This window comes from Psammomys obesus, unplaced genomic scaffold, assembly GCF_907164565.1.
Source record: "Psammomys obesus unplaced genomic scaffold, mPsaObe1.curated_primary_1811, whole genome shotgun sequence".
Lineage (NCBI taxonomy): Eukaryota > Metazoa > Chordata > Mammalia > Rodentia > Muridae > Psammomys > Psammomys obesus.
The window spans coordinates 3,287,785-3,359,873 of NW_026591450.1; positions in this window are offsets into that span (position 1 = coordinate 3,287,785).

The following is a 72,089-nucleotide window of genomic DNA, read 5'->3' on the forward strand; positions in this document are numbered from 1 at the left end:
TGCATTATTTACCCTCGAGGTCCACTCAAAAGCAGTTTTGATTAATCCTGCAGTATCAGGATTAATCAGTGTTAAGCTATTATGATTGCTTTACAGTATCTTCTGCACTGTACAGTCAGGGCTATTCGGAGATGTGTTAAGTTTTCATTCTAATGACAGGCTAGTGCCAAGAGAAGGCAGGATCTTGGTGGGTGCCTCATACCCATGTGGGGCTTCGCAGTATCTTTCACATCAATGACATACTGGCCTGTCAGTCATGTGGATGGGCCATTCAATCCCTCATATTTACAATCCACAGAGCTTAACCACCACATCTCTTCCTAGAATCTGTCCCAGGCTTCAGGGTGGAAGATTTTCTCAACCTAAACTCTAACTTGGATAAGCATCTGAATTTCTCTGGGCTCTGTGTCTCTGGTTATTGTGAGCCTAGCTTCTGCTAAATCAGACTGTAGTAAATAATGACCTCTTTGAAATATACCAGAAAGCTCTTCTGGCTCTTCCTCATTCATTCATTGATTCATTCATTCATTCACTCACTCATTCATGACACCTTTCTCCTCACTGTTCTTCTGTAGGACCTCAATACAAATTAACAATAGTGAGATGAGCCTGCCGAGTTTGTAGAGGACTGCTCTTCATATCTCCCAGGTTCCTGAACCATTGCTCTTGAAGGACATTTCTTCCACCAAGATACTTTCTGGAGCTAGGACACTTCACAGGTCTTCAGCAGCGAAACAGTACTGTGCACCAGCTCCTTTATGTGCACACTCGCTTGGGATGTGTCTCCCTTGACTTCTGAGCAGTGACTACGCAACCCCCAGAGCCCCGTTCAGTCTTTTTCCTTCCCACTCTTTTTAGTCCTCTTGTTTCAATATTAGCTCTCTAAAGAGCAGACACTTAAGATTAGATCATGCCTGTGTTCAGTGAGGGCAGTGCCTGAGAAGGATCGTGGGAAGACAGGAGGGAGCAGGCAGAGGTTTAACTTTATGCTATGGAAGGGGGAAAGGGCAGGAAGGAAAAATAGACAGAGTACTAGATCATAGGATAGTCTAAAAAAAAAAAACCCTCCATTTGGCTGAAACACAGTCCTTACGACCTGTTTCCTCTGTTACAGTGTCCACTGCTCATTCCAAGGTTAGGGACAGTGCCAGTGAAACAGGAGCTCAGACATTAACACCTTATAGACCTAGAATGCCAGGAGACAATCTCTCATATAGAGGGGCTGAGAGCCTCTTTCCATCATGCCCAGCAGGGACTTTAATTGGCTTCTGATTAATAGCATTTACTTGCTGGCAGAAATTGCATGCTGGATTGGCAGAAGCAAGCAAGTGAGCTTCCTGGAGGCAGCCCACTCTTTTTTTTTTCACAGCTGATGAATGGCTGAATGGCTGTATCCCTGGTGTAGGTAAGGCCCCAAGGATTTTGCCTCAAGACTGCTTATTGTTGCTGTACTGCCTTTCCATGCTTGTCTCATATATCTGGCATGGCACAGAGACCCTCACTGCTTATTGCTTCACTTTCTTGGGCAGATTTCCTGCTGATTATTTTGAAGATGTACCTTCATAGTGCTGTTTAAATGAATTAGTGATTTCATAACCCCTAGTGATGATTTTAAAGAATTTCTGACTTGATCCAAGTAATTTAAAAACCCTCCTGAAGTATAACTGAAGCTGCTAGGAGCTCTGTGAACCTCTATACGTCAAGCTTGATTTACATTTATTCTAGGTTTAATCCAAGGATAAGGCTCAGGTGTACACCACAATAAGAAAGACCATATGGAATCAGGAAGGGGACTGATTCCTCCATATTAAACCAGATAAGTTGTCCAAGGCAGCTGTCTCCAGTAGAAATGCAGAAATATATGAAAGTATTTATCTTTGAGACAATGATATATTTTCAGGTAGTCTTATGGAGGAAACTTCCAGCAGGAGGGGAGCAATTGTGCTACACACACACACACACACACACACACACACAGAGAGAGAGAGAGAGAGAGAGAGAGAGAGAGAGAGATATTTGAGGCAAAGTGAGAGACTTTAATAATTGAGAAATAATATAAGAGGGAAACTGAGAAGAGTACAGGGGAAGCACATACAATAATATAAGAAAATAAACTATGAATACTATGAATTATGTGTGGCCACTTAGAGAAGTAATAGTATGTATCAAGCGCTGTGACAGTAGTATGTGATATGTACTACTCTGATTTCCTTACAAGGCATCATCTATGTTTCCTCCAATAATTGCAACTTGTAGCATTTCTACTTTAAAGATGAAAAATCTGAAATCGACAAAATCACGCAACTTTTCCAAAGTCAAGTAGGTAGTAATTGACAGAAATCTGACTTAATTTTGAGTCTAATTCTAAAACATGGGCTTTCTCCACAGCACATTTCCTTTTTATTTTTATTTATTTACTATTTATTACAATTTATTCACTTTGTATCCCTTCTGTAGCCCTTTCTCTTGTCCCCTCCGAGTCCCACCTTCCCTCCCTCTTCTCCCTCTATGCCCCTCCCTTATTCCACTGAGAGGAGAGGACCCTCTGCCCTTTTCTATTTGACCCTAGCCTATCAGGACTCATCAGGACTGGCTGCATTCTCTTCCTCTGTGGCCTGGCAAGGCTGCACCCTCCAGGGGGACCCCCTGCTCAGATGTTCTCGTTTCTAAGCATCTCTTTGCGGCTGTACCAACAGCTTCCTTTAGAACCACCGACACCCTTTAGCACTTTCTGCATATGAAATGCTAAATGTTTCCATGTTGGCAACAACTCAGACAGTACTTCAGGGAGCCTTCATGTTCCGCATGTCCTGTGTGAACCGGAGTTTGAGCTCTCTTTCCAAGAATTAGTGTTTAAGAAGCTAGCTCTTTCTGCTGCATACAGCAGGTTCACTTGGTATTCTTTATAAAGGAGACAGTGTCTCTCTTCAGGATGAATATCTGTTGGGTTTGGTTATAGTCTGTCATAAAATGGGAAGATTCCCACACCTCAAGTTTCCTGAGTTGAGCTGTGAAATTCACTATGTATCACACCCACTGGCTCTCCCCTGCACCCTTCTCCTTGGTGTCTGGTACAAGGGAGTGGAGTTTACAGTTTGCTGTGCCCTAAGAACAGCACTTGGTCTCTGATCTAACAGTCTCTGGGTTCCTACAAGATGCCAGACAAGCCAACTTGTTAAGCTGCCAGTGAGATGAAACTTCAGGCTCCACAATTCTGACATTAATTCTTCTCTCTTCGTGATCGCTATTAAGCTAATAATTGTGCTTTCAATTGACACATTTCATCCAGTTGTTCTCAGACATACTTTGAAATGTTTGAACATTGACCCATCCATTCATTATGCTTCCTCTTTGCTCTTAGAGCCTTTGTGTGTGTGTGTGTGTGTGTGTGTGTTATCTTCTTTTCACCTTTCTCTGAATTTTAACTGTAAAAATTGTATCCATTGTTCACACCTTAGGGTAAAATAAATGTGTTACCTCTCTTAGAGATATTTGCATTTTCAGTCTCAATTTTAGATACAGACTCTGTCTCTGGAAATAGCAATTTAGGAATTTTTAATAAGTGAGTAGAAGAAAATTTACTGTGCCAGAGATTAAGATTCATTCTCTTTACTTCGGAAATCAAAATGCTCATTGTTTTTCAGCTCTTTCTATAAGTTAAGAAATTTTTGGATTAACTCCAAATTTCATTCTATACAGCCATACTCAAGGGTTTTACTTCTATGGGTTTGACCAACTGCACATCAAAATCATTTGGGAATTTGTGCTTGCTTGTACTGAATATACCCAGAATTTTTTTTTTTTTTTTGTCCCATCATTCTTCAACTAATGCAGTAGAGGAACATGCCCAGCTTCTACACTATGTCAGGTCTTGAGCATCTGCAGATGATATAACGTATAGAAGTGGGGTTTTCATATCCAGGTTCTATGCGATTTCTAGAACATTGTATTTGCGGAGTTTGGGCATTTGCAGATTTGGGTATCTTCTGGGGTCCTGCCAGCAACTCCCAGGAGTACTGAGCAATGACTGTATTTACCATTTGGAAGTGTGCTGAAAGTTTCGTTAGCTAAGCCAAGCACAGCTTGTTATTATAATACAAACTTTTGAAATTCAGTAGGCTAGTAAAAGCACATTTTTTATTCACGCTGAGAGCAGCGTGTGCTTGGCTGCAGATCTGCCTCATGGTGAACCTGGGCTCACAGGCTCCTTCCATTCATGGGGCGGATAGACCAGAGATTCACAGCCTGGACAGACATCTTACTCAGCACCCAGGCGGACTGAACATGTTTTCCCTCTTCTCTTATTCTATTGGCCAACGTTTGTTCACGTGACTGCATCTACATGCCGCGAGCTCCAGCCCAGAGAGCTCAGCCTCACGACCAGAAAGAAAATGAAACAGGTTGAATTGAACACAGAGCTACCACTACCACAGGATTTGTACTCTCTGTTCCAGAAGAAGCCAGCAGCTCTGGATATTTCTGACAAACGCTCATGAATAATTCACTCTGACACAGTGAGGAAATGCCGTATGCTGCTTGTATTTGTGGCTTCTTCAATTTCAAATCAGTTTGCTTTCTTTTCTTGCGGCGAAAATAATAATAGCTTACACTCTTTCACATAACATTAAATAAAAACTCAGCTTCGCAAACAATTTGCATAGTAGATGCCATTATTGTAAATGTGGACTGAGTTCACAAACGACATCTACAAAGAAAACTATCAGAGTGTGTCAGTGGTCCATTCCTTGGCAACAGAAACCACTTTTGCTGTCTTATATGTTCATGTAGTTTTCTGGAAGAAAAAAAAACACACAATTAGAAAAGCAAAAATATTTCTATTTAAAATAATAGAGACCGGCTTAACATAGGGGAGTTAGACTAGGGTGCTCTCTCACTCCCGATTTTGTTGCTTAAGCAAGGCAGCATTAGGAGTGGCATACCCACTTTGCAGATATGAGACCCGAGGCTCAGATGGAGGAAGAACTTGGCCAAGAGTGCGCATCCAGAACTGGTCAGCCTAAGACTTATACCTACATTCCATTTTTTTCATCATGTCTGTTTGCCCCCTCAGCATGAAGTTGACTTCAGGAGCCTCGGCAAACTAGTGTGCTTTTGATTGCTCCAGCAGCTCTTGATTTTCATAGCAGTAAAACTCACACGTGAACTTCTTTAAGGAATTCGTCCATAGCTCTTATTAGACAGACACACATAAAGTGCTTTGGTGGCTTGCCCTACAGCATGAGGCAGACTCACGTGAAGAGAAGTTTTGTGAGCTTTTAGGTGGTTTTGAGAGAAGGCTCTTTGACACAGAAGTTATAGCGTTAGTAACCTTTCCTCTGCATCTCCAGCGGCTTAACATAGCATGCTCCTAATGAACCCTTGGTGCCTCCCCGCCTCCCCCGCCCGCACGGCAAGGATTAGAAAAGTTGCCAGCCCGTCTTGTCAGTACCACATCAGATCCAGATGGCTCTGCAGACTCCATTTTTAGTTCCTGTTTTGTTTTCACCTCTCAGGGTAAAAAAGAACAGCCTGTAACATTGCTATGGATAAATTTCTGGAGCAATTTCTGCACAGCGACTACATATGAAAGACAGGGTGGCCGATATATTTCCGTGCTAATTAGCCTCTGGCTGACATAGCCATCAGCACCCTCCACTTGTCTGGTACTGAGAAGTGGTACTCAGGGGCTACTGGTAAGAACCAGAGAAGATTCGGATGAAGAGATATTTAGCTACATAGATGCAACTCGCATTTAAAAAGCTCATGCAGACACTGAAGGACATAGAGAAGGAAAATAAAACAAAAACTACGCCTTCCTAAGAACTGGTGTTTGGAGTGGGCTGGTAACTAGTTATTACATTAGTCAAATGGCATGTCCAATCCAATGCTGGTGACAGGTAAGGTTAGTGGCAAATAAATATATTCAAAGCCTTCTTTTATAGCTCTCTCCTATGGAGTTCGGCCCCATCCCACACTCTCTCTCCCTTTAACCTTTTCTCAATACTGTTGCATTATGGCAGAGGCTGGCAGAGAAGATGCTATTTTAGGTAGCAGGATAATTTTGGTCATCAGAGCTCTAGTGTTTCAGCAGTGCTTCCAGGGAGCATGAACATAATGTATAAAAATGAGGAAATGAGAGCGTTGCCTCTCACTGAAAGCTGTGGCCAATGAGACAGTAAGGAGTAAGCTCTACAGATCACAGGGCGATTATCTCAGCATCATCAAGAGCAAGTCAGGCATGTGTCACCTTCCCTGAAGGAGACGCAGTGTTTCTGACTCTTAGCTTGGATAGTGAAGCGATCCCAGGAAAAGGTTTTAGATAATTAATTGTCAAAACCCTTAAAAGAATCAAAATAGAAATTATCCACACGAAGATGACACAAAGTAAAACAGACACATTCAAGGCAGGAGTGTTTCACACCTGTCACACTGACCACTTGATGTGTTACATAACATGTTTCCTTAATAATTTGCAGGTCTGTCATTACATCAGAATGCAAGAGAACGAGGAGGTGGGATGTGCCCTAATTTCTAGAAGAAAACCATCTTAAGGCAGATGTGCACACCAGATGTTGTGGAGCAGTTACTGTGCCTGTGCATACCATGTGATGCTGTTGAGGTTTGTGATTAGAAAACCTGTGTTTAGAGAATAAAAATGGGGCAGCCCCTTTGAAAGTTAGAGCACGGGACCTTGGCCTTAGTTCTGAGGTAGGATCAAGCATTACTGAAAGGCAGTTATTGGTCTTCATTATGAAAAGGTACAGAGACCTTTGTCCAGTTCCTCCTCATACCATCTACTTTGCATTGTAAGATGCATGAATGCTCTTGATGAGTCAGTTGATAAAGGGCATGAGCCGATTCTCAAGACCCAGAGGTTTGTGCCCCTTCAAATGATGGTACATGGATTCTAGTCATTTCTGGTTTTCCCTAGTCATTTCTGGTTTGCCCCTTATAGATTTCCTGTCTTACCACTCTCAAAACCATTTCTAGATATGACTGTGCTGTGTGTGGAATTAGTGTGAACAGGAACCCAAAGATCCAAGAACTCTAGCTCCATAAATAAAGAGCAGTGTACCTTGAAGATAGCCTATCTGAGTACCACTCAGCACTGTGTAGTGAGGAGAGTTGGTGTTAGAACACAATACCAAAGCATGGCACCATGGTACAACGGAATGGTCATTCACACTCCCTCCTTGCTGGTCTTGTTTTTCTCCCATGGGGACCCGTGAAAAGAATTATGTCAATCTGTTTTGACTTAAATGTGAAATGTTCCTCATAAGCTCATGTGTTTGAACAATTGGTCTCCAGGTGGTGTCACTGTTTTGGAAGGTTGCGGCATTTTGTAAAGTGGAGCCTTGAAGCAGTAGGGATGAGTGGCCTGGCCTGCTCTCTACTTTGAATGTTTCAACGCAACATTGTTTTTCTAGTGCCTGAATTCAGGGGCTTCATTAGTACCCATTTGTTTTTGACTGCTTCATCATTACACCTTCACCTTTTCAAATTGTCACGTCTTTTGTTTGCTTCCTCAGAAGTGATGTACTGTTTCACTGCAGCTGCAAATGAAAGGCAAATGTAACTAACTCTACCTTAGTTGGAATGTTCCAGCATTTTAGGATATGGGGAGCTTTTTCAACTGAGAACAGCATCAACTTCTTTGGCCACTCCAGTCAGCTTCCTCATAATTCCTACTCAACTATAGCCATCAGGCAGAGAAGTTACTGTAAGTTCTTTGTTGTGCGTCTAGTCTTTATTTTTCTCGTTCTTTTTACTATTTTAATTAAATGCTTCTTAAAATGTTCTCTTCACAAAGGCAATTTTTGTTTATTACTTTTCTCCTTGCTGTGACAAAAATGTCTGACAGAAGCAGCTTGGGGAAGGAAAGGTTTGCTTTAACTCACAGTTTGTCACAGTGGGGGGTTATGGAGACTGGAGTCTGGGACAGCTGCATTGCAGCAACAGTCAAGAAGCAGGGACAGGAGGAGGAGGAGGAGGAAGAGGAGGAGGTCAGTGTTCATCTTAGTTTTTCCCTTATATGCAGTCTGGGAAACCCAACCTACAGAGCAGTGCTTCTACAGTTAGGGTGTGTCCTTCCTATGTCAATTGACCTGGTGCAGATAATCCTTGACAAATGTGCTCAAAGAAACAGCTCCATAATGTTTATTCATCTTATCAAGTTGCAAATCAAGAGTTGAACCATCACACCATCTACCCCCCAATGACACTGTCTTCTCATTGAAAGCTTTTCAGAGAGATTGATTTTGTTACTTGTGGAATACTGAATCTGGCCCAGGACCATTAAAGAAGCATGTGTCATGCAAGGAAGCACATGTTAAATGATAGCTAGCAGTACGTTCTGATTAAGAAGTGTCCCCAGATTCCACACGGTGAAGACGTGGGTATCTGTGTGTGGCACTATTGAGAGGTAAGGCAAGCCATAGGAAATGAGGCTTCAGGGGAGGAAATCAAGTCACTGACAGAGTACCTTTGGATAGAATGTCAAGACCCCAGCCTCTCCTGCGTCTTTCTTTACTTTCTGACTAGCATGAAGTGAACAGTGTTGTTCAACATGATATTCTGATTAGATGGAAGGCCTAAGCCACATTGAATAAACTTCTGGAGCCTTGAGCCAAATAAACCTTTCTTTCTTACAAACTAATCGTCATCAGGGGATTTGTCACGATGACAGAGACTCACTATTACAACTCAGTTGTATTTATGAAGCATGTGTTTGAATCATTTTCATTCCTTTCCATGCACCCAAGCCCAACGATGACTTGGTGAAGGTTGTATTCTCACAAGTGTTAAATGAGATGTATTGCAGTGCTTTGGTTTGACTAAGCCTCAGAGCCCTGCCCTGCAGCCCAAGCTGAAATGGAGGTAAACGTGGTAAAGTTCATGCTGCCAACCAAAAGTAAGGTTTTTATTTTACCCCCCAAGTGATCAGGAAGTGAATAAAAGCCAAATCCCCAAATAGGCTGATTTATCTAATATGATAAGGAAAGCAATGTTGAGATGGCCTTAAAGTTCTAAGTTTCTCTTCCTTAACCCTTTATTTATGTCCTTAAAGCTATACTCTTTGTTTATCTCATTAGAACTCTCATTTTATTTTGTAAGCAAAGTGATGCCACAATCTAGAATTTCTGTTGGAGCCTTTAAAATAATTTGTAATGTGTGTGTATGTGTTTGTATAGTGTAAACATGCGTGTGCGTGTGTGTTGTTTAGGTATGCTCATGTGTGAAAGGATGGAGGCCAGAGGTCAGCATTGGGCGTCTTTATCTATTGTTATTCACTTTTCTTTTTGAGAGAGGGTCTTACCTACCCCGGAGCTCACAGTTTCAGCTCGGCTGGCCAGAGAGGTCCTGGTATCTGTGTATCTCTGCTGGTCTCAAGCACCACCCTATGATCTTATACGCCCTCACCTGGCTTTTTACTGGGTGCTGGGCAGCTGAACTCAGGCTCATACATTTACATGACAATGACTTTGTTCACTATAGACCTCGCTAGCTGTAATTTGACCCTTTGATGGCGTTAGTATCTTCATTGTATACAAAGAGACAGAGGTATCAAAGGACTAGAAAATTTACCAAAGGCCACAGAACTCAGAGGTAGATGAGGCTGGATAGGATGCAGACGGTTGTTCTAATATCGGAAATGTTAATTGTTAGTATTTCTGTGTGCACACATTCAGGTCTGATTTTGCAGCTGTTAGCCACATAGGGCGCTGCACTATGGATATTGTATCAAGCTGCTTATCTCTTGATTAGCATCTGTGGCTATTTCATGGATGCTTACTCTTACTATGAAAATGGAGCAGGAATGAAGTGTAGAAACTGCAGAAGATATAAAGGGAACATAGCAAGAAATGAAGCTGAAAGACTACTTATCAAATGGTAACTTGTAGTCTTAGAGGACAAACCATATGTGACTTGAAAAAAAAATGATCTTGTAACTATTTCAAAAGTAAAACTAGAAAAAGATCAGGTAACAGAGAGACTAAAGGCAGATTATTCAGTAAGCTAAAAGAAAGCACTGAATTATGTTCTCTTTATCTATTCATTTAACAAATGACTATGCCAAAGCAAAACTGGGATGGAGACAAGAAGTGAGAAAACAACTGGGCAAAAATTTCTTCATTTATGGAACTTAAATTCTATTGAGATTAATATAAAAAAAATGGAAGAATGAAATGGTACACTTTCCTAACCTATTTCAAGTTTGTGGCTGAGAGACTGTAATAAAAAGGAGGTTAGCAAAAATTAAGACGTTTAAAGAATACAAGTTTTGCAAGACACAAGAACCTTTGTGGAGATGAGCCCATTCTCAGGGCTTGGCTTAGTGAATTATTTTTATGCTCGTTTGTGGTGAGCAGTGGGGAAGTCTTGGAGGAACACAATCAGAGGGAGAAATGATTTGATCAAAGACGATAAGCAGAGGCAAAGCGACTAACAAAGCATGTTGTGTCAGGGTTAACTGAGTCTAGACAACATTCCTCCTTTGGGTACTGGATGAGGATAGCTGCTAGATGAGGGTCTTAAGAGGAGATGAGATGGGTATAGCGCTTTGAATGAAAATGGCCTCCAGAGCCCCATAGAGACTGGCACTATTTAGAGGTATGACCCTGTTGGAATAAGTCTTTCACTGGGGGTAGGGGGTAGGGTGGGCTTTGAAGTTTAAGATGCTAGAGCCAGGCCCAGCGTCACTCTCTCTCTTCCGGCTGCTTATGGATCCAGATTTAGAATTCTTTGCTTTATGTCTCCAGCACCATGTCTGCCTGAGTGCCACCATGCTCCCGCCATGCTGACAATGGGCTAAACCTCTGAACTTTGAGCGGCCGGCTCAATTGAATGTTCCTCTTTATAAGAGCTGCTGTTCTTATGGTGTCTCTTCAGAGCAATAGAACCCTAACTAAGACACTGGGTCATAACCTGACTATCCTGGTCCTATAGTTTTCTTAGTTTTTGAGGTGCCATGCTCTCTATAGCATTTCATCCACCCTACTATAAGGCAAGCATTGTGATAAGTATTTCATGACAATGCATGCTACGGGAAAAGGAAAAAAATGGGAAGATTTTTCTTGCCATTGATTGCCATTGAGATGGGGGTTAGGATAGCTTCCGTAAGAAGGAGCTATTTCAGTGAAAAGCATGAAATCAGTCAATAAAGTCAATCACATGGCTATCACATAGAAGATGTCTTCATAAAGGAGACTTACCAAGTAAACAGTCATCATGTTGGGAAGATAACAAAGATTTGTTGCCACTGAAGCCTTGAAGCAAAGATAAAACAGCAATGGAAATGAGCTCTAGATCTTACAAAGTCCTCAAGATGTAATCGGTGCACAGGACGTGAGTAAAATGTCATTGGGGACTATCCCCTAAGGAGCAAAGGAATACAGAATTAAAGCAACAATATAAACCATCCTTTAAAGCAGTGGTTCTCTACCTGTGGACCATGACCCCAAAGGGGTTTCCTATCAGATATCCTCTATATCTGATATTTACATTATGATTCAAAACATCTGAAGTGTTTTCAGGATAACGGATTCCAGTGAACATGGAAGCCTGCAGCTCCCTCATGTCAAAGCAAGGAGTTTCGAATGAGTTCACAGTTTCAGTGCCTGTAGCCAATCATTGCTCAGGTCAGGCTGGTGCTGAGGTTACCTGTGAGGTCTCTTTCCTCCAGTTCCAGTGAAAAGGGCTTGGCTTCTTGTTCATTTGTTTCAGTTTTCCTTCGTTTTTAGTTGCAAATGTATAGCATCTGAAATGCTTTATTTTTTTAAATTTTTTATTAATTATACTTTATTCATTTTGTATCCCCCCATAGGCCCCTCCCTCCCCTTTCTGCATGCATGCCACTCCCCAAGTCCACTGATAGGGGAGGTTCTCCTCTCCTTTCTGATCTTAGTCTATCAGTTTTCATCAAAAGTGGCTGCATTGTCCTCTACTGTGCCCTGGTAAGGCTGCTCCCCCCTCAGGGGGAGGTGATCAACGAGCAGGCCAATCAGATTATGTCAGAGGCAGTCCCTCTTCCCATTACTTTGTAACCCACTTGGACACTGAACTGCCATGGGCTACGTCTGTGCAAGGGTTCTAGGTTATCTCCACGAATAGTCTTTGGTTGGAGTATGAGTCTCTGGGAAGTTCTCTGTGTTCAAATTATCTTGTTCTGTTGCTCTCCTTAATGCTTTATTTTTAATTGTAAAGCTGAACAATTAGAGTAAAAAAAAAAACATTCATTTTTAGCATTTGTTATATAATTGCACTGAAGCCAACAGTATATGAGAACTAACTTTTAATAGAAAAAAAGTAACTCTTTGTAGTTTAGGAATCCTCTATAACATTACAATCTACAATAGTAAGACCCAGAGTTGGCGACTAAACTAGGACAGAGTATGACAGTGTACTGAGTTCCGAAACTAAGTTTTTCACCTCAAAAGCTATTCCAGACTGACTCCAATTAAAATTGCTCCCAGTTGAGGAATGGATACAGAAATTGTGGTACATCTACACAATAGAATATTACTCAGCGATAAAAAACAAGGAAATCATGAAATTTGCAGGTAAATGGTGGGAACTGGAAAAGATCATCCTGAGTGAGGTATCCCAGAAACAGAAAGACACACAGGGTATATACTCACTCATAAGTGGATATTAGACGTATAATATAGGATAAACATACTAAATTCTGTACACCTAAGGAAGCTAATCAGAAAAGAGGGCTCTGGCTAAGATGCTCAATCCCCATTCAGAAAGGCAAAGAGGATGGACATCGGATGAGGGAGAAAACAGGGAACAGGACAGGAGCCTACCAGAGAGGGCCTCTGAAAGGCTCTATCTACCCTGCAGGGTATTGAGTCAGATGTTGAGACTGAACTTTGGACAGAGTACAGGGAATCTTATGAAAGAAGTAGGAGATAGTAAGACCTGGAGAGGACAGGAGTTCCACAAGGACAGCGACAGTTTTTAAAAGTCTGGGCACAGGGGTCTTTTCTGAAACTGATAGTCCAGCCAAGGACCACTCATGGAGATGGCCTGGAACCCCTGCACGGAGGTAGCCTATGGAAGTTCAGTATCCCACTGGATAGTAATGGGGACAGGGACTGTCTCTGACAGGAACTGATTAGCCTGCTCTTTGATCACCTCCCCGTGAGGGGGGAGCAGCTTTACCAAGCCACAGAAGAAGACAATGCAGCCAGTAATGATGAGATCTGATAGACTAGGATCAGAGGGAAGAGGAGGAGGACCTCCCTTTTCAGTGAACTGGGAGAGGGACATGGGTGGGGAAGAGGGAGGGTGGGATTGGGAAGGGAGGAGGGAGGGACGTACAGGGGGATACAAAGTGAATAAATTGTAATTAATAAAAATTTTTAAAAAGAACTAAATATATTATGCAAACATATTTTATGTGTAATTGCTTTTAACATATCCTAATAAAATAACAGAAAAAAAATCACCCCCAGATCCTTTTCAAACTTCCCTTTCTCATGGTGCTGATTTCTTTAATAACTGTACACTCCTTGTCTACAGCTTTTCAGCTTGCTCTCTGATGACCAGTCCTCATGTTTTTCAAATTATCCGCTCTGGTTTTTCCTTTTGAAAACATCACAGTAAACATGGCTAAAAATGAGAAACAACAACCATGCCACACCCTGAACCTCATGCCATATTAATTAGTCAGTTCCCTTTAAATTCAGTCTCCTACAAAGTTTCTAGACATAGATGAAATATAAGCAGTTTCAATACATAATACAAATGGCCTCAAGTCCCTAGATTTTATAAATTTTTTAACATGTGGTGTCAGAAATTATTTCTCTAGTGTTAGATATGATTTTCTTTATATTTACTACATTTAATTTTATTTAATGTTTGAATCTACACACTAATGTTTTCCACCAAAGTTGAGAAGTTTCTAGTTTTTTTTTCAAACATTATCTCTTCCTTTCATTTAAACATATATTTCTACTTGTTTACTACTTCTCGAATAAGCTCATTTCTTCATTATGTCTATGGATCTATCTCCTAGTCACAGTAGTCTATTTTATTCTATTTTTATTTTTATAAATTAGGGTATTAGTAGCATAAGTAAAACCTTTTTGCATAACTTAAAAACCATTTTTTTTTTTGTGTGTGTGTGTCGCAGAATAACATGAAGCCTGTAAAACAGGAGCTTGCCACCAGGCAGCTCTGATAAGACCTAGACTTCTAAGGCAAGATCTGATGAGTCAGTTGATGGACCAACCACAGCAGGCCACAACATAACTTAGACACTAGTCAAGTCCATGACAGACCTGGACATGCCAATGAACTAACCCCAAAGGCCACTGATATGTTAGTGAACCAGCCCCAAGCTGTAATCCTTGATATTGCAAGGAGGTGACCCAATGAAATGATATGAAAATTGAAACTTTGGAAATGGTCTCTATGATCACGGCGTCTCTAGGAAGATATAGCCTCTCTATCTTCTGTGTAGGTAATTAAGACTCGGTGTGTGGCCTGGCCTCAGTGACCACTGAACCTCAGGCACTTTTGCTGAGTAAACATACACCCTCCTGTCAACACTAGCTTCTTCTGATGTTCTCAAGGACCTTCTGGGATCTCTGTCAGTGACATACTTCCCCAACCTGTTGTGGCTCTCTGGCACCACCCCCTCCAGAATCGTGGCCATTGGTCTCTGAGGACAAAGGAAGCCTGGGGTGGGGACACATGACTCAGATGGCTGTGAACACCACAGAATGACCTGTGGGATCAGCTGCATGGAGGCAGATCAACTTTATTCAAGGTGAAGGAGGGTTATATAGAACCTTGGGTGTGGATTGGGATTTCCAAGGTGGGTGAATGCCAATGACGGAAGGGCTAAGGGACTGAGATGCCTCATTTACATGGGGAGGCATTTCAGGAATCTCAAGTGCTTCCTGAACAGGTTCTCCTGGGAAAAAGAGAAATGGACCTGTAATTTTCTTAAAGGCTATGTGATATGTCTCAGGTAGAGGAAGCGGGGATTCAGGGTCATCCAGGGAGAGAAGAGGAAGCTTTGTTGACAAAGGGAGTCGCCATTTTTGCACTGAGCTCAGGGCTTTCCGATCTCAACCTTAGCACTGTTTCCTAACCGCCTATCATGGTGCAAGGACTTCTTGGGAGATGTGGGTTGAGCCTGCGAGCTCCCAAAGTGCCCTCTCTACAACGATCCCCCAGTGGAATCCTGTTGCATCATTTTCTGCCTGATCAACTGTTCTCTGATTGATGAGAAATCTGTTTAATTTTTATAATAGCATGGTATCACAAGGAAGGTTTGTGTGAATAAATCCAGCAGAATTGGAAGACAAATCTTGTTTGGACATCCTAACTGCCAAAATGCCTCACAGTCCACAGTCCATTCACCCTAGACAGAGTCTCACTATGCACCCCTCGCTAGACAAGAACTGTTTATGTAGACCAGGTTAGCTTCAAACTCAGAAACCTGTTTTCCTCTGACTCCTGAGTGCTAGGATTAAAGGTATGGGTCACTGTGGCTGGCTAGTCATGCTAATCCTGTTTGTGATAGAACTGGAAAAAGCTCTGATACATGGGGGTGAGGGATTAATAGATTCCTACATGGTACCAGATCTCAAGATAGTGATGGATGCCAGCCAGTTGGGAGAGGGAGAGATTGATTCAGTAAAGAAAATCTCCATTGGCTATCATCAATCTAGTTTTTTTCTACTTTCTAAGCATGGAATTAATTTGTGTGTGTGGCTACAAATGCCTGACAGAAGCAATCTAATTTGGAAAGTTTGGTTTCTATTTGCATTTTTAGAAGATTCAGACCATGATTGCTTGGTCCCATAGAATATAAGGGGCTATTCCTCTCGTGCTGGACAGGAAGCGGACAAAGTCAGTCCCGAAAGGGACCGAGCTAGTCTCAAAGGACATTCACCTAGTCTCAAAGGACATTCATTCACCTAGTCTCAAAGAACATTCACCTAGTGAAGCAACCTACTTCCTCCATCTAGGTCTACTTTTTGCTGCCTCTTAACATTGCTGTCTAATTATGCATCAGTCAAGGGGCCAAATCTGTTTACTAGATCGGAATGCTTATGATTTTACTGGGTCTTGAAAGTCTTTGACAGACCTTCTCAGCAACATGCTTTACTTACTCCCTATGAGTTTCTTGGTTGAAGTCACACTAATCATCATGTCTTGCATCTTTAAATCTGACTATACCCAGTACATATAAAAGCCAAAGCAACCTCATAAGATTAGGATACAGTTTATATGAGATCCACAGCTTTCAACTGTTGGTATTAAAAAACAAAACATAACACGTGCATTGAATTAATCAATATCTTCTCCAAGTTTACTATGTTTTCTGTAGGAAGTATAACTCTTTCCAAAGGGCTAGATAAAAAGAGATGGGATAGAGATGGAGATGTTTAAACTATCCTGGCCACATGTTTTATACAATTATAGAGAAGGTAAATATGCTATATCGGATTAAATGAAGTAAGTACGCTTTAAAATTCTCAAAAATTAGGCAACAAAGCATTAGCATTTACTGTTATCCTCACACACGGCAGAGCAGCCTTGTCATCCCCTACTGTAACTCACTAGCTTTACCTTGTAGTTTCCCAGTACAACAAGATTCTCTTTGAGAGTGTTGCTCCCTTATGAAATTTGGCAGAAGAAAGCTCAATTCTTATTCATCTTAAGTATTCGTTCTTCCAATTACCATCACTCTGCTCTTGAAACAGCAATGAAACTTCCAAGTCTATTTATGTAGCACAAAATTAGACTAGGAATATTGACTTTTCAAATGTTTTTTTTTTTCTAACAATATTCAACATACATTTTAAACACTTTCGTTCTGCATGAATGTTTCAAAGTTCTGAAGCAGGAAGAACTTGGGTTTTGAGGGAATGCTGAGTTCAGGGTGATGTCGACGAGGTGGCATAGAGCACTGTAGAAGCCTGCCCAGAGAGACAAATGCCGTATCCTGGACAGCCTCACAGACCATCAGTTTTGTATTTTGTTTCAAAGTGATCAAAGCCTCGAGCAAGGGAAGGACCCCTTCATCACTCTAGCCCCCTGGCCAGATTATTGGATTCATTGGGCGCATGGCAGAGTCATCTGTGTGGGCAAGAGCTGTAACTGAGTCTGCCGACGCTACTGAGAAAGGAGGGAGGAAAGGTCACCTCTGGTGTGCTCCGTTTGGACACTGAAAGAACTTATTCCTGGGGTGATGTGAGTGTGAGAGAAAGCAGGAAGTGAGGGTTCTGAGGACAAGTGCATGTTCGCCCGCTAGCTTAAGGAAGACCACAGAAGGCAGAGTAACCTAACCCGTTCTCCTCCCTAAGGAAGTGTTGTGGGATAAGCCAAGATGCTAACATGGCTTATAAAAACTGAACAGCTCAGCCACGTTGCGTGGAGTCTGCTGGTGACTGGAACGTGGCCCTAGAGTGAAGAAGCAAACGGACTTTCAGGCTAGTGTGTATCTCGGCAGTAGAACACTTGTCTGCCACGTGTGAAGCACACTTTCGCCCCACCGCCCCCACCATAAAGAGAATTCTAATTTTTTTTTATTTTTTTAAGAACAGAGGTGTCTGGAAAAGGACCAAGCGAGAGTGTAGGGTGGATGACAGGAGAAGACAGATTTCTGTGTTGGGGGGTGGAACGCATTCAAGTCGGTACTCACCAGGAACGGAGAGACCCAACTTGCCCAGCTGGGATAGAAGCTGAGAGGTTTGTTCTAAGGAATGAAGACTCTAGTTGATAGATCTGGTCACCCTGGAATTAGAAAAAGGAAATTTGATATGTATTTGGTAAATATTGAACTACAGTTTACACACAAGTAACATATGGCCCGAGCAGGTTGTATTTACGTCTTTGGGAACGCATATACATACACACAGAAACACATACATATATGCATGTTTATAACCCCAACTACAGAAAAATAAGCCATGAATCAGAGAGAGAGCAAGGTGACCGGGTTCATAAGAGAGGTTGGAGGAAGAAAAGAGAAGAGGGAAACGATGTAATTATATTATAATCTCAAAAAGCTTTAAAAATATATATTTTTTAAAAAGATCAGGACCCGGCCCAGTGTTTGGGCAGCGCCGGGGGCTGTCCCGACCATTGCAGAGTCAGATGGGAGTGTGAGACTGAAGAAACAGAGTCAGGGACTCTCTTAAGCCATGCTACTGTGCTCCTCTCTGTTAGGAAAAAACGGAGCAAGTGCGGGGGAAGCAGGCCAGCCACCTGCAGCTGGGGAAACGAGGTCATCTTCCTTTCTCCCCGCGACTGTTGGCACCTCACCTTCCGCCCCGCCCTCCCCACAATGCCTTCTTGTTCTCTCACCCACAAAACCCGATGACTAAACTGCTTGAAAACGATGCCCCTGTTGCACCTCGGTCACACCGCTGGAAAGTGTTGCATGCAAAATGCAGCCTTCCTCTGGGAAAACAGCAAAGGAAAATGAGCTAGTGAAGGGGAAGGCGTGTAGCTGCAAACGCTACCTACCAATTTCTCTTTATATATCATGGGCACCGTTTGGCCAACGTCCCTCCCCTGACTTCATTGGAAATTCACCAGGAAGTAGTAGCCAAGAAGCGTGTTGAAAACCTCCGATGTAAAACCTGTGAAGCGATCATGGATTTGATCAACAGTGGAGTTTAGGGGTCAATGATTCCCTGAAAGCATGCATAGAGCAAGTCGGTTTCATTTTCTTGGAAAACAATGATTGTGCATTCTTTGATTTTTCTCTGTTCGTGGTTTTTTGGGTCTTGTGTATAAACACCCTAGCCTCAAGCTTACTGAAGCTAACCTTCTGACTCTACTACTCTGGCCTCTGACTGAGCTCTAAGTTATAGATTAAAACTACTAGTGTCTTCTCTCTGATTTTAGAAAAAACTTAAGGACCAGAGCTCAATTTATATAAGTTTAGTCCCCTGGAGGATTCCTGCAATTATTAGAACTCTCCCCCTTGTCTTTCAGGGGTAATTTATGACAGCTTGCCCTGTGACATCTCTGGCTGGCTCATTTTCTTCACTCTCTGTAGATGGCTTTGGTCCTCTCTTTCTGCTTGACCTGTGCTGCCAAATCTTATTTGCTCCCAACAACATCTCCTTAGTGTGAAGTATCATCCTGGAATTGTGCCCTTGTGGTAAGGCAAGGGGATAGAAAGTTTCCTGAATGAGTTCCTAAAATTAAGTAAGACTGGAATGCCTTCTCTCATGCTCTAGCCTCTGAAAGATTATATAAAATGGGAGCTGGGCACTCAACCCCTTCCCACATGTTCTATGAGTTGTAATTACTAAAAAGCCTGGCCTGCTCCCAGAAAGCAGAAAGCCTGACACAGTGATCAGGACATTACTTCAGGTCCAGAACGTCACCCTCCCACTGTCAGCTTTCCCAGCAGAAATCTAGGTCCATCTACGAGCAATAGGAAAACAAGTCCATCACCAGCTTCTTACTTGGATCCTAAGTGCTTTTTTTGTGATATACTTGCCCTGACCCTGCTGTGCTACAGCTCTGGGCATCACAGCATCCAGCAGGGAATCAGAGCGGAATGAAGAAGAGAACAACGAGGCAAAAATGCAGCCAAGAAAGGATTTTAAGTAACAATAACATTTATTTTTTGGTAGAATTGTTTTGTTTCTTCCACTTAAAACTAGAAATGTCATGATATAAATAATGTGACTCTGGAATAGTATAGCTCTCTGTGAAGTTTATTTTCATATTCAATATATACAAGGTTCATTGTGAAATATTGAAACAGCACCTATGAGAATATAATTCTCTCCCATAAATTTCTAAGTTTCTTGTACATGCTGAAGATGTAGAGGTAAGTGTGTAAGTCAGACTATGATGATTTAAATATGCAAAAGAGAATAAGAAGAGGCGGGGCAAGATGGCAGCGCCGGGAGGACTCTCATTCTGAGGAGCAGCACAGCAGGATTGGCACAGTGACCAGCAATCAGAACTCGCGGCCATAAAACACAAGTGGTTGTGTTTCTCAGGTGAGAGGATACCCCACGGTGGGGGATTCGATCAGCTTTAACTCACCCGGCAAAAACCGCGGAAGAGATCCCCGTTCCGCCAGGCGCTTGGTCGCCAGCCCAGAGCTACCCGCCAGCGCGATCTGGTCACGGTCCCAGACTGAACTGTGGGCCCACAACACCATAGACTGGATTTCCCAGTCGAGAGATAACCCCACGGAGCAGGAAACAATTGGGACCGACCCCAGGTTGCCCAGACATCCCCTGGAAAAGACTCGGGTTCCGCGGGTGCCCCAGGAGCCAGCCCGGACCCAGAGCCGGGAGGGACAAAGGCGCCTGCCTGCACAGAGCCCTGCCTGCGCGCGTGATTCGCCGCCTCAGATAGAACTGTGGGCACCAGGGCAACAGGGCACCAGACTGCGTGTCTCTGGCAGGAGGAAACCCCCAGCGGAGGGGGTCAGCAGCTCTAACGCTTAGGACACCCAGCACCAAAACACTTCCTGGGCTCACGCAGACTCCAGTGCAGGCAGAAGTGCTGTGCTCTGCCGCCATTGTTGCATTCCCCTGGGGCACTGGGACACACAGCTGCATCCTCGGATCTGCAGGAGCCAAAGAGCCATTACAGCAGCCCTCAGATACTGTGCCAGGGATCGGCCAGTTGTCCCTGGCTGGACTGCCAAAACTGTAGGAATCCCTGATCCTTCAGGGGGGCTGCACCCACAGCGTCTGGACCAGAGTGGTGCCTACAGCCGCCATCCCAAACAGAGACACACAGCTTCTGGTCCAGAGTGAGGCACCCAGCCTCCAGACCAGAACAGTGCCCCCAGGCGCCAACTCAACCTAGGTGCACATTCTCCAGGTCCAGAGCAGAGCAATCAGCCTTTGGCCCAGAGACTTGCTGAGTGCACCTCCCACTTTCTCAGACAGAACTGTGCGCCCCAGGATAACAGACTGAGTTTCCCTGTTGGGAGAAAACCCCATAGCTAGGGAATCAGCAGTTTCTTCAAGAGGACTGTACATGGAAATTTAGTGAGCAGTAGCACACTAAATTTATAACAAGAAACCCAGCAGTGGGGCAGCTGTCTTGAGAAATTTTATGGGTAAGAGGAGATCCCCCCCTGCCTAACATAGACCACAGCTACTACTCAGGGCTATAAACCTGAGGTGAGCAGTGGCATCTCCGGAGAAACACTGGCCATACAGTGACCATAACCAAAAAGCAGAGAAGGACTCCTTCAGGAAAAATCATCTTCCGGCCAAGGGGATACTCCCTACCTCAGGACTCCAGGAAGCACAGAAACTAACAGCCAAAACCTAAATCAGCCCAATGGGTAGAGGTCAGCGTAAAGGCTCAACCAACAAAAGACAGAGCAATATGGCATCTCCAGAACCCAGCCATCCAGGGGTGAACAGCCCTGAACAATGCAGCATAATAGAAAATCAAGAAGATGACCTTACATCTATGTTGATGAAGAGAATAATAGAGGAAACAGATAAAATACGTAAAGAATTAGAGGAAGATAAAACCAAACAGATCATGGCTATCCGTAAAGAAATGGAGGAAGATAAAGACAAGCAAATTAGGGCCATCCGTGAAGAAATACGGGAAGATGCAGCCAAACAGCTTGTGGCCTTCAGAGAAGAAATAATTAAATCACTGAAAGAAATCAAAGAGACAGAGTTGAAGGAACTAAAAGAAAAAGAGGAAAATACAAGCAGACAGGTGAAGGAAGTAAACAAAACAACTCAAGACCTGAAGATAGAACTAGAAAAATTAAAGAAAACACAACTGGAGGAAATAATGGAGAGGAAGAATTTAGGGAAGAAAACAGGAACTACAGAGGTAAGCATAACCAACAGAATACAAGAAATGGAAGAAAGAATCTCAGGTGTAGAAGATACAATGGAAGAAATCGATGTATCTGTCAAAGAAAATGTTAAATCCAAAAAATTCCTGACACAGACCGTCCAAGAAATCCAAGACAATATGAAAAGACAAAACCTAAGAATAATAGGAATAGAGGAAAAAGAAGACTCCCTTCTCCAAGGCCCAGAAAATATTTTCAACAAAATCATTGAAGAAAATTTCCCCAAGTTAAAGGAGAAGCCAATAAGGATACATGAGGCCTACAGAACACCCAACAAATTTGACCAGAAAAGAAAATCCTCCCGCCACATAATAATCAAAACAGGAAGTATACAGAACAAAGAAAAAATACTAAAAGCTGCAAGGGAAAAAGGCCAAGTAACATATAATGGCAAACCCATTAGAATCACACCTGACTTTTCAACAGAAACTATGAAAGCCAGAAGGGCCTGGACAGATATCATGCAGACCCTAAGAGAACACAGACGTCAACCCAGGCTACTATACCCTGCAAAACTCTCAGTCCTCATAGACGGAGAAAACAAGATATTCAATGACAAAAACAAATTTCAACAATACCTACACACAAATCCAGCATTACAGAAGACACTGGAAGGGAAAATACAACCCAAGAAAATTAGCTTCTGTCAAGAAAACACAGGAAATAATTAACCTTACTACAGCAAAACAAAAAGCAACCAAGCACACAAACTTATGAACACAGCCAACATCAAAATCAAAGGATCTAACAGCCACTGGTCATTAATCTCTCTCAACATCAATGGACTCAACTCTCCAGTAAAAAGACACAGATTAACAGAATGGATACATAAACAAAACCCAGCAATCTGTTGCATACAAGAAACACACCTAAGACACAAAGATAGACATTACCTGAGGGTAAAAGGTTGGAAGATGACTTTCCAAGCAAATGGACCCAAGAAACAAGCAGGAGTAGCCATTCTAATATCTGATAAAATAGACTTTCAACCAAAATTAATAAAAAGAGATGAGGAAGGACACTTCATACTCATCAAGGGAAAATTCCACCAGGAAGACATCACAATCCTGAACATCTATGCCCCAAATACAAGAGCACCCACATTTGTAAAAGAAACATTGATAAAATTTAAACCACATATAGATCCCCACACATGAATAGTGGGAGACTTCAACACCCCACTCTCAACAAAGGACAGGTCAACAAAACAGAAATTAAACAAAGAAACAATATCTCTGAGAGAGGTCATGAATCAAATGGACCTCACAGACATCTACAGAACTTTACACCCAAACACAAAAGAATTTACCTTCTTCTCAGCACCTCATGGAACCTTCTCCAAAATAGACCATATAGTTGGTCACAAAGCAAGCCTCAACAGATACAAGAAGACTGAAATAATCCCTTGTATCCTGTCTGATCACCATGGAATAAAGCTGGACTTCAACAACAACAGAAATAGCAAAAAGCCTACACACTCATGGAAACTGAACAACTTGTTACTAAATGACAGCTGGGTCAGGGAAGAAATAAAGAAAGAAATTAAAGCCTTTCTAGAACTCAATGAAAATGAAGACACAACATACCCTAACTTGTGGGACACAATGAAAGCAGTGCTAAGAGGAAAGTTCATATCACTAAGGGCCTTCAAGAAGAAATTCGAGACAGCTCATTCAAACAACTTAATGGCCCACTTAAAAACCCTAGAAAAAGAAGAAGCAGACACACCAAAAAGGAGTAGACGGCTGGAAATAATCAAACTCAGGGCTGAAATCAATCAATTAGAAACAAATAAAACAATTCAAAGAATCAATGAAACCAAGAGCTGGTTCTTTGAGAAAATCAACAAGATAGACAAACCCTTAGCCAAGCTAACTAAAAGGCAGAGAGACACCACCCAAATCAACAAAATCAGAAATGAAAGGGGGGACATAACTACAGACACTGAGGAAATCCAAACAATCATTAGGACTTACTTCAAAAGTCTATATGCCACAAAATTTGAAAATCTAAATGAAATGGACAATTTTCTTGATCGATTTGACTCACCAAAGCTGAATCAGGACCAGGTAAATCAACTAAATAGTCCTATATCCCCCAAAGAAATAGAAGCAGCCATCAAAAGTCTCCCATCCAAAAAAAGCCCAGGACCAGATGGCTTCAGCACAGAATTCTACCAGACCTTCAAAGAAGAGCTAACTCCAATTCTCTTCAAACTATTCCACAAAATAGAAACAGAAGGAACATTACAAAATTCATTCTATGAAGCCACAATCACCTTGGTACCTAAACCTCACAAAAACTCAACAAAGAAAGAGCATTTCAGGCCAATCTCCCTTATGAACATTGATGCAAAAATACGTAACAAAATACTTGCAAACCGGATCCAAGAACACATCAAAGATACTATCCACTATGACCAAGTAGGCTTCATCCCAGGTATGCAGGGGTGGTTCAATATACGGAAATCCATCAATGTGATCCACCATATTAACAAACTGAAAGAAAAAAACCACATGATAATCTCCCTAGATGCTGAAAAAGCATTTGACAAAATCCAACATCCATTCATGTTTAAAGTACTGGAGAGATCAGGGATACAAGGCACATATCTAAACATAGTAAAGGCGATATACAGCAAGCCTATAGCCAACATCAAACTGAACGGAGAGAAACTTAAAGCAATCCCTCTGAAATCAGGGACAAGACAAGGCTGCCCACTGTCTCCATATCTCTTCAACATAGTGCTGGAAGTCCTTGCTAGAGCAATAAGACAGTCGAAGGAGATCAAGGGGATACAGATGGGAAAAGAAGAAGTCAAATTATCACTATTTGCAGATGATATGATAGTATATATGAGTGACCCCAAAAACTCTACCAGGGAACTCCTACAGCTGATAAACACCTTCAGCAAAGTGGCCGGATATAAAATTAACTCAAAAAATCAGTAGCATTCCTGTATACAAAAGACAAAAGGGCTGAGAAAGAAATTAGAGAAACAACACCATTCACAATAGCCACAAATGACATAAAGTACCTTGGCGTAACCCTAACCAAGCAAGTCAAAGACTTGTATGAAAAAAATTTCAAGTCTCTGAAGAAAGAATTAGAGGAAGATATGAGAAGATGGAAAGATCTCCCATGCTCATGGCTTGGCAGGATTAACATAGTAAAAATGGCCATCTTACCAAAAGCAATCTACAGATTTAATGCAATTCCCATCAAATTGCCAACATAATTCTTTACAGACCTGGAAAGAAAAATTCTCAACTTCGTATGGAATAACAAGAAACTGAGAATTGCTAAAACAATCCTCTACAATAAAATATCTTCTGGAGGTATCTCCATCCCTGATCTCAAGCTGTACTATAGAGCAACAGTTATAAAAACTGCATGGTACTGGCATGGAAACAGAATGGTGGATCAATGGAATCGAACAGAAGACCCAGAAATAAACCCACACACTTACGGACACCTGATTTTTGACAAAGATGCCAAAACCATACAATGGAAAAAAGATAGCATCTTTAACAAATGGTGCTGGTCCAACTGGATGTCTACATGTAGAAAAATGAAAATAGATCCATACTTATCACCCTGCACAAAACTGAAGTCCAAGTGGATCAAAGACCTCAACATAAAACCAGACACATTAAATCGGCTAGAAAAAAAAGTGGGGAATACCCTAGAACTCATTGGTACAGGAGAAAACTTCCTGAACAGAACACCAACAGCACAGGCTCTAAGAGCAACAATCAATAAATGGGACCTCATGAAATTGAAAAGCTTCTGTAAAGCAAAGGACACCGTCATCAAAACAAAGCGACTGCCTACAGATTGGGAAAGAATCATCACCAACCCTCTATCTGACAGAGGACTAATATCCAATATATATAAAGAACTAAACAAGCTGAAAAACAACAAACCAAGTAATCCACTTAAAAAATGGGGAACAGAGCTAAACAGAGAATTCTCTGCAGAGGAATATCGAATGGCAGAGAAGCACTTAAAGAAATGCTCAACCTCATTAGCCATTAGGGAAATGCAAATCAAAACAACCCTGAGATTTCACCTTACACCCATCAGAATGGCCAAGATGAAAATCTCAAGGGACAACACATGCTGGAGAGGTTGTGGAGAAAGGGGAACCCTTCTCCACTGCTGGTGGGAATGTAAACTGGTACAACCACTCTGGAAATCAATCTGGCGCTTTCTCAGACAACTAGGAATAGCGCTTCCTCAAGATCCAGCCATACCACTCCTAGGCATATACCCAAAAAGAGGCGCAAGTACACAACAAGGACATTTGTTCAACCATGTTTGTAGCAGCTTTATTTGTAATAGCCAGAAGCTGGAAACAACCCAGATGCCCCTCAACTGAAGAATGGATGCAGAAACTGTGGTACATCTATACAATGGAGTATTACTCAGCAATGAAAAATAAGGAAATCATGAAATTTGCAGGTAAATGGTGGGACCTGGAAAGGATCATCCTGAGTGAGTTGACCCAGAAGCAAAAAGACACTCACGGTATATACTCACTCATATAAACATACAATATAGAATAAACCCACTAAAAGCTGTACATCTAAACAAACTAAGCAAAAGAGAGGACCCTAACTAAAATGTTCAATCCCCATCCTGAAAGGCAAAGAGGATGGACATCAGAAGAAAACGAAAATAGGAAACAACCTCGGAACCCGCTACAGAGGGCCTCTGAAAGCCAGAAGAAAACAGGAAACAACCTTGAAACCTGCCACAGAGGGCCTCTGAAAGCTTCTGCAGTATAGACTGTCAAAGCAGATGCTGAGCCTGATGGCCAACTGATGGGCAGAGTGAATGGAATTTTATGTAAGAAGTGGGAAATAGTAAGAGCTGGAGGGAACGGGAACTCCACAAGCAGAGCAACAGAACAAGATAATTTGAACACAGGGAACTTCCCAGAGACTCATACTCCAACCAAGGACTATTTGTGGAGATGACCTGGAACCCCTGCACAGGTGTAGCCCATGGCAGTTCAGTGTCCAAGTGGGTTCCATAGTAATGGGAAGAGGGACTGCCTCTGACATAATCTGATTGGCCTGCTCGTTGATCACTTCCCCCTGAGGGGGGAGCAGCCTTACCAGGCCACAGTAGAGGACAATGCAACCACTTTTGATGAGAACTGATAGACTAAGATCAGAAAGAAGGAGAGGAGGACCTCCCCTATCAGTGGACTTGGGGAGTGGCATGCATGCAGAAAGGGGAGGGAGGGTGGGATCGGCAGGGGAGGAGGGAGGGGCTCATGGGGGGATACAAAATGAATAAAGTGTAATTAATAAAAAAAATAAAAGATTTAAAAAAAAAGAAAAAAAAAAGAGAATAAGCAACAGGAAAGATAATATTTTTCAGCAAATACTACTGGAACAACTTGACATCCATATATAAAAATTAAAGATAATGCAGACATAAAATGCAAGGCTCTCTACAGACATAACTCAAAATAGATTAAAGTGCTAAATATAGAGCTCAAACCTACAAAATAAGATAGCATAGATGAAAACATAGATGAGCTTTAGTTCACCAATGTATTTCTGATACAATGTCAAAGAAAAATCCATAGAAAACAATTAATATTGTATTACTGTGGTTTAGATGCGTCTTCCAAAGGACCATGTGCTAAAAGCTTGCTCCAAAGCCATAACACTTTCAGGAAATAATAGTGCGCTGAGACCTGGGGCTGCTGAGAGGAAGCTGGGTGGTGGCAGCCATGCCTTTAAAGGAGATTACGATGCTCAAGTTCTCGATGCACCTCAGTTGTGAGAAGAGCATGCTTCTCTACGATGGTGGGCTTCCAACAAAACAACACACACATACACACACACACACACACACAAACACACACACACACAAACCCTACAGAACCACCTACTACCTGTGGTGTGAAAATTCTGAATGCTGAGCCAAAACAAATATTTTCTTATTGTGTTCTCTCATGTTTATGTTATAGCCAGAAGGTACTCACCAATGTAGACTTTATTAAGATAAAAAATGAAATGAATACTCAGACAAATACACTTCCATTGCCATATGGCTCTTGTCGAAGGAAGACGGACGTGAAGACACAGTGCCAGTATGAGACACAGTGTTGGGAAAATAAAGGCAGAATTGGAACGGAAGGAGAAATGTTTGATGTATAAGAATGTCCTGTTCTTCAGAGCTGGCTCATATCTGCAGAGCTGATGCTTACCGCTGAGGTTTATATATGAAGGGATCCTACATTCAGGACAATGAACTCGATGCTATGGTCCACACAATGAGGAGTAGAAATTCACTGTATAAATTACCCCAGATCTTCTTACTTTCTTTTCTTCAGTCTAATACTTTAGTGCATAATCCAGGGCAGTGTTGATGAGTATTTGGCAAATTTCACATTAGAACATATTATTGCAAAATATTCATATAGAAGATATTTTGTTGGAAATTTTTCAAATTCCATTTTGGCTATCGTGTTTGTAATTTTTAAAATAACTTTAGACAGGACATATCCCCACTGGACCCGGAAAGTTTGACAACCTTCTAAAATCCAAAAAAATAATGTCTCTCCATGAAGTGGGGGAGCTCTCTGAAGAGAGTGATGCAAAAGACCTCGGGCATGTCTGAGTTGCATAAGTTATATGAGCACAAATAAGTTGATAGTTTTACTTATAAAACATATAAAAGTAGTTTTTAGTTACAATAAAAGCAAAGTTATACTCATATTTCTAAAGTAATATAAATCCTGGAGATGTTTTCCAGGCAGTCTGTCTGCTAAATTACTCCCTGGATGTGACTTCAGAGGAGATCCATTGACTCATTGAATTCCCTAGGAAGCTTTCAGTGCACGCTGGCAATGATAACTATGAGGCTGGAATGCATCATCCCAGACCTGGCCCTTAGCAACGGTGTATTGAGTGGTGGCCACTCAAAAGATGTATACTACATTCCAGTGAATGAATTAGAGCAGGGTCGTACCCTTCTCAAGACACCCTCCTCAGTAGGAAAAGCTGAAGAAAGAATGAACATTGAGAGGAAGTGAACATACACTGAGAGTGAGCACAAAACAAAACAAAACAAAGCATAAAAATATGTTCTGACACAAAGTCCTAATGAATGAGCAGCAGGAGAGTGAACACTTCAGTGATTTCATTAACCCTGACATAGTTAAAACAACAACAACAACATTTATTCAAACCAATAATCCCATGCTTGTGCTGTCCAGCAGTGATCTCAAATGAAATATACAGAAATGTACTTTTATAAAGCTGTTGGAAGTTGTCCTGTTAAATTGCCTGGTGCTGAGCTATCATTCTAGCATCCTGACTGAGGGCTAACACAATCACCTAGGAAACACTGGAAGAAAACTCACCAGCAGAGGAGCATAGTCAGTGCTTGGAGAATTCCGCAATATGAAGAGTCCTTTTATGATTTTGGTTTTTGAGAGACAGTTGTTGTGTAACCAAAGTGACCTCAGATTGCACTGGTCCTCAGTCTCTCGCACATTGAGGTCACAATCATCAGTGACTGTGCTTGGATTTTCAGTGTTCTTTGCCATTCTGAGTGGGTGTTTCTTTATGAAATTCACTGATCTTCACTCTACATTAGAGCTACACAGTCAGGCTCACATCTACCAGAAGGTTGGCCCTGTCTGACAACTGGTCCCAGAATAGCAAGGTATGTGTGTGACATCTTTCAAATATTAAAAAGCTTTCACATTTAAAAACATAACTCAAGTCTGGAGGGTCTAAATGTCAATTCAAGTTCTTAGTGTATGATTGTTCCGATGTCAACTTCTGGTTAAAAGCAAGCATGTTACTGTCATTGCCACCCCTCCTACTTTTACAAATAAAAAAAAAAAATCAGTGGATGACAGTGGAGTAGGCGCTAGTATCAGCACTGGAAATCCCATGATCTGTTCAACGACAAACAGTCATTGTCAATGCTCACTAGAATGTGTGCATTCAATTTCTAAAACTTTCCCAAACTTTGCTCACTCTTTTTCCACCAATACCTTGATCTTCTACAAGTTGCTTACTCCCACTCTTGCCTCCCCTTGATTAATTTCCACACTGAACCAAAACTCTTATACAAAAACCTTCCCTTTATAGCAGCTTCTGATTCATATTAAAATGGAGAGGAAAGCTGGAAGATATCTGATCTGTGTTCTGTCCCTATACATCTGACTCTTCCCCCCATTAACCTCTGGCACTAGTGGTACAGTGGAGAAGAACCTTCACGGACCTCCCTGGCCTCACAGTTTATATTAGTAGACACTCTGGGTAAGTCGTATTGGTGTGGGCAAGTCTATGATGGCACATTTCCCTCTACAGTGCTGCATAACGTCGTTAACGCTGCCCTAATGTCTACTGTCTGTTCGTCTTCCCTCCTCTCTCCTCCAATACCTGGCTATCACTGATCCTTATAACATGGCCACACCTTTGTCTTCTCCATAAGGCCGTATAGCTGGCATATCATGTGCAGCTATACGGTATATTGGTATATTTCACTTATCAGCATATCACAGCCTATATCAGCATATGAAGTTTCAGGACATCTTCATGGCTGGAGACCTGTTTCTTTATATCACCGTATTCTTCATATCAAAATAATAATCCATTTTATAAATGTACCATGGTTGATTTACCTATCCAAGTAAAAACTCTGAAAGACAACTGGTTTCTCCAAGCAGGTAAAGGCATGGTTGCTAAGTTGGATCTAGGACCACAGAAGCCTTTTATAAGTTAATATACCCTCAAAAAAAAATGCATACGCTGAGAGCATTTCTCTAGTCCAAGTTACAAAAACTTTGCCGCACAACCAGAGTTTGGTGATTTCCTTGACCACGGTTTATCCTGACCTACACTAAGAACAGCTCTTGACATTTACCACACCAAGGCAAAGTCATGCCAAAGCGTACTGTTACAGCTGCTTCACCAGGTAGCGTCTTCCTTTCAAAGTTTTGTGACGTTGGCTCAATACATCACACAGTATGGAGACATTGTGGTACTGCCTTTCTCCTCTTACATGTAGCCATCTGAAGCCCTGCAGGACGCAAAGTTAAATATGGCTGCTGTCCTATCTCCTTTACCTCCTTTTGCTTCCTTCTCCGCCACACACATGACTGCTGGTGGCAGCCAGCATTGTACCCGCCTTACTCTTCAACTGTTTGTAACACAGGTAGCTTTCCTTGGTCTGCAGTGATTATCACGACGGAGGCCAATGACCCTTACTTGTTAGCTGGTTGCTCAGAACTTAGCTGCCTGAGCTGCTGTTGACACTGGACCCTTCTCTCATGACTGGTTCTGAACCCTATCTCTTATTTCCCTAGTAACATTAATTTTTAAAAAGGAAAATGTCACATGTGATCTTCTTAGAGCTTGAAATACCATGTGAAAGGAGTAAGGAAGCATCCAAAACACCCTCCCTGAAGACAAAAATCCCATAGTAAAGAGAGCTGGGTGGAGGTGGAGAGCTTTATAAGACTCATTAAGGAAAAGCTATTTCTTCCTTATAAAACATGGGTATTTTACAGATTTTTTTTTTAAGGTGAAAAATATTTAGTCTACTATAGTACATGATTTTTGGTCAAAATAGGTTCTGAATCACATCTCTGGCCTTGGTGGAAATGCCATTCTAAACAGTCCAAAGAATTATAAGTTTATAAGTTATTGTTGTTCCATTCCTCAAGATGAGTGAGGCTGTCAATCACCTGAATAGAAAACCACCCAGCAAGACAGCTGCCTGTCCTGTATAAAAGCCATGCTGAAAAGATGGAGGAATTACCATCCCCTTAAGAGATTCATCCTGACCTGTTCCCTGTTTTCTCCCTCTTCCATGGAGCCTATCACAGAGGGCCTCTGAAAGACTCTACCCAGCAGTGTATCAAAGCAGATGCTGAAACTCATAGTCAAACTTTGGGCAGAGTGCAGGGAAACTTATGAAAGAAGGGGGAGATAGAAAGACCTGAAAGGAACAGGAGCACCACAAGGAGAGCAACAGAACCTAGAAATCTGAGCACAGGGGTCTTTTCTGAGACTGATACTCCAACCAAGGACCATGCATGGAGATAACCTAGAACCCCTGCACAGAAGTAGCCCTTGTCAACAGGGACTGTCTCTGACATGAACTCAGTGGCTGGCTCTTTGATCACCTCCACCTGAGGGGGGAACAGCCTCACCAGTCCACAGAGGAAGACAATGAAGCCAGTTCTGATGAGACCTGATAGACTAGGGTCAGATGGAAGGGAAGGAGGACCTCCCCTATCATTGGACTGGGGGAGGGACATAGGAGAAGAAGAGGGAGGAAGAGTGGGATTGGGAGCACCTCAGGGAGGAGGTTACAGCTAGGATACAAGGTGAATAAACTGTAATTAATATAAAAAATAAAAATTAAAAAAAGAGACTCGTCCTTCTGAAGTCTCTCCTTCAATGCTGTTGCTTAGGGGCCCTCACTGCTTGCTCACTTTTCTGAATTTTAACATAGAAATTTTAACTTACTTGACTCCTTCCCATCGCTTACCCTTCTATAGGTAGCCACCAAAATTTACAGTTTATCTAACCTATTTCTTTTTTTTCCCCTCTCAAACCCCATGGAAATTGTTCTTGTGTTTGCTCTGTTTGTTTGTACATTCTGTTCAATTCTTCCCTTCCCACCTTGTCACCATGTCCCGTCTGTGTGAGCTATCACAACCTATTAAATTCACTTGTCTGTGGGAGGAAGATTCTTACAAAAGGGATTCCCAGTTCGCTGGTAACAGACAGACAGGCTCCTCCTTCAAATTGTGTTTAGTGACTGTTTCCTACTTCGGTGTGGTGGCCCATGTTTAGCAGAGGTGGCTTACGTAAGTGTCTATGTCCCCTAGCTGTTCAGTTCTGCAGTTGACAGCTTCTCCTGCTGTGAATTGTCATCTGTAACTTAAATGTAAATATGGGGACTTTCATAGCTTCCACATTCTAACAATTCAGAAATTAACGACAATGCAGGGCACAGAGTGCTGGTGCAGGCAGCCAGCGAAATGATGAAAAGTAAGAACCAGAGAGCGCAAACACCAGAAAACTGTATGCATGGCTGGAGAGATGAATATTTTCTCCAACTGGTTTTTCTACTAGAATGCTCCTACTAAAGTAGCTATGAAATACTTACTGTATAAATACTCAGTTGGAAGCAGAAAGAGGTTTCTAAAAAAAAGTTGATTATCTCTGTAATTTATAATTAATTGCTTGCATTTTTTGTTGGAGGTTGGTCTAATGTTAATTAGCACTCAAGATTTGGTTACTGCCAGCCAGATAACACCCAGCCTTGTTTGTGTAAACCTGCCTAAAATGTTATCCCTGATTGGTTCATTAAATGGCATTATACCAGGGCAGGGCAGAATGGGGTAGGCGTGGCTAGGTTTCTGGGCTTTTGAAGACAGAAGAATCACTAGAATCACGGGACAGAGAGAGGGGAAGAGAGGAAGAAGGATGATGGTGGGTTAGCCCAGAGAAGAAACCTCGTCAGGCCGGGAGGAAAGACTCCAATAATGGTGTGAAAGGCCCAGATGAAGAATAAAAGCAAGTATTTATAAGCTTATGGATAGAAGATAGGATGGTTAAGGTGGTTGGCATTGGATGGGGGCTGGGAGATGGGTGGTGATGTGATTCAGACAGTATAGGTAGAAATATCTGCCCAGCCCAAGGTAAAGAAGGCAATTATAAAATCTAACAGGTTTAGTATTATATATGCTAGCAGGTTAGGCAATACCACCACGATAATCTTTGGGCAAATAATAAATAACCTAGAGCCCAATATATTATTAGCAAGTAATAAATCATATAAACATTATTTACTACATTTTTTTTATCTCTTTTAAATTTATCTGTTCTTGGGAGACTTACAATCACTGGCTCTCTGGTGTGAGTTGTTGACTATTGAATCATTCTCCTGTTAAATAATTTATCTTAGATAGATTATAAAATGGTTGTTTTGCTTAAAGCAAGAAAATGAGACCTTGTCCAAATATCTATGTTCTTAGATCCAAAGCAGCAAAGTAGTGAATCTCACAACCTCCAAGACAGTACTTATGCATTTGCTATGCTCCGCTCGTGTTACTGACATTTTCTCTGTATTTTACAGGCTAATACGGTTAAAAAAAAAAAACCTTTATAATTTAACAATTCTTGTCATTTCTTTTCGGATGTGCTTCTGATAGGCTGCTTGTGATTCCGGGGACAGCCCTATATCCATGCACAAAACGCCTGGAGTAAGCAGAATTAAGTGCATTTGGAAAAATATTACGAGACACTGGGAGGAAAACACGGTGTGTGGGTATGGAGGAATTTGAAAAGGAAGTGGGATTATGTTTGTTTAAAACATATTATATCCATACCTGAAATTCTCAAACAACGAATTTTAAAAGTGTGAGCAACTGAGATATCTATAGTTATTAATATAAATACAGGATGAGTCGGAATCATCTAAAACATAAAATTAAACATAAACTTATAAACATAAAATGGGTTAGGTTTTGATAACAAAATTCTCTAACCCTTTTCATATCGGTTGCTATATATTTAGAGACTTTAATCAGGTGAGATTTCTTTCTCTTATAGAAGCTGTAAGGTTAGTTTTGTTTCATAGTCAGCAAGACATAGAAGCAAGGCCTCCAAATACACAGACAATAGAAGGCATTGTACTGTTCTGTTTATACAGTTAGGTCAGCACATTTTACACCTTATTTTCTTGTAGTACCCCTCTTTATATTCGTTTGGCCAGCATTTTCAAACTCTAGCATCTTGATATAAATGCCACCAAACAAAAAGGGAGATGAAGGCAGAGAAAAACTGCACTGTGCTTTAACATACATTCTATTGCCACAATTCATCAAGGTCTGCTCTGCTTTTTCTACTTGGTGACCCAGATCAATCCTTACTGGGTCTGTAGATTTCTGCTGGACATTCCAATTCTGCTTATATTACTATAGTTACATTAAAATTTTAATTAAATATTTTGGAAATAATTCGAGAATTGAAAACTTTGAACAAAAATTAAATAGAACACAAATATGCCCTTTAGTGCTTTGAATGAGAATGGCCTTCATAGGCCCCTGTATTTGAATACTTGGTTCCTAGTTGGCGGAACTGTTTGGGAAGGATTAGGAGGTGTGTCCTAGTTGAAGGAGGTGTGTCACTGGGGTGGGCTTTGAGGTTTCAATAGCTCATTCCATTCCTTAGTTTTCTCTGCCTCCTGCCTCATGGCCGCCATCACATGTCCACTTAGTTTTAGAAAGTGCTGGTGCTTCTGACTTAACTCCACCTTCACCTTACTGCGAACGGACAGCTTTTTGATTATACCCACTCCTTGTTTGCCTGTCACTTGGAATACTTCCCTAGCTATTTAGTACTGACATTGGCCTATAAAGTCAGTAAGTCTAAGGGAATAACGATCCGATTGTAAAGAACATAAAATTTGAAATTATAACTGTTTTTTTTATTTTTGAAATTATAACATAATTTCACCATTTATAAATTCACCCCTCCTTTTCTTCCCTTGATATTCTCATTTATACCCTCCTTGTTCTCATTCCACTTTGTAGCCCCCTTTTTTGTTAACTGTCGTTACATATACTTAAATACATAAGAGCACCCTGATTGGTCTGTACAATGTTATTTGCATGTGTATGATGTCAGGACAGACAGTAAGGTATTGGATAACAAACAGATATGATCTTCCCTGGGAAGTATTTCTCCTGCTCTTGGCACTGATTAGTTGCCTGTAGTTCTTTGTATAGGATGAAGCCTCATGGGCTTTCCCTTGTCTGCTTTAGCATGTCTATTGTTATTCCTGTTTAGCTTATGTTTAGGCAGACATGTTCGTGGATTTCATAGGTGTAGATTCTGGTATTTCTAGGAGACACAGTCTCATAGAAAATTCCATTTCTCTGGCTCTTACAATTTTTCCAACTCCTATTCTGAAGTTCTCTAAATGAGAGCTAAGAACTGCACTTATCTGTAAGTATATTGGCAAATATTTAGAATGTAGGGTTATGCTGGTTTAGTAAAGTGACAATGTAGATTCTTCTCTAAGATCCATGGCTTCACTAGCCTTGGGTAATTGGATAGGTTGTCAGGCTATGGGAATGATAGGTGTGGGATGATATAGAGACTGAGATATCAACTAAGGAACATGCATTGTCTGGACCTAGGCCCCTGCACTCATGTGGCTAGTGATCTTCATATGCGGCACCTGGCAACTGGAGGGGGCAGGGCTGTTTCCAGCATGGACTCTATTGCCTGCTTTCCTATTACTTCCTATTATAGGCCTGGCAGACCTGCTTTGCCTGGCCTCGAGGGATGAAGACATGCTCAAGTCCCCATGTGACTTGATGTGCTGGGGAGGGTTGATCTGAAGGGAGGGGAGCTCTCCTTTTCTGGGAGAAAGGGAGAGGGGAAGGAGGGGGAAAACTGGGAGGAGAGGAGGGATGGTCACACTTGGGATGTAAAGTAAGCGAACTTAAATAAAATAACAATTAAAAAATAATACTTTCTACGATATTTTTCTCCTTTTAAAAAAATTTTATTGGACTTCTGATATGCAGAAATTATAGCTTTGTTTCATTATTTATAGCTTTGTTTCATAAAGTGCTTTTTGCTTTGGTCCAGGCAGAGCTGCATATTTCTTGCTTTATACCTATTCTTCCTATAGTTAGGAATGCCTGTGGTTCAGCTACCACAGGGGTTTGTCAATTTCCTCCAAGGCTTGGTGTTTTACCTACTGCCCCTGATAGGTAACTGACAGATTCTCTTCAGGGGAAATGTGGCTTCCCTTCCTCGGAGATCGCCATAAATTCTACCTGACAAAGCCTGTACACTATCCCTGTTTCTGTAGCCGAATGAAACCATTTAGTCTCATTCTCTGTTACTTGTTGCTATATTTTTAAAAAATTAATTAATTTTTTATTAATTACAATTTATTTACTTTGCATCCCAGCTGTAGCCCCCTCCCTCTTCTCCTCCCAATCCCACCCTCTCTTCTTCCTCTCCTCCTATGCCCCTCCCCCAGTCCACTGATAGGGGAGGTCCTCCTCCCCTTCCATCTGGACCCAGCCTATCTCAACAGGACTGGCTGCACTGTCTTCCTCTGTGGACTGGTAAGGCTGTTCCCTCCTCAAGGAGAGGTGATCAAAGAGCCAGCCACTGAGTTCATGTCAGGGACTTCGCTTCTCATTATTAGGGAACCCACTTGGACACTTAGCTGCCATGGGCTGTATCTGGGAAGGGGTTCTAGGTTATATCCATGAGTGGTCCTTGGTTATAGTATCAGTCTCAGGAAAGACCCCTGTGCCCAGATTTTTTGGTTCTGTTGCTCTCCTTGTGGAGCTCCTGTCCCCTCCAGGTCTTTCATCTCCCCCTTCTTTCATAAGATTCCCTGCACTCTGCCCAAAGTTTGCCTATGGGTCTCAGCATCTGCTTTGATACCCTGCTGGGTAGAGTCTTTCAGAGGCCCCCTGTGGTAGATTCCTGTACTGTTCCCTGTTTTCTGCCTCTTCAGATGTCCATTCTGTTTGCCTTTCTGAGTGAAGATTGAGCATCTTACCCAGGGTCCTCCTTCTTGCTTAGCTTCTTTAGGTGAACAGATTTTAGTATGTTTATCCTATATTATACGTCTAATACCACTTATAAGTGAGTATTACCATGTGTGTCTTTCTTCTTCTGGGATACCTCACTCAGGATGATCAAACCATTTTCCTGCAAATTTCATGATTTCCTTGTTTTTAATTGCTGAGTAGTATTCCATTGTGTAAATATACTGCAATTTCTGTCTCCATTTCTCCACTGAGGAACATCTGGGCTGTTTCCAGGTTCTGGCTATTATGAATAAAGCTTCTAGGAACATGATTGAGCAAATGTCCTTGTTGTATATTTGAGCATATTTTGGATATATGCCTAGGAGTGGTATAGCTGGATCTTGAGGAAGCACTATTCCTATTTGTCTGCGAAAGGGCCAGATTGATTTCCAAAGTGGTTTTAGCCCCCTCCCTCATCCCCTACTAATCCCACCCTCCTTCCCTACTTTCCTCCCATGCCCCACCCCAAGTCAACTGATAGGGAAGTTCCTCCTCCCTTTCCCTCTGTCAATAGAGGAATATCGAATGGCAGAAAACCACTTAAAGTTGCTACCTTTGATACCACTGAAATAAATTACTATTTAAGAGTCCATCTTAAGCATCAAGTCCAATTTGTTTTGTCCATGCATTCTTGAATGTGTGGCCTTCCCATGGGACATGATTAAGCTACTAGAGTTCACACTGATAAGGAAAACTGACCTTCTTCCAAAAGACAGCCATTGCCAGCATTTTGAAGGGCAAGACTTTAGCTCATCTTCCCTTTCTGTGAGGGAAGGAGTTGGAGTAAAAGGGTCATGGGATCAAAGTACTATCTACAAATTTTCAAAGAACTAATACAAAAATATAAAAATAATGAAAAAATTTAAAGAGAACCTTTAGTTTAGTTCATTAGAATCTGAGCTTTCCCTTCTTATCAGTCCGTTAGCTACTGCACCATTTCTTGTTTTTGTCTGAAGAATCCCAAGAGCTACTTCCTGAAGGCACTGTCCTCGACTGTTACTCAATTCTCTTGCTGGGAATAACAAGCAATCATCCTGTATCCTTATGAGCACATGTATAAAGATAACAGTCACATAGAACAACATAGAGTGAAACCCCCCCCCCCCAAGTCTCAAGGCTTGGCCTGTCTCTTGAGCATCATTATAAAAATGGCAGCTACGGCTCAAAGAAGCCTCCACCTCAGCAAGTCCTAAACCACCATATTCACTTGCTGTCTTATTTTCCCCCCAAATACTCCCTTCAAACAACAACAACAACAAAACGCACATTTTTTTTTTGACTCACAGATCTTCATCCAGACCTGTACTTAGCTAAGCAATCAGTGAGACATTTTATCCCAGTATTATTTAGTGAAGTGTTCAGGCAGATTGGAATATCTGTACCTAATTTTCCCTTACGATGGGCTCCTCTCTGCTTAAGTCTTGCCTCCTCCACTGTCCCACTTCACTTCTCTCTTTTAACCTGCAGCCCGGCGTGCCCCTCCCTTAGCATGACCCTCCCTCAAAGGCCTCTTCCTACTTTCCTGACTCCCACCTGTGCTCCAGGAAAAACGCACAAAACAAAAAGATTTGAATCATGGATCCCATATGAGAGCGAACATGCTACATTTGTCTTTCTAGGCCTGAATTATCCCATTCGGCATATATTTTTCAGCAACATATGTTTCTCAGCGGGTTTTTATGATTCATTTTTTTTTTTTCTGCTGAGCATTATTCAATTGTTTATATGTACCGTATAATTTTATTTTTTTCGTAAATAGTTTATTTGTCCATCTCTTGGTGGACATCTAGGTTGACTCCATTTTCTCACGGTTGTGAATAGAGAAGTAAGAAACATGGATGTGCAAGCATCTCGGGAGACTGTCAGGTACGGTCCCAGGTGGGATGTAGCCAGGTTCTATGGCAGTTGTATCTGTATTACTTAAGAAACCTCCAGAGTAACTTTCACAGTGGTTGTGTTAATTTATACTCCCACCCACAGTACATAAGGATTCTCCTTGCGCCGCATTCAAACCACTGTTTGTTTTCATCTGTATTCCTGATAATGACCATTTTGAAGGTGTGAGCATAATCTTAAATTGGTTTTACTCCGTATTTCCACGGTGGCTAAAGATGTTGAGCACCTTTTAATTTTTTTCCTAGCTGTTTGCATTCTTCTGGGAAATTTCCATTCAGTTGCATTGCCTGTTCTTAAATGTGCTGTTTATTTTCCTGCTGTTAGGGCTTTTTAGCTCTCCGTATAGTCTGCACATTAATCCTTGGCTGGATGGATACCTGGAAGATTTTCTCCTATTATCTGGGATGCCTATTGGTTTCTTTCACATTTCCTTAGCTTCTTAGTTTGGAGAGATCCCATTTGTTGATTGTTGGGCTTATTTTCTTTTCTATGTTATCAGAGTCTTATTCAGAAAGTTCTTTCCTGTGCTTGTCAGTTGAAGAATGTTCCTTACATTTCCTCTAGCAATCTCAGGGGCTGGTTTTATATTGAAATCTTTGATCCATTTGTAGCTGAGCTTTGTGCATAGTGAGAAATACAGGTCTCGTTCCATTTTTTTTTTCATCATGTTGAAATCCATTTGTCCCGGCATCATTTGTTAAAGATACTGGCTTATTTTTCTAGTGTTATATTTTTAGCATCTTTAAACAAAACCAAATACCTGTAGTTTTATGGGCTTATATATTGGGTCCCTAATTCTGTTCCATTGTCCCATGTGTCTGTTTTTGTGCCAGTACTATGCTGCTTTTATAACTATGGCTTTATGCCATAATTTGAGATTAGATATGGTAAAATGTCCTGAATATTTTGTTTTATTTTTTAATGTCTCTTTATTATTTGAGAATTCCATGCCTGCATGCTGCCATGCTTCCCACCATGACCATAATGGACTAAACCCCTAAAACGGTAAGCCTTCCCCAACTAGATGTTTGTTTTCATAGGAGTTGCCTTGGTCATCATGTCGCCTCACAGCAATAAAACCCTAACGAAGACACCACAGTATTCATTTTACTTGGGATTTCTTTGGCTAGCATTGTTTGTTTGTTTGTTTGTTTGTTTTTGTAAATCCACATAAGTATTTGAATTTTCATGTGTAAAAATAATTGCTTAAAATTTTAATTGGGCTTGCATTGCTTTCACAATGCCAAAAGGTAGTATGCTGGATGCTGGGAAAGGAAAGATATCATTATTCTCATCCAGTGCCGGGAAAGATGTGTTTATAAGTTCAATAGTTATGAGGTAACTAGCAGCTTTCTGACTGGATTTAAGGTATGAATCACAGGAGGGAATTTCATAATTTCATTCTTGGTACTGAATCACAGTCAAATGCCTATATCTGGACTAGTCATAGGCCTTAGAGTAGAGCCTATGATTATCATTTTGCTGTCAAATTGCTTTCTGAATATATGTTTAGACCTGTAGACCTTGGGCAGAGAAGCTTCTTATAGAACGTCAACATAAAGAGATAATAACAAATTAAATGCTGAAACTAAAAAATTTAGTTCTCAGCCCTAAACAGGACATCCATGCTAAACCAACTACCAGAAAGGATCAGGGATCATTACCAAAGAAGGGACAAAAATCATGTAAGATTTATAGATGGAGAGGAGTGTGATGAGGTTCTATATTCTTGACATGACACGGTTATTATATTCATAAATGTACAGACCTATACAAGAGCATCCCAGCCAAGATTCTGGCACAGAGTAGGTAGATGGACTCCAGGGCCCACTTCTAATTGAGTATTGATTGGCAATAGATAGCTTCTTGGGAAAAGATGTGACTACTGGTATGTTTTTTCTTGCTCCGTGGATGGCCTCACTCCCATGAACATAAGGCCAAAATTAATTAGACTTAATAGAGTATCAAAAGGATGAAAGGAAGAGGAGGAAGAAACAAAGGAGGAAGAAGAATAAGAAAAAGAGAAAGAAAATAAGAAATAAAGAAAGAAAAGATAGAAAGAAAGAAAGAAAGAAAGAAAGAAAGAAAGAAAGAAAGAAAGAAAGAAAGAAAGAAAGAAAAAGAAAGAAAGGAAGGAAGAGGGAGAAAGAAGAAACAAGGTTTAGAAGGAAGGCATGATGGGGGATGTGGAGAGGGCTGGAAAAGAAACAGGGGTAAAGTATGATCATATTCATTGTATACCTGTATGAAATTCTGAAAAATAAAAAAATACAGCACTATATAACATAAATGTGTGTATATATTATATATAATGTATTATATATGAATGTATTACACATACAAATATTTATGTACAATTATATTACATAATTTTAAATGTATTAATATATAAGTATATAATATATATGTGTGTGTTCACTAGAGTGGTCTGTAGCTACATGTGACTTTACATGACTTTAAACATAGATGTTGTAGCTGACAAAGTGAATTTTAATTTTAACTTAAGCTAATTTGTGTTTAAGTAAGCACTTGAGGCTAATGGCCACTATATTGATTGTTCTTCACCATCATGACCCCAAAAGTGCATTTTCCCCTTAATATCGATGTTGATGGGTTCACTAATATATACATAAAATGTACACATATGAAATAAAAAAATAAAAAGAACAACAAGTGGAAAACATGGAAGGAGGTGGGCATTTTATGGTACCTAGGATTTTGTAATGTAGGTGAAACAAAAAGTAATTATTTCTCTATGCAGACTGTAGCCTATGACTTTACATGAAATACAGAAGAAAATACAAGAGCATACACGATGTCTGAGTTTAGACACATTTTCCTAGAATATTGGTCACTGTTTAAGAAATTTTGGACAAAGTTGGAAAATGATGCAAAAATTCTTCAGTTTCTTTACTGTATACATATTCAGTAATCAAGTCTTAGTACACCCAGTTTTTAATTAAATTTTTATTTTTTATATTAATTACAGTTTATTCACTTTGTATCCCAGCTGTAGCCCCCACCCTCATTCCTTCCCAATCCCACCCTCCCTCCCTCATCTCCTCCCATGCCCCTCTCCAAGTCCACTGAGAGGGGAGGTCCTCCTTCCCTTCCATCTGAACCTAACTTATCAGGTCTCATCAGAACTGGTTGCATTGTCTTTCTCTCTGCCCTGGCAAGACTGATCTCCCCTCAAGGGAGGTGGTTAAAGAGCTAGCCACTGAGTTCATGTCAAAGACAGTGCCTGTTCCCCTTACTAGGAAGCATTGTATTAAAGTAAATGCTGAGACTCATAACCAAACTTTGGGCAGAGTGCAGGGAATCTTAGGAAAGAAGGGGGGGATAGTAAGACCTGGAAGACATAGTAAGACAGGAGCTCCACAAGGAGAGCAACAGAACTAAAATATCTTGGCACAGGAATCTTTTCTGAGACTGATACTCCAACCAAGGACCATGCATGGAGATAACTTAGAACTCCTGCACAGATATAGCCCATGGCAGCACACCCAGTTTTTAAACAATTTTCACATCTCATCCCTTACTTCTTACATTGATTTTTAATGGTTAACCATAAAATAATGCTAAACAATTGTGCTCAACAGTAAAAACATATTCTCATACAGATCTCAATGAACTATTTACTCAGCATTTCCATACTGTGTCAGTTACTGTTCTATTGCTGTGATGAGATGCTGTGACCAACACAACTTATAAAGGAAAGCATTTCATTGGATTTCATTGGGGGTTTGCTTACAGTTTCAGAGAGTGAGTCCATGATCATCATGGTGGGAACACAGAAGCAGGCACATGTTGCAGGCAGAGAGAGAGGTGGGAAGAAAGAGAGAGAAAGAAAGAGAGAGACTGAGCCAGGTGTGGGCTTTGAAACCTCAAAACCCAACCGCCAGCAACTTACTTCCCCCAAGACCACACTTGTTTTAGGCCACACCTCCTAAACTTCCTAATCCTTCTCAAATAGTTCTACTCTCTTGTTACTAAGCATTCAAATGCCTATAACACCACAAAAATGGCAATATCTGAATACATTTTAAGCACTGCGCCAAATCTATTATCAGTTCTGCATATGATTACTTTTTAGAACTGAGATATGTTCCTTTTGAATTATTCTGCTGACTTCATGTACAGGTTGGAAACAGTTTGTTCTCATATATTCATTCCTTCCTGAATGCTAATTGCGTTGATGAAAGTCAGGTCCATACAGGCTGTTCAGTTCAGTGACATGAAGCACTGGGGATGGTTTTAGTACTAGCATTCAAAACAAAATAAAACAGGATTTCTGTCTCAGCTTAGTAGCTGAATTTATAAGGGCAGGCATTTTGAGAAAAATTAATTATAGTTCACTGTGAGCTGTTGAATAGTTCACCAACTTCTCTGTAAGGCATATTACCTGAAGAAAATATTGATATGTGCAGTCATGACCTTCTGTATTTTCTTCATAAAACTTTCTATATAGAGCTTCTTCCTATGTTTTTTTTTTTAAATATAATTCATGTGTTCTCAAAGAAATCACTGGAATGAAGCTAGCTCCCTTTATGCTTGCTTAAAATTCTGTAAGCCTCAGTCATGGACTCAGGTCTAGAAACAAGCACATTGCCCACATTTCAACATGTTTTCTCCTGAGCTGTGTGGTTTATTGGTCTTGTCTTGGGTGTCTCACCTTTAGTTGTCAGTTTATTCTTATCTCTCACCCCCATGAACACATGAATACTTAAAATAGCTAAATGCAGAACTGTTTCATTCATTCATTCATTCCTTTGGTTTGTTTTGGCAGTAGTGATGCTTGATCCCAAGACTGTGTGCTTGCTAGATAAGTACTCCATCACTGAACTGTCCCCTGTCCAAGTTTTTAATTTTAAATTTTTCCACCGCTTGACTTTTTCCTCTACCGTCTTCTGGCTTTTTTGTCACATTCTATTTCTTCAGGTCAGAATTAAATTCCCTTCTGATTACTATCATTTCTTATACTCCACTTCCAGCAGAAAATCCTTTCTTCTTTCTATAAATCTAGTAAAGGCATCTGATACTAGGAATGTTCATCATAATCTTCATTGACATTGGGGTTATTTCTCATTTTACATAATTATCTGAAAATATTCCAACATCTCAAAAGCATGTGAAGCTGACATTTTTCATATAGTTTTTTTAACCTTACAAGAATGTTCTCACCTTAACTATGCTTCTGTCAAGTTTTATTTCTTCTGAGAAAATAATTTTTCTATTAAATCTTTAGGCTCCTTTTCTCCTCCCAAACCTTGATTAGATCTTATACCTAAATGTTATCTAGTGTACCAACGCACTTTCCGGTTCGTTTGTTTATATTTATTTTATTTCTAGGCTGTAGTTTTAAACAATAATAAGTTGGAACCCTTATATTGAAGAGTTTAGCATTTTTTAAATAGGCATACTAACATTAATTCCCTGTGATTTACAATACCACATATTCCAAGAATTTTTTTGTGTGTGTAGTAAAAAATTACCTGCTTTTGTAAATAATCTTTTCAATGTTAATTAGTGTGAAAGCTACAAGTACTGTTTTCATGTTCTTATGTTGTTTGGAAATGAGCTGGGCATCTCATTTTTACTCAGAGATGTGTTTACATACTGATAACAATCATAGGTAGATCTTACTTTATTCTAGCTTTTGCATATTTATGTGCTCTTCCAGCATTCTCCAATTCTTTCCTTTGTCCTCCAATTGCTTCTTAATCTCAGTTTGCCATAATCCTTACGTCACTGGACACAGAGAGAAGATAAGGTTAAAGCTTATGCTTTCCTGTATTTGACTCTGTCTCATCCATAGTTGCTTTAATTTCCAAACAAACTTCAGGTAAAACTGACTTCTAAGGGCATGTTTTACCATATACATTTCCCATAAAAGAACAGGGTTTTGTTTTGTTTTGTTTTTTTCCTACTTAACTCTGGCTCAATTGGAATTACTTTATTTTCACGTCCTGGCTTCCATCTCCTCAAGCACTGCATAAGAAAGTGTAATTTCTTCCCTGCAGTTCTTTCTTACTGTTGTTTTCTGGTAGAACTCCAGTACATTTGTCTACGTGTGCTTGATAAGCTGAAGTTTACATTGTGAAAAAGAACCTAGAATCTAAAACAGGCAGAACTGAGAGACTGTATCCAATGCTCCAAAGAGACACTGTCTAGCTTGAGGCAATCACATAAACTTCTGGATAACAAGGGGCTTGCAACAACTCATGGATTTGTTTTTCTAATGAGCTTGAGCAGTTATGTGAGAAAATGCTTAGCCTAAATCCTTGCATACTGTAACTTTACACAAGTACTGAGTATTAACCAGGTGAAAGGAAGGAGCTCTGAATATGCGCTGAGCTCATACAGAGGCATACCTTCACCTGTGTCATTTCCTTCCCTTTCATCATTTCTTTCAGGATGCCTCTGCTGTACTGATGGACATTATGACTATAATTGTTCACATGTGACATTTAAAATAACAATTTAGAATGTTTATGGCTTTATCTTACCTAGACATAATTTACCGAGCCATGTATATGGCAGTCTTCTGACTGTGAAACTCTAGGTAGCTCATTTTCTAGCAAAGGTGTTCTACTATATGAAAAAGCCCATATCCCAATGATCTTGCCCTGTTTTAAACTTCCTATAGTTTGACCAAACATCAAGCCAGCTTGTGAACTTTACTGGTACCGGTCGTCATAGTGTTTGATTTGTGTCATATGAACATTCCAGTTGTAATTTGGATCTTGTCTGAACCTCAAGGGCATTGTTTGGAGGTGGTAGAATCCATAGGATACAGGATGAAGGAGGGGATGGGGTGACACAGGATATAAACAAATAGGGGATGTCTATGCTCAGGCCCTGCCTGTTTTACTTTTTGTCTTCTAGGTGAATGAGGCCTCTTCTGCCAGGCAAACTCACCATGATGCACTGTCCCACCCCAAGTCCAGAGTAACAGGGCCAAGCGAATCCTTTAGGCCAGGCTCAGTTACTTTGTTACGGTGGTGGGCAGGTAGCTAACCTGAGCCACTACCTCAGTTCTGAGGCTATGAAACAGAACCACGTCTTCCTGTAGTCCTTTTCATCTCTTTGGCACAGAATTTAAAACTCACTCAGTAAGTTGGTATCAGAGGACCTGGAAGTCCTAACCAAAGCACAGTAAATCCTGCGTTCTAGTTGGGGGAAGCCATAGGATGAAAAATATATAAATTACAAGGTGTACTATAAAAATGCAAGTCATTGCCTGAAAAAGGGAAACGGTGAGATCAGGGGTTTTAGGCCTGGAATTTCAAACAAGGTTGTGAGGCTGTGGCCTTTGTAGCATGTGTGTATCTGATGAGAGAATATTCAGGCAGAGGAGAAAGGATAGAGAGAAGCCCTGTATGAAAGCACCCTGGGTCTAGAAGCTTCGTGAGCAGGTTGCCACGGAGGGGAAGCCACGGGGACAGTCATGTAGGTAGTTGGATGTGCACTGAGTGTTACTCCAAACTGGACGTTTGTAGTTATCCCTCTGCTCCGAGTAAAGCAATGCTTCCGGAAGTCTCCAAAGAGAAGATGACATTTTTGACATGGAGCTTGAAGTTGGTTGCTAGCACGACAATAGAAAATTCAGTTTCACTCTTCTTATAGCATATCCTTCTTTTGTTAATAACAGGCTTGATTCCCACAGCACCATCCTGTTTAAAAATTACATTCTCTACTGTTTTATGCCCTGGTAAAGGCCTAGACAAAGAATCTCACTGGTGGTCTTAGTAAATGGGTTGACAAAGCCTGAAAGGTTATTCTTAGTAATTAAAGAGAGTGATTCTGAAAATTTGATTAAGAACAGAGTAATTCTGTAAAAACTATTCATAATATTAGTGTAGTATAAAATCAGTAGACAACAGATGCAATCAAATTTATACGTAATGAAATACAAAGAAAATTTCAGATGGATGGGGAGGAGGACCTCCCCTATCAGTAGACTGGGGAAGGGGCATGGGTAGAGAAGAGGGAGGGAGGGTGGATTGGGAGGGGATGAGAGAGGGAGCTATTGGGAAACAAAGTGAATAAGCTGTAATTAATAAAAAAAATAAGCAAAAAAAGGAAATTTTCAAATATACACAAGAATAGCAAAATCACTCTTACCATAATCACCAGAAGTTAAGAGACCCTCATACATGGTCAAAGTGGCAAATGTGGATTACTCAGTCTTACATGGCTTCCAACCAACGTGTAGGGAATATCCTGGAGGACAGGGCCGAAAGCATGTAAGATCAGGTAACAAGAGGTGTGTTTCTGAAAGACTTCTTCTGGACATGACATGAGCTCACTGCAGCTGCAGAAGAGTGAGCCTGTCAGCATTTCATCGTGGATGAAAAGGTGGCTCATGAGGCCCTACCCCACCTGGACAGTTGCCAGTTAACAGTGCAGGAGAGCATGTCACTGTCTTTAGACACGAGAGCCACTGGAAAGCTGCCTGTGCTCTAGGACATGCACTTCTAGGACACAGTCATGCTTGTGTGAGCAACTCTAATTAAACTCTAAAGCACACACATACACACACAAGAAGCACACATGCACTGAGACATGAAGCCCACATGCACCCATGCACACATATATACAGACATGAAACACACATGCATACACAGACATGAAGCGGACATGAACAAAGCCATGAAGCACACATACGAACAGACATGTAGCACACGTGCACACACATGCACACAGACATAAGAATGGGAAGAGGAGTTACTGGGAAAATGTGCTTCATGGGGAGAGGGAAGGAAAATGAGAATGAGGGGGATAATCATGAAAAAATTTACTACACACATGCATGAAAATTTGAACACAGGGGTCTTCCCAGAGACTCATCCTCCAACCAAGTACCAGGCATGGAGATAACCTAGAACCCCTGCACAGATGTAGCCCATGGCAATTTAGTGTCCAAGTGGGTTACATAATAATGGGAAGAGGGACTGCCTCTGACATAATCTGATTGGCCTGCTCTTTGATCACCTCCCCCTGAGGGGGGAGCAGCCTTACCAGGCCACAGAAGATGACAATGCAGCCACTCCTGATGAGATCTGATAGACTAAGATCAGAAGGAAGGAGAGGAGGACCTCCCCATCAGTGGACTTGGGGAGGGGCATGAGTGAAGAAGGGGGAGGAAGGGTGGGACTGGAAGGGGAGGAGGGAGGGGCTTATGGGGAGATACAAAGTGAATAAAGTGTAATTAATAAAATAAAATTTAAAAATGTCAAAGTATAAAAACTTAAAACTAAAACTTAAAAGAGAAATCACTGGGATGCTGTTTATGGCACGTTTATTATGTTATTCTTTTTTGCTTGTTTCCCTGAAGTAAAGACACAACTTAGTGCCTTGTGCAATGCCTACACAACAGCCACTGTTCAGAAAGTGTCAATAACAGAGTTAAAATATAAGTTCCAACACGTTCATAGGCTTTCTTTGCTTTGACAAGCACACAGAAAACTAACTTTGTTACATTCCAGGAAACACAAGAAAGCTGGAAGGACCGACAAGGGAGAAAACATTATGCCAGGAAAAGATTGGGTGACAGAAGAGCAGGAAGAGGATAGAGAGGAAGAAAAGAAGAAAGGAAACTGTGGGAAATGCCACATGGAAACCTCACACTCCCCTGTTTTGGTAAAGCCATGGAGGTACAGACACGTTCACAGCCTTCCTGGAGTCGTTTAAAGATGTTTGTCCAAGATTAAAGTCAATATTACTCTTTTTATGTTACAACTATCCTGCTTTTAAAAGATGCCAGGTTATTTTCACACAATGGTAAGATAGTAGCCCCCAAATGCATATTTTACAGACATCATCTAGAAAAATCAATGACTTCTAAATGTTAGGCAATGGTGAGCATTTTGCTTACACTCTCTCAAATTCTGCATTGAAATGCTGAAAATCTGTGTTCAGGAATATAGTCTAAAACACTGCTTCTAGAAAATCACATTTCCCAAAGGAAAGAAAGGATGACCAGAGAAAGAAAATCACATCATGCCATCTCCCCCCGCTCCTACTGTGTTTAAGGCACTTACACAGCATCAGGGATTTGAGGCTGTTCAGACTTTCAAAAGACATTACACAAATATTCTCCCAAATTGGCTACACACTGAGCAAGTTCAATGACGGCCCCGAAGCTGAATAGATCTTTGAAATTGTCAATTACAACCCAGCTTTAAGGGTGTTGCTGTTACTTGGCACTCTGAATCAGGAAATCCAACACTCAGGCTGCCTTCTCTAGCTAACGAATCCTGAAACGCTCAAGCATTTGTTTTCCTGGCCTCATTCTCATTCACATATTGCTTCAGTTGGAAGAAACTCAACCCATACTGCTGCCCGTAACCATAGCAAAGACTATAACCAACATATTTTTTTTTAAAAGCCCCTTTCAAACGTTCAGCTTCCACCTGAAAGGAAAACAACATCATTCAGAACGTATGCAGGCAAGCTTTGGAAAGCGTTAAAGGGTCACTCGATCTCACTGCAAACGCCGTGTGGATCTATGTGCTCGTTTGAATTTACTCTCCACTCAAACACGTGGAAAATTAGGGCCAGAGAGATGGCTGTGTGGGAAGAGGCCTGTGGCGTCGCTCTCAGGCCCCACAGGGTACTTCTGTACCTTGTCATCTGACCACCTCATGGGTCCCTCCACCTACCCCGCCTCATGTGCACAAAACAAACAAATGTAAACATGTATGTTAGAGCACTCTCTTCTTTTCCTAACTTTTCTAATACCTCTCCTTTTAACCTTTAGAGGATTTTCCTTTATCTGCTTCACTTTGTGCATTCTAAGGTCCAGTTCCTCATCTGTTTCATACTCTTCTACTTTCAGCTTCATGCTTTTATTAATATTTCTCCATCCAAGCCATCAGTTTCAAGTTTTGATGGTTTTGTATTGATATTTTAATGCCACAAGAACCCAAACAAATGCCTACCTGTACTACGCCATAAAGAAATATCCTATTTGACTCATCACTAAACTTCTATTGCTAAATATAGACAGCCAGTAAAAGAACAAAATGACTACATGATAGACATGAAAATTAAGCAAATTCAACTCACAAAGGCGAGTAGTTGCATTTCCTGATACTCTTAAAGTGACTGAGACACCATGTAAATACATGTTGTCAATTATAAATTAATATTGGTATCCAGAAATTTCTATGCATTGCTCTGTTTTCAAACAAAAAAAGAAACGTATATCAAAGCACTTTAAGTTACTCTTGTTACAGGAAGGAAGGCTTTCTGAAATAGTTACCTCATCCCACATCCTATTTGTACCAAATTGAAAAATGTTATGTGAAGACACTCTTTAAAAAAAAAAGCAGGGCAAAGGTTTTGGAGGCCAAAAACTCATACATGCTTAACAGTATAGTAATTTTAACTCTTAGGAAAGGAAGGCAAAAATAGATGACCTGAGCATCCCGAAAATTAATTGAGTCATGCCAATCCATTCCCACCTTGACCCTTTCCCCTCAAAGAGACATTCTAATTGTGTCCCAAAATAGTTTTTCTCTGCCTTTTCCCTCTCTGTCTTTGCACTGCCATTTCTTCATGAAATCAATGCTAACCCTTCTGTCTTCATAGACACTAAACAGTCTCCAATCCAGAAAGTGTTTGTCATCTATGACAGCCGAAGCTTTTATGCAACCAGAGGTTTTATCCAGTGCTCATTAATTTACTCACTGACTTGTTCATTCATTCCAGGGCCTGTTCAGCCCATATACAGGGGAAGAAGTACATCTCCGCTTTCAAGTATGAGTCGCCGTGTGAATAGATGCAGAGAGCAACACAAAAGACAAGAGAAAGGAGTCCTTACATAGAGCACATTGTACCATCATCTAGACGTCCACGTGGAGATGTTCTGAGCTCTCAGGGCATGCTGGGCAATTCTATACAGTTCGCATTGTGTGTGTGTGGGGGGGGGGGTTGGATTATTTGCCTTAGCAGATATTTAAATTTCTTTTGAGCTTCACTTCTGTCTGGTGACTGACATAGGAGATGCACAGACTTGCTGCCCTTCAGAGGTAGCATCACGTATGAACATGTGAGCCAAGCCAGCAGCAAATTAACTTGGATACTCGTGTGTAGAGAGAGAGAATCAGATTGATGCCTTTCCCCTACCCTTGAGATCACTAAAGATCTGCCCGAGTTAGCACCGAGTCCTTGGCTCATATCTGTAGGCTGCCATTTATACATTTAGGCATCACACGTGTATGTATCCCTCAGGAATTGGTGTTGGGAGTCTTCCTCTGTTCATCTTCACCTTGTTTTTGAGACAGGATCTCTCACTCACCAGTTGCCTGGATTGGCTGTGGCATGAGCTCCCAGGATACTCCTCTCTGCCTCCCAGGACTGCATACCCACATCTATCTTTTTATGTGGGTATCGGGGTCCAAGCTCATGTTTGCCCAGCAAGCAACCTGCCTCTGAGCAGCTTCCCATGCCTGCCTGTGGGGCTTTGTTGAGCTCTCCTGGTTGTCAGGATCCAGATGGAAGTGAGCCATCTCTACTCCAGGTCTTGAGCCTGTCTCTCACTGTACAGATATTGGGACTTAATGGATCCAAAATGACGAGAGCCAGTTTCTTATACTGCCCATGGTGGTAGCTCCTATTTTTCTAGAGTATCCTGGGGCATGCAGGCCTAGGTAATCATGTGCTCTCTTTAAAAATTAAAATTAAAATTCCTTCATGAGTGAGCATTTAGGCTATAGTTCAGCATTCCACAGGAAAGGAAAGACCATGATGACAAGGTGACAGAGGATGGTCTCCTTCATACAGAGAGTAGAAATCTGTACAGGATATTTTCTGTAATTCACAATGGGATTATTTCAATTTCCTCAGCATTTCTTAAAACAAACATGGCCTCTGTTGCCCAGTGTTAGATCACTGCCCCCTGGTGAGGCAGCTTTGCCAGGCCACAGAGGAAGAGGATACAGGCAGTCCTGATGAGACCTGATAGGCTGTGGTCAGATGGAAGGGGAGTAGAGCTCCCCCTTTCTGTGGACTAGAGGAGGGGAATGGGAGGAATAGGGAAGGAGGGTGGGACCTTGCACCTGGGAGGAGATGAGGGGGCTACAGTTGGGATGTAAAGTGAATAAATCATAAAAATAAATAATTTAAAAATTAAATGTATAGATTACATGGGGTACCAATTTTACAGATACAGAATAAAAAAAACTTTAGAAATGTTTTTATTTAAAAAAAAACCTCAATCTTATTCAAAATATCCATCAAATATTCAGATGGCAGGGTCTTATCTAATTTCAGGAGCAATGGGGTGTCTGTTCTGCCTCTTGCCTCTGCTCTCCCTATTACGATACCTACTCCATATTTCAGTTACAGGTGGGACTTTGGATAAACTGAAGCGAGCCTTTTCTGCACCATAACTGGCGTAGGTGGCCCACCACTGTGCTGATCAAAATTAGTTGTGCATTTCAGAGGAGCAGTCTGCGGTAATTATAGCCTGGAAGGAACAGCCTCATGCATCTGCATTTAGATTTCCATTAAAACAATCTGACAATCTATTATAAAGCCTCTGGTGTCTCTTCCAGTTCTTTCCTTTCAAGAGGTTCTAGGAGATACCAGCGCTGATGAGCCATCTCTCCTTAACTCCGCTCTGCTTAAGTCAGCCCCCACTATGAAGTTATGTTTTACTTTAGTGTGGTGAATACAGTGGTTGCATAGCAACACAATGGGAAAAAAAAACATCATCAGGTTTTCCCTATTTGCAAACCGAATGTCTTGGTGCCCAGCTCAGCATCTTTGCTTGAAGAATAGAAAAAACCTTCATTGACTCACTGAGCAAATGGCACAAAATCGCAGAGTTGTGTTCCATAATCCCAGGCCCCAGGAATGGCTGTGGGGGAGGTCAGTTGGTCAGGAGAAGACACAAGGCCATACAAAAATTTAGGGGGATTTCAGGTCAATTTAAATAATGCAGCGGTATTTCATGAATTGTATGTGCAAAGCAATTGATTCCTGGCCCTTGTGGGGTTGGTAGAATTACAAGTCTATTAGAATATACTGATGGTTTGACATTACTATTCCAAATACTTGTTATGATTAGTTTATAAAGGAAGGAGATTTATTTTGGCTCCTGATTTTGGGTCAGTGCATGGTTTGTTGGTCTTATCTGCACTGTGATCAAAGGGAACACTATAGTGGTAGCATGTAGTGGAATTGTTCACCTCATGGCTGGAACACCAAAGAGAGAAAGAAGAGTCTATGGTCCCAATTCTCTTAAGGGCATGAGCCCAGTGCCTAGATTCTCTCTCTCTCTCTAGGCTGCATATCCTGATGTTTACATAGGGTATGAAATGGGCAATGAACTGGTTACCAAGCATTAATGCATTGTCTTTGGGGAGAGAGTTTTACAAACCATAACATGAAGTGTAGGGCTAGTATCTTTTATATTCCTAGTATACCTAATTCTTTAGATTTATTTTTAACTAAAAGTTTTAAATATGATAAAGCCTTGAATTTTCAGTTCTCAAATAAAATATGAGTTTTTTTTTTCCTAGAGAATTTGAGATACAACATTAAATGCTATATTCAGCTGCATAAGAAACAAAAAAGTTACACCGGCTTTTATCTTCAGGAAGTGTGTGTCAGGCTGGAAAGGGGCTCAGTGGTAGAGTACTTTCTGGTTCACACAAGGCCTTGGATTTGATCCTCAGTACTAGAAGAAAAAAAAAGAAAAAGTCTAACAGATATGCCTGTGATTGTTCCGACTTGCAAACCATTTCCTTTGAGGTTATACCTGGAAATGCTCTTCTCTGTGCAAGCTTCCTGGAGGCTTTCCACACAGCAGACTTCCTCTCTCTCCTTTATTTTCAACATCCTGTTCCTCTGTCCTTCTCTCCATCCATTGAATCCAAACATCACTGGTACAAAAAACCACTAAGCACAAAGGCGATGATAGTTTTTTCTTTAGTTTTTGCTGTTTTCTGAGACATCATCTTTTAAAAACATCAGTTTAACCACCACAGTTACCTCCAGTTATACCAGGTAATCTTCCTCTATGAAGCCTGCAATTTGCAGAGTTTTGGAACACCAAGAAAGTGTCCAACCATTTCAGGGACACCGCTTTTGCTGTAGAGCAAGTACTCTTTTTTTCTGAGCTCTGTAGTATTCTGTAATGAGCAACCAAAGCTGCTTGATCTGAATTCTAGGTGTTACTTTGGGCAATGGTCCAAAATATGAGTGTGTAGTTTTCAACACTGTCTGGTCATCTTCCAGAAAAGAGGGACTGGGTCTGTTAAATTCACTCCATTGAACCATCAACCAAACAATTAGACTTCCAACAAAAAGTAAAAAAAAATGCAGCTATTACTATGGAGGCTCTGATTACACACAGGAATCCAGATAACCTGTGAATGCTTTGTAGCTTTAATTAACGCGAGGGAGCAATCTGCTTGCCTCACCATTGGTTTGCTGCTGATCCAGAAATATCATCCCGTAAACAGATTTAATATGTGTTTTCTGGTTATGCTTTCATAGAACAATGTTATAAACAAGCATTTACTGTAAGAAGAAAAATAATTTTATATGTTACATTTTTCTTTAATTAACTAATTAATTAATTTACTTTGTGTCCCAGTAGAAGTTCTCCTCCCTCCTCTCCTCCCAGTTCCTCCTCCTCTCTCCTCCATTGTGGCTTCCCTCTCTTTTCAGAGAAAGGGAGACTTCCCATGCATATCACCCCACCTTGGCATCCTAACTACGACAGGACCCATCTTCCTGTACTGAGACTAGGCAAGGGTGTCCAGTTAGAAGAAAGGGATCCAAGGCAGGGAATAGCATCAGAGGCAGCCCCTGCTCTGGCTGCTAGCGGACAATCCATACATCCATTACATATATGTGTGGCCTAGAACCGCCCCTTGCATACTCTCTGGTTGGTAGTTCAATCGCTGTGAGCTCCTACACGTCCAGTTAGTTGATTTTGCAGGTTTTGCTGTGGTGTCCTTGACCTCTCTGATTCTTTAAATTGTTCCCCCAGCTCCTTTGTAAGATTCCTCAAGCTCCTCCTAATGTTTGGCTGTGTGTCTCTGCATCTGTTTTCACCAGGTGCTTGTGTGAAGCCACTCAGGAGACGACTGTTATGCTAGCTTCCTGTCTGCAAGAATAGCAAAATATTATTATTAGTACCAGTGGTAGTGTCCCTCTCATGGCATGAGACTCAAGTTGGGCCAGTCACTGATTTGCTGGGTGGAAGGTTTGGTGTGTGGGTTGATGTCCCCTCCCTCCGCTGGAAGTCCTACAGGAGGTGGCCACTTCAGGCTCCATATCCCCTGCTGCTAAGAGTCTCAGTCACAGTCACTACCATAAACTCTCAGGAGCCTCCCCTGTCTCACAGATGCCCCCTCTCAACACCACTGTTTTCAGTTCTCTTTCCTAGCTGTCACCTTCTTTTCCCCACATTTGATTCCTATCCCCACCATCCTCCCCATACCCTCTCTCACCCAACTCCCTCCGTCTATCTACCTTAGGTGTCTATTTTATTTCCCCTTCTGAGTGAGATTCAAGCATCCTCTTTTGGCCCTCCTTGGCTACTTTGGGTCTGTGGACTGTAGAATGGTGATCCTGTACTTTATGGCTAATATCACTTAATAACTGAGTACATACTATGCATGTTTTTCTGGGTCTGGGCTACCTCACTCAGGATGATTCTTTTCTAGTTCCATCCATTTGTCTTCAAATTTCATGATATCTTTGTTTTTTTAAATAGTTGAGTAATATTCTATTGTATAAATGCACCAAATTTTCTTTATCCATTCTTCAATTGAGGGAGAGCTAAGTTTTTTTTCCAGTTTCTGGCTATTACAAATAAAGCCAGTAGGAACATAGTTGAGCAAATGTCCTTTCGGCATGGTGGAACATCTTTTGGGTATAGGCCCAGGAGTTGTATAGCTACATCTTGAAGTAGAACAATTCCCAATTGCCTGAGGAACTATCTGATTGATTTCCACAGTGAATGTACAAGTTTGTACTCCTACCATCAATGGAGGAGTGTTCCCTTTGCTCCACAACCTTGCTAACATGAGCTGTCGCTTGAGTTTTTGATCTTAGTTATTATGATTGGAGTAAAATGGAATATTAGGGTCTTTTCATTTGCATTTCCCTGATGACTACTGACACTGAGCATTTCTTTAAGAGTTTCTCAGCTATTAGAAATTACTCAAGAAGACCCAGAAATAAACCCACACACCTATGAATACTCGATTTTTGACAAAGAAGCCAAAACCATTCAATGGAAAAAAGACAGCATCTTCAACAAATGGTGCTGGTCCAACTGGATGTCCACATGCAGAAAAATGAAAATAGATCTATATTTATCACCCTGCACAAAACTAAAGTCCAAGTGGATCAAAGACCTCAACATAAAACCAGATACTCTAAATCTGTTAGAAGAAAAAGTTGGGAACAGCCTAGAACTCATTGGCACAGGAGACAACTACTTCCTGAACAGAACACCAACAGCACAGGCTCTAAGAGCAACAATCAATAAATGGGACCTCATGAAACTGAAAAGCTTCTGTAAAGCAAAGGACACTGTCATCAAAACAAAACGACTGTCTACAGACTGGGAAAGAATCTTCACTAACCCTTTATCTGACAGGGGACTAATATCGAGTATATACAAAGAACTAAAGAAGCTGAAAAGCAGCAAACCAAGTAATCCAATTAAAAGATGGGGAACAGAGCTAAACAGAGAATTCTCGACAGAGGAATATCGAATGGCAGAGAAACACTTAAAGAAATGCTCATCCTCATTAGCCATCAGGGAAATGCAAATCAAAACAACCCTGAGATATCACCTTACAGCCATCAGAATGGCCAAGATGAAAAACTCAAGGGACAACACATGCTGGAGAGGTTGTGGAGAAAGGGGAACCCTCCTCCACTGCTGGTGGGAATGTAAACTGATACAACCACTCTGGAAATCTATCTGGTGCTTTCTAAGACAATTAGGAATAGTGCTTCCTCAAGACCAGCTATACCAAAGTTTGCTCAAGTACACAAAAGGGATATTTGCTCAACCATGTTTATAGCAGCATTATTTGTAATAGCCAGAACTTGGAAACAACCCAGATGTCCATCAACAGAGGAATGGGTACAGAAATTGTGGTATTTTTACACAATGGAATACTATTCAGCAATCAAAAAGGAGGAAATCATGAAATTTGCAGGAAAATGGTGGGATCTAGAAAAGATCATCCTGAGTGAAATATCCCAGAAGGAGAAAGACAAACACGGTATATACTCACTTATATAGACCTATAAGATATGATAAACATAATGAAATCTATACACCTAAAAAAGATAAACAAGAGAGCGGATATGAAAAAAAAAAAGAAATTACTCTGTTGAGAATTTTCTGTTTAGCTCTGTACCCCATTTTTTTTCTTTTCATCATCATTATTATTATCATTATTATTTACTACAATTTATTTACTTTGTATCCTGGCTGTGTCCCCCTCCCTCTTCTCCTCCCAATCCTACCTTCCCTCCCTCTTTTCCACCTATGCCCCTCCCCTAGTCCACTGATAGGAGAGGTCCTTCTCCCCTTCTCTCTTACCCTAGCCTATTAGGTCTCATCAGCCCTGGCTGTATTGTCTTCCTCTGAGGCTAGGCAAGGCTGCACCCCACTCCCAGGGGGAGGTGATCAAATAGCCAGTCACTGAGTTCATGCCAGAGAAAAGCCCCTGCTGCCCTTAATAGGGACCCCACTTGGATACTGAGTCTATGGGCTACATCTGAGCAGGGGTTTTAGGTTCTCTCCATGCATGGTCCATGGTTGGGGTATCAGTCTCTGCAGGGCCCCTAGGGTCCAGGCTTTTTTTTTTTTTATCTCTGTTGGTATCTTTTTGGAACTCCTGTCCCCTCCAGGTCTTTCTATCACCCCCTTCTTTCATAAAATTTCATGCCCTCTGATCAAAGTTTGGCTATGAGTTTCAGCATCTGCTTTGAAACCTTGATCAGTAGAGTCTTTCAGAGGTACTCTGAGGTAGGTTCCTGTCTGTTCCCTGTCTTCTGCTTCCAATGTCTATCGAATTTGGTCTTCTTAATGAGGGTTGAGCATCTTACCTAAACAACAAGGGTCTTCCTTGTCTAATAACTGCTTATGAGTGAGCATATACCATGTGTGTCTTTCTGTTTCTGGGATACCTCACTCAGTATGATCTTTTCTAGTTCCCACAATTTGCCTGCACATTTCATGATTTCCTTGTTTTTAATTGCTGAGTAGTATTCCATTGTGTAAATGTACCACAGTTTCTGTATCCATTCCTCAGTTGAGGGACATCTAGGTTGTTTACAGATTTTGGCTATTATGCATAAAGCTGCTTCACACATGGTTGAGCAAATGTCCTTGTTGTATAGTTGAGCATATTTTGGATTTAGGAGTGGTATAGCTGGATCTTGAGGAAGCACTATTCCTAATTTTCTGAGAAAGTGCCAGGTTGATTTCCAAAGTGGTTGTTCAACTTTTGTTCCACCAGAAATGGAGAAGGATCCTCCTTTCTCCACATCCTCTCCAGCATGTGTTGTTACTTGAGTTTTTGATCTTAGCCATTTTGATGAGTGTAAGGTGAGCTCTCAGGGTTGTTTTGATTTGTATCTCCCTGATGACTAAGGACTTCGAACATTTCTGTAAGTGTTTCTCTGCCATTCAGTATTCCTCTACTGAGAATTCTCTGTTTAGGTCTGTACCTGTTCTTACTTGGTTTGTTGATGTTTAACTTCTTAAGTTCTTTATATATTCTGGATATTAGCCCTTCTGTTAGATGTGGAATTGGTGAAGACCCTTTACCAATCTGTAGGTTGTTGTTTTGTTCTGATGACAGTCTCCTTTGCTTTACAGAATCTTTTCAGTTGCATGAGGTCCCATTTATTAATTGTTGATCTGAGAGCCTGTGCTCTTGGTGTTCTGTTCAGGAAGTTGTCTCATGTGCCAATGAGTTTCAGGCTTTTCCCCATTTTTTCTTTTAACAGATTTAGTGTGTCTGGTTTTAAACTCAGGTCTTTGATCCACTTGGACTTTAGTTTTGTGCAGGGTGAAAAATGTGGAACTCTTTGTATTTTTCTACATGTAGACATCCAGATAAACCAGCACCATTCATTGAAGATGCTATCTTTTTTCCGTTGTATTGTTTTGACTTCTTTGTCAAAAATCAAGTTTCTGTAGGTGTGTGGGTTTATTTCTGGGTGTTCTTTATTCCATTCATCCTCCAGACTATTTCTCTTGAGATCAGGGATGGAGATACCTCCAGAAGATCATTATTGTACATGATTGTTTTATCAATTCTAGCTATACCCCATTTTTTAAATTGGGTTATTTGGTTTGTTGGTATTAATTTCTTTAGTTCTTTATATATTTTGGATATTAGCCCTCTCTAGGATGTACAATTGGTGAAGATCTTTTACCAGTCTGTTGATAGTGTTTTGTTTTGTTGATAGTGTCCTTTGCCTTACAGAAGCTTTTCAGTTACATTTATTTCAGTTACATATATTTCATTAAAATTAATTAATTGTTGATCTTAAAGCCTGATCTCTTGGTGTTTTGTTGTCTCCTGTGACAAAGAGTTCAAGGCTATTTACAACTTTCTCTTCTATTAATTTAGTTTATTCAGTTTTTTATTGAGGCTTTTGATCTGCTTGGACTTGAGTTTTATGTAGGGTGATAAATATAGATCTTTTTGCATTCTTCTACATGCAGACATTCAGTTAGACCAGCATCATATATTGAAGATTCTTTCTTTTTTCCATTGTATGGTTTTTGCTTCTTTGTTGAAAATCAAGTGTGTGTAGGCATGCAGGTTTTTGATTCGATTTCACTGATCAATCTGTCTGTTTTTATGCCAATACTATGCAGTTTTTAATACTATTGTTTATAGTATAGCTTGAAATCATATATATATATGTATACATATATATACATATATATATGTATACATATATATGTATATGTATATATATGTATATGTATATATACCTTCAGAAGTTCCTTTATTGCACAGGATTGTTTTAGCTATACTATTTGTTTGTTTGCCTTTTTTCATATGAAGTTGAGAATTGTTCTTTCACTGTATGTAAAGGACTGTGTTGGGATTTTGATGGGAATTGCATTGAATCTGTAAATTGCTTTTGGTAATAAGACCTTTTTTCTCCCCAATAATATTGTTACAAGTTGAATTTGAGGAGCATATTTGACAAGTCTGGTTGATACTCAGCAACCAGATGTTCCTTGAAATGATCAATGCATAGGGTTAAAAATGAGCACTAGCCCTGTCCAGATAGGTGGAAGGGGGCAGAGAGAGAGGCCTTATCAAACAGAACTGGCCAGGCACAAACCTTGGACCCTTAGCAGCACTTCCGGATAGCCCCTCTGAATGAGTGCCCAGACAATAATCTATGGTAATCCTTCTGATCCATGAGCATGGGAGGTCCTTCTATCTTCTGATATCTTCTTCAATTTCTTTCTTCAAAGTCTTGAAGTTCTTGTCATACTAGTCTTCGACTTGCTTGGTTAGAGGTACACCAAGGTATTTTACTTTAATTTGTGGCTATTGTGAAGAATGTTGTTTTCATAATTTCTTTTTCAACCTGTTTGTCATTGTGTTCAGGAGGGCTATTGATTTTTTTTTAGTTAATTTTGTATTCAGCCACTTTGCTGAAGGTACTTATCAGCTGTAGGAGTCCCCCTGTAGAATGGGGGGGCATTTATATATGTTTTCATGTCACGTGCAAATAGTGATACTTTGACCTCTTCCTTTCCAATTTGTATCCCTTGGATCTCTTTTATTTGTCATATTGCTTTAACTAGAACACCAAGTACTATATTGAATGGATACAGAAATCATGGGCATCCTTGTCTTTTCCGTGGTTTTAGTGGCATTGCTTTAAGTTTCTAATTTGATGTTGGCTATAGGCTTGCTGTATATTGCCTTTATTGTGTTTAGGTGTGCACCTTGTATCCCTGATCTCTCCAAGACTTCTAACATGAAGGGGCGTTAGATTTTGTCAAAGGTTCTTTTAGCATCTGATGAGATGATCATGTGGGTTTTTTCCTTCAGTTTGTTTATATGGTATATTATATTGATGGAGTCTTGTATACTGAACCATCTCTGCATCACTGGGATGATGTATACTTGATTATGGTGGATGATGTTTCTGATATAGTCTTGGATCCAGTTTGTAAGTATTTTATGGAGGAATTTTGCATCAATGTTCATAAGGGAAATTGTTCTAAAATTCTTTTTCTTTGTTGAGTTTTTATGTGGTTTAGGTATCAGGGTGACTGTGGCCTCATAGAGTGAGTTTGGCTGTTCCTTCTGTTTCCATTCTTTACTCTGAGGTAAATGTCTATCTGTGTTGCTGAAGTGTGTTTCTTGTATGCGGTAGAATGCTGGATCCTGTTTTCACATCCATTCTGTTAGCCTGTGTTTTTGTATCAGATAATTGAGTCCACTGATGTTGAGAGATACGAATAATCAATAATTATTAATTCTTGTTATTTTGATGTTGATCGTGATTGTGTGTGTGTTTCCCTTTTTGTGGTTTTGCTGATGTGAATTTGTTTTTCTTTGTTTGCTTGTAAACAAAGGGTTTTTCTGTGTAGCCTTAGCTGATCTTTTTTCTTAATATAATTTTTTGTTTATTACAACTTATTCACTTTGTATTCCACTAGAACCCCTCCCTCATTCTCCTCCAATCCCATCCTCCTTCCGTCCCTCACCTCCTCCCATGCCACTTCCCCAGTTCACTGATAATTGAGGGCCTCCTCCCCTTCCATCTGATCCTAGCCTCATCAGGACTGTCTTTCATAGTCTTCCTATGTGGCCTGGTGAGGCTGCTCCCCCCTCAGGGGAGGTGATAAAAGAGGCCTTGGCTGTTCTTGACTTGATTTGTACACCAGGATCTGCTTCCCTGAGTGTTGGAATTAAAGGTATGCACCTCTATGCCTGGCTGTATGAAGTTATTAAATTTCCTATGGTTTTTTTTGTTTGTTTGTTTTTTTGGAATAGTTAAAATGCTTGTGTTGGAGTTTTCCTTCTAGTGTCCTCTCTAGGGTGGGATTTGTAGAAAGATATTGTTTAAATTTGGCTTTATCATAGAATGCCTTGTTTTCTCCATCTATACTGATTGAGAGTTTTTCTGGATGTAGTAATATGGGCTGGCATCTGTGGTTTCATTTTTTTAAATTTAATTTCAATTTTTTAATTATTAGTTACATTTTATTAACTCTGTATCCCAGCTGTATCCTGCTCCCTCATTCCCTCCCAATCCCACCCTCCCTCCCTCATCTCCTCCCTGCCCCTTTCCAAGTCCACTGATTGGGGAGGACCTCCTCCCCTTTCATCTGACTCTGTTTTATCAGGTATCTTCAGGACTGGCTGCAAAGTCCTCCTTTGTGGCCTAGCAGGGCTGTTCCTCCCTTGGGGGGGGGGGGTCAAAGAGCCTGCCATTGAATTCCTGTCAGATATAGTCCCTATTCCCCTTACTATGGGAAACCAATTGGTTACTGAGCTATCAAGGGCTTCATCCGAGCAGAGGTTCTGGGTTATATCCATACATGGTCCTTGGTGGAGTGTCAGTCTCAGAAAAGACCCCTGTGCCCAGATATATTTGGTCATTGTGGAGCTCCTATCCTTTCCCCGTCATACTAACTCCCTCTTTCATATGGTTCTCTGTACTCTACTGAAAGTTTGGTTATGAGTCTTAGATACACTGCTAGGTAAAGTCTTTCAGAGGCCCTCTGTGGTAGGCTCCTGTCCTGTTACTTGTTTTCTCCTACATCCAATGCACATCCCATTTGTTTTTCTAAGTGAGGATTGATCATCTTACCTCAGGTCCTCTTTCTTGTTTATCTTCTTTAGGTGTATAGATTTAATTATGCTTATCATATCTTATAGGTCTATATAAGCAAGTATATACCATGTTTGTCTTTCTCCTGGGATACTTCACTCAGAATGATCTTTTCTAGATCCCACCATTTTCCTGCAAATTTCATGATTTCCTCGATTTTGATTGCTGAGTAGTATTCCATTGTGTAAAAATACCACAATTTTTGTAACCATTCCTCCGTTGCTGGACATCTGGGTTGTTTTCAGGTTCTGGCTATTACAAATAAAGCTGGTACAAACATGGTTGAGCAAATATCCTTGTTGTGTACTTGAGCAAATTTTGGGTATATATCTAGCAGTGGTATAGCTGGGTCTTGAGGAAGCACTATTCCTAACTGTCTGAGAAAGTGCCAGACTGACTTCCAAAGTGGTTGTACCAGTTTAAATTCCCACCAGCAATGGGAGAAGAGGGTTTCTTATAGACTATAGGCATCTACCCAGCGGCTTTTGGCTTTTAGAGTCTCTATAAAGAAGTTAGGTGTAATTTTCAGTAAAGATACTCACAGTAAACTTTTACTCTAATCAAACAATAACAATAGAAATGAATGAATGAGCGATGAGGTTTTTATTAAAATACATCAGCATAGTTATTTAAAAATTTTATCAATGTGTAATTTAATTACTCCCCAAGACTTTAAAAATGATGGTTCAAGAAAATCTATATTCACTTAAAGAAAATAAATCTGTCCTACTATTGGACATTCACTCTGGTCTCCTATATCTTTCTTCTGAGATAGCCATGTACTTAAACCTTCTTGTCCAATTATAAAAATCATCTAGCTTGGCTGTTGAATAGTATTTTCAACTGGGTTTTTAATCCTAGGAAGTTGGGAGTCCAGAGTCTTTGATGTTATTTAAATAATCTGTTTCTTTTAATCCAGAAATGTTTCCTTTTTGTCAATTTACTTAAAATTTTTGTGAACATTCTGCATAGCAGATTATTCTCAAATATCACATCTACAGTGGCTTTTACACTTTCTTTTACCTCTTTGATAATAGATGTCTGTGACATTATGCCCTAAATTTTTTTGTGGGTCTTTGTTCATCCAAGAAAAATTTGCCAGGAAAACATAATTAATTTTTTTAAGGTACTTTAAAAAGGAGTTTTTACCACCACACTCTTATGTGTTAGTTTTCAGGATTTATTTACATTAGAAAATACCATTGAGCATCTTGGAGAGGAAAACTGCATCCATTTCCTTACTCTGTATTTCCTAGGAAACACATTCAACATAATTAGTTTTTCCCACTAGCCTCCTTCTTTGTCTCAGTTATATGTTGCACACAGCTAAGAAAATCGAATGAATTTCTATTTCTGCATGGGTATATAGGCTTATATTCTCACAACTTCACAATGTGCATCTTTTTCCCCTTATAATTTCACAAAGAACTTAGACATCTTCTGAGTCCCCAGGAAAGTACTCAGGAACCTGCATGGGCACTTTCTCTGCAGAGGTAACCCACTCGCTTCTAGTGTGGCTCTCTTCCATGTTTGGAGCTTGTCTTGGACATCCTCAGCCAGGACAGCTCTCTGGGACTTGCTTTGCAGAGTCCCAGAAGGCATGGGCTTTTCATCTGGCAGTAGAGATTTTGTGAGGAAGGTCCAATTACACAAGACTGTCTGAATCCCACACTCTAAAGCACAGACATTTATTTGTGTATTTATTGGCCAAGGTAAACCAAGAGGTCACACTTTTTAAAAACCAAAGGTTCCTCCTGCTTTTTGATGGAATATCTCAAAGCTGCAAAGACTGAATAAAGAGAAGGGTAAAAAAAAAGTGTCCGTGTTTCCATCTGTAAGCTATCTTTCCACCGGCACTTTATCAGCTTCATTCCTATCCCTTTCCTTAGGAAAATCTGACAAAGAGTGATTTCTGTGTTCTATGACTTACATTTTCTTCTTTCTCTTTGTTTGTTTGTTTGTTTTCTTCTCCAGCCTCTGAGATGTGCTGAGATCTGTACTGGCATACCTGGTTTATGTAGGGCTAGGGATGAAACATGGGGCTTAGAGCACACAAGACAATCATCCTACCCAGTAGGCCACACTCCCACTCCTTTTTTGAATGTTGTTTGCTTTATCTGAGCTTGTGGCATCTTAGCTATTTGCCCTGTTCTGTAAGGAAAAAAAAACACCTTATTTTCTTCATAGTTCATGGGTACAGTTCATTGTGAGAAAAGTCATGGTGACAGGATATAAAGGAAGCAACTGGTTGCATTGTGTCTGTGGCCACAGAGCAGAGACCAGCTCCGTTCAGGTTTTTCGTTCAGTCAAGGACCCCATCCCGTGTAATGTTTACACATACTTAAGATGGTTCTGCCCACCTCAACTAAGCTAACAGAGATACTCTTTCACAGGCTTGCCCAGAGGCTAACCTCAACTAAACAATCCCATTTAGACATGACCAGGTTTGTCATGTCTAAATTGTCACCAAACTGACAATTTTAAGCGTCACATCTCCCCCCTTTTTTGACTTGATACCCCACAATACTACTTTCAAGCCATATCGTTCTTCCTATGTTTCCATGGGTTTATGCTCATTCCACAGTACAAAATGTATTCAAGTACAACTTCTAAAGCTTCCTAGTCTTTCACACTCCCAGGACTATTTAAAAATTTAAGCTCTTGGAGCTGGAGAGATGGCTCAGCACTTACTAGCACTTGCTACTTTTCCAGAGAAGCCATGTTCAATTCCCAGCAACCACATGGCAGCTCACAACCATCCTGAACTCCAGTTCCAGGGGGTTCAACATTCTCTTCAGCCTCTTGGAGATAAAATATGCACATGATATATATATATATATATATATATATATATATATATATATATATATATATCCCAAGCTTGTGCGAGGTGCATTTACACTCATGCAGGCAGATACTCACACGTAAAATGGAAATATTAACAAATAAATAAACATTCAAGACCTCTTCAAGATAAACTCTTAAGTGTGATCTCTTATTATTGAATATCATAGTCCATAGTTCTTATATACAAAGACATGGCCCCATCCTAAAAGAAAAGAAGCTAGGGATATCAAAGAATGATCAAGCCAAAGTCAGATCAAAACCCAAGGGAGCAAAATCCACATCCTGAAGCTCCATGCCAAGTGTCTTGAAGTGTCCATGCTTGTGTTCCAGATGGCTTCAGTAGGCTGCTCCCCAGCTCTGACACTTGCAACATCCACAGCCGCTCTCTTTGGCTTGCTTTTCTCTGTGCTTGCATTTCTCCTTGGTGACTGTCCTATGATCAAGGCATCTCCAATACCAAGATGATTCTATTGCAATTTAGGCTCCACTTTCACACCTTCATACAACACCTTCTCAGGGCTTTCTTGTAGGAACTCTGATCAAGCTATACTCTCTGGCCTCAGCAGCAATCTTAAGTCATGGATCAAGTCTATGGGACTCACTCAATCTTGCATCCTTCATACCCACAAAGCTAGTATTATGTGGACAACAATACCAAGTTCTGCTATGAGTTTAGGATGGAGCCTGGCCTCCTTTGGGCCCCATGTACAGCAACCTCCATATGCCTTGGTGGCTGATCAGTAAAATCAGGTTTCCTAGGAAGTTATTTTCCAGCTCTCCGTTGTCATACATTTACATTTTTATAAGTTAGCGCCTTTGATGTGTGGGGTCTCTCCTTCAGGGTATCTTTCCTATAGTGTCAATGAGGAGACTGAGGTTTCTCTTTAAGGGCTACTGATGCCTTGTCATCTGCATTCTACTTATGTGCAATTTTAAACTTGCTTCACTACTTTCCAGGCTGAACTTTACTTTTTTTTTTTTTTTTTTTTTAAATCTTTTTGCTCTCTCATGGGAGGTGTGAATAAGAGCTCAGAGAAGACTAACTACAATGCTGTCTTGAAGTTTCATCTGGCAAAGAAATTAGTCTGTTACATTTAAACACAGTCTCACTCAAGTTCTAAGGACAAGGGTAGAATGTAGTAAGGACGGCTGCTAGGCAATAAGCTCCTTGTTCTCCGCTGAAAGCTCCCAAGGCACGCTTCTTTGCACGTGTTTGTCTCTGACTCCTGGTCTTCTAAACTACCAGAGGGACAGACCACTTAGCTGCACTTGCTCTATTCAAGGGCTTCTCTAGCCTAATGTTCCAACCTCTTCCACATTAATTTTGCAAACCAGTTCCAAAGGCTCGGGAACCACGTGGAAGAGCCACGCTTATCACAGCAACATGCAAAATTTTTCCCGTCTTAGTCACTTCTCTTGTTCTGTACCACAATATCCTGATGAAAGCAACTTGAGGGTGAAGAATATTTGGGCTCACAGTATAATGGTACAGTCCATTGTGGTAGGAAAGTGGCAGTGAGAAGGTGGCAGTGGCAGGAGACAGATGGGCAAGCTGGTCACGTGGCACTGTGGCTCTCATTAGTCCTGAGGCACAAAACTGGGAATGTGGCTGGTTTCCTCTTTTTATTAAAAGATTCCATCCCGTGAAACGTTCCAACCACAATTAGAGCTTCCTCCCAACCTAATCTAAAATAACTTCACACAGGCCTGTCAGTGGCTTATCTCGAAGGTGATTCTACCCTTCCAAAGAGACCTTTAATAATGTAGGGATTTCAAAACAATTTAAAAAGTATTTATGAGGTTTCCAAGTTTCCTCATTTTTTTTGAAATTTAATTAAATTTCATTGTGGTCGACCTGAATGATTTAACCTTATAAAATTTTATCAGATCGGCTTTATGTTCTAGCATTTGTTATATCTTCATTAACTCACCATGCGCTCTTAAGAAGACTGTTCTGTAGCTTGAGCTGTCTATAGTTCTCATTCGGAAAGCATGGCTTAGCACTCTGTTGTGGTTGTTTTCTACTATTAGCACTGTTGTGCTTAATTAATATTTCCGTCACTAGGCTGGAAATTTCGAGTATTTACAGGGTTCACTGTTGAGTTGTCTAAAAATCTCTTCAGTGTTGTCATTTTTGCCTTATGGATTCTGAACCTCTGTTGTTTGGCACATATGTGTTTGTGTGTCCCGACACCATCCCTTTTCCGTTATAAGATGTCCTTCCTTGGCTGTGATAATGCTTTTTAATCTTGAAGTCTACTTTCTCTGACTTCATCACCATTCCAGCCCTCTAAGGGTAACATTATATGTAATAGACCAGAAATGTATACATATATTTCCTTTTTTACTGCAGACTCCTTGTGTCTTGGCAGCTAACATGTGTCTCTCATTGACAACACGTAATCGGATGGCATCATTTTTAGCAGTATTTTCAACTGGATGGGCTCTTAATCTCTGTGTATCTGTCTATCTCTCTGTGTGCGTCTGTCTGTCTCTCTGTTGTATGTTTATGTATAGCATGAATATGGGAGTGCCCACATGTATGAGTTCAGGCAAGCGTGTGCCACGTTACATGCATGAACGCCAGAGGATAATGGTAGGTGTCTGTCCTCCCTTCTACCTAGTTTGAGGCAGGATCTCTTGCTCTTCCCTGCTGCATACACCAGACTGTCTGGGCCATGGGGTCTTAGGTTTCTCCCATCTCCAGAGCTCATCACACTATAAGAACTCTGCTGTAACAGATGTGAACTGACACATCTGGTTTTACATGGTTTGTGAACACAGGTCCTCAGACTTGCATGGCAAGATTTAATTTATTGAGCCACTTCTCCAGTCCTATTTAGAATCTTAATACTCTGTAATTTAATGCAGTTACAAATAGGGGAAAGTTTACATCTGCCATCTCATTAGTGTTGAGTGCATACTTTGTTTCTTCTCTTCTTCCATCACTTCTTTCTTTGGGTGTTAAAAACATATTTCCTGGTTTCCCATTTCATACACTTTAATTGTCTTTTTAGTATACTTTTGAGTTGTTTTTTGAGTAGAATTTTGGAAACCTACTTCAGATTACTGTTAACTAAAATCTAACAATTTATTTTTACCTACCTGTATAAGTATAAATTATCATCTAACCCTTTATTTTCAATCTGAAATACTCCCACTAATATTTCTTATTTCTATTTACGGATGGTTTTATTCTCTTACTATTTTGGAAGATAATACTGATAAACGTAGAATTTTTACAGATACTATTCTTCTTTGAGCTCTGGTTATGTCATTCAACCAACTCTATCCTCCATTGCTTCAAATAAGTTTATGAATGACCATTTGGATGGAGTTGGCATAAAATGAGTTATTTTCTTTCCCTGATTTCAAAACCTTTTTGTGATAGATTTTCAAAGGTTTATGACAATTTATCTCTGAATTTGACCTGTGTAGATTAAGTTGGGCCATATATATTATGATTTTTATAAATTTTGAGAACCTTCTAGCAACATTTATTTTATACATTTTCCTGCTGCTTCCTTTCATCCTCCTTGAACTCCACACGTGTATGTTTTAGTTTATAAACCAGCGTCCTACAGGCTTCTGAAGCTATATCCAGTTTTCCTCTTCCTTACTTTAGTCCTCCTGTTTGTCTTCTTCCTATTCTTTCTCCTTATCTTTTCTGCCCTCATCTTTTTTTTTCCCTGAGACTGGGTAATGTCTGAATCCCTATGAACTCACCCTCACATGGTAAGTTGCTGATTTGCAATCCTAAATGGAGCCTATCTATTTAACTTCATGTTTAGATTTTTGCTTTCATATTCAGAACTTCTAGTAGCACTAAAACTTTTCTAGATCTTTATTCATGCTGTTTATTCCTTTAAATATAAAATTGTCATCTTTAATCTTTTATTGTGTTTTTTAGTTCTTTAAACATGTTTATAGTTGTGACTTAAAGTCCAACAGGCACCCTTTTCTTTGTTCCCTCCACACCCTCTTCTATATCCTTCCTCACACATCTTTAAATTTGTGAACCCCTTTATCACTGTTACTGCATGCATATATATATATATTCCAAATATAATCTGCTCAGTCTGTAAAATGTTACCCAGTTTTCAGTGCTGACCACTTGGCATTATAGAGCCTACTGATGTGCTCTTCCCTGGAGAAGGCCATCTCTCGCACTCCAGGTTTTCCTTGATTGCCTATAATTCCTTGTGTAGGCTTCTCGGCTTTCTTTATCCACTTTAGCTCGACCACTGCTGTTGTCCTTGTTCAATGCACATCTGGGCAGTTACACTGGTGAAACTTTATGGGTGTATCTTCTGCTATTTCTAGAAGACACAGTCTCACAGAAAACTCCCTGATCCTCTGGCTCTTACAACCTTTCTGACGCCTCTTCTACAGCATTCCCCTAGCCTACCTGGAGCAGTGTTCTATAGATATCTCCATTGGAACTAGGGTCCACAAATCTGCATTTTGATTGGGTTGAGTCCTTTGCCCCTTGTGTATGAGCTAGAAATTTTTTGTGCCTTTATTTGTGTCTTATATCATGATGGGTGAAAAGGAAACCATTGGAAAAATATGCTACAACATCTTTGGAACCATTTTCTTCCTCAGCACTTGCTCTTTAGTTAGTCTGAGATCACATGTCCTCACAGAGTGCTTGTTGAGTCCTTTGCTCCCTGTGTTATTAGCAAAACATATGAAGCTACATGTTTTACCTTATAAAGGGAATTACTTGCTTATGACTAGAGCAGTTAGAGCATGCAAAGAGTATGAGACTACGCACTATTAAGAATTCCCTGGCTGTACAGCAGCATGGCAAAGAAGCAGAAAGGCAAAGGGATATGTAGAGAAGGACTCAGATGGTAAGACAGAAAATTAGAAGAAATCAGGGCAAGGCTTGCTTTTTTATTTTTTAGTAACATCATGCTCTTATAAGAAACAATAAGCTCCATCACAGGATTACATCTGAGCCTCCTCATGGCTCAGATGACCTAAACACCCAAACAGCTCTATGACTGAAAGACTTCATTACCTCACCTCCGTCCCTTGGACCAGGTTCCCAGCACTGAACCTTAAGGAAAATTGTCTCTTCCTCTCTCAGGAGCCATCCACCATCAATAGCTCTCAGCATGAGATAGGAGCTTCCCAGCCTCATCCTTCTTCATGTGGGAAAGTTGCCTACCTTGATCTTGTTCAGTTTTTATGCTATTTGACCACTATTCTTGCTGATTTTATGGGGCTAGTCAATGCACTGGGGTCATTCCTTCGTTAACAGAGGAAGTGAAGACCTTCGTTTTATCTTTGGAAGAAGATAATGTTACTAATAAATAAGAAGCATCTCTTACTTCATCGGGAAGAGGCCAAGCACTGATTGAAACATCTTTGTAAATGAAAGTATATTTCATAATGCCTAGTGATAACTTTTCAACATTTTACTTACAATATCAATTAGTAAAGCATACAGAATTTATGGCAACACTAGGAAAAGTTTCCTTGATCACAAGAATATGAAGATTTGTAAGGATTTTATCAAATACTGAAAGAATTTAAGTGGCATGCTTTTTTGTATGTGAGATTGAGTTATGTAGTATTATGACTTTACGTTCACAGTTTTTCCCAAGTTAATACCATAAAAAAATATAACACACTACATTCATGACAGTCAAGGCTGTGCTATATTCAAAATATTATTTGTAAATATATAATATATATTTTATTAAAACATAAAAGTTAGTTTGCCTGTGGAAAAGTCAGCAATGTATATTAACTAGAAAAACATAAATAATATTTTAACTGCTAGGTTTTTATGTGAAGAAAAAAAATCCATTCCATCATCAGGGAATTTGTTTTTTTTTTAACAGATTTTCTCTTAGAAATTCAATATTGAGGCTGAAGAGATGGCTTAGTGGATAAATTCCTTCTGGTAAAATCCTAACAGCTGGAATTCTGATCCCTAGAACCTGAACAAAAGCCAATCTCAACAGTGCACAAGTCAATAATCCCAGAAGC